The following is a 60,948-nucleotide window of genomic DNA, read 5'->3' as shown; positions in this document are numbered from 1 at the left end:
CGACAAATGGCGCCCAACATGGGACTTGGGCTGCCAAGGCGGTGCGAGGTCGACGGAATTTGAGGACGACCAGAGCGGTGTTTTTCCGAGTGACGTCATTACTGTACTGTAGTTTACACAGGGGATTTCCTAAGTATAAGTATTACACGTGCATGTAAACATTGTGTAAAATGAAGTATGTGGATTATTTTTTTAACAAATAGGCCTAAACAGTGAAAAATAATTTCAATTTTAAATAAATCAAACCATAGCTATGGATGTGAACAGTGCAATGGAGGAGTATGGAATGTGTAAACAAATTACACATTGAATCTACATGTACACATGTGTGACCTAAATTTTATCTGAGGATGACAGCTGTCATTAGTGTCAAATGTTATCTTCAACAGTCAACAGAATAGTGATTTAGAACTTTTGTGAAAACTTTAGTGAATGAATAGTGCTTGGAAATAAACTGCTTATAATCTCAGTGAATTTAAGTCTATATTTAGAATTTGAGGCTATATGAATTTTATTGTTGTTTACATGTATGTTTTGACATTTGAGATCATGTTAACATTTCATTCTGTACTTTTCAGGTGTGTATCATGTATCAGTGTTGTGTGAAAGTGGTCACAAGTCACAAGGTGTTGGGCAGTCTGTACACAAGCATTGCAAGCCAGACTTCAGTTGATTCTTTCCTTTTGGGGGTTGGTGAGAATCATTACTAACAATATCATACATTATTCATAGCCCAATAAATGCAAGTCCTATACATATGCCCATATGGTAGTCATACAGTTTGTAGACTGTATTTGGAATGGTTAAAATTATCTAGAGTGTAAAAGAATAATATTGGTGAAGACTTATTCATTGGAACTTAGTTTCAATGTAGATTATTTAGTAAAATAAGTTTTCTATAAAAGAAAGTGTTTTACCGGAATCGCAAAGTCAGATTTTGATTATTTCCAGTTAATCTTGAATGATTGAAAGTGGAATTAAAATATACCGGTGGTGTTGATTGATTATTGCATTGATTGCGGTATCAGTTTTGAATTTTGAAATACTTTTGAAATATACGCTGGAGCATTTTTGCACTTTGTTGTATATTGAAAGACAGTAAATTACCTTTAGCACTTCAAGTTTATAAAAAAATTTGAAAGTTGCTTATACAAATTAATTAAGGCTGAAATTTGGTGTTCTTTTGATTTAATTCTGACATCACGTTCAGAAATTAGTGACACTAAAGTAGCATCACTGTGTGGTGTTTTACTTTAGTGAAAACTTATCAAATAGAAAGTTGTACCAGTTGCTTAGATGGTGACAGTTAATTACTAAGTAAAGTATGGTGTACTTTACAGGGCATAAGTATTGAAATATCAGATCAGTACTATCTGAATTGAATTGAAAGTCTTTTTGTGACAGTATACACTAGTTAAAGTAATTTAGCTTCAAAGAGATTGTTTTAAATCTTGATTTGTATGGTGGAGTAAAAGGTATATTATTTGACTTTGAAATTTTATAGTGATTTGATAAAGGTAAAGTTGTTGAATTCATCTGTGAAAAATTACAGTTGAATTTTTTAAACACTTGAGTTCTGTGAAAGTGTTGTGACTAGTTTAGAAACTTGAATTTTGAAATTGTATGGTGTGGTGTAAGTGACAAAAGGTTACTTATTTTTTTAGTGTCTGTGAAAAGAGTCAGTTTGCTGTCTTTGAAGAAAAGAATTGTGCAATAAGATTTCACTTTGATGAAATTGGCAGACTTGCGATATTAGCTTGGGTAGAATTAGTTTGTGCGCGTGATTTTGCTTTGCTCGCGTGGTTTTACAAATTCACAATAATACCAACACACTATACGCATTTATAGTTCACACAGTTCATAGTCAACATAATCACAGATAGTTTGCTTTCATAAAAGTACGGTGTACTTTCACGGACACAAACATATATTTTTTAAAAGTACGGTGTACTTAACAGAACACTTAGTTTCACTTAACTAAGCATTATTTTAGTCTAGTATCTTTTGTCCTAGATATATTTTGAATAGTCATGGCCCAGGCAGAGACTACAGCTGACCTTACAGATATAAGAGAAGCAGAGTTGCAGTACTTTGTGGAACAGATACGGAAGTCTGGGAGGTACAATGTCGCACCTTACCCTACTAGTAATCCTATCCCAACTGTTCATAGCAGACCCCTTGAACATGATACACCCACACCTATTAGAGACTACAACAGAAGGCATATGGCACCTGATTCACACCCTGCCACTCCGCCAAAATCAACACCCCATCCTGCTACGGCATTATATCCTTCCTTTTTTGACTCATCTCTTACTGTGACACATACCCGTATCCCAAAGTTACCTCAATTTTCTGGAGATGGTAAACCTGGTGAGAGTGACTTTGAGGTGTGGAGGTATGATCTTAATTGTCTACTGCGTGGTAATTTATACCCACAACACATTTTACTAGAGGCCATTCGCAACAGTCTTAAAGGAAAGGCACGCACTGTACTTCTACATCTAGGAGAATGGGCGACAATCGCTGATATAATCGCAGAACTAGAGGCCATCTATGGTAACGTTGCCACTTCAGAGCATCTGAAAGAACAGTTCTATTGCGCTAAGCAGGAAAGGAATGAATCAGTAGCAGAGTGGCTGCTTACCAATGCCAATTTAGACATGGATCGCTGCACGAAGAACGACATGCTGCGTAATCGTCTTTGGTCTGGACTTAGAGACAATGACCTGAGGAATGCCACCAGGTACAAGTTCGAGTCAATTTTGGACTTCAACATCCTTAGGAGAGAACTTCGACAGATTGAACAGGACTTCAGAGTTCATAAGACTGCTGCGTCTGTACCAACATTTTCTTCTGTCCCTTCAGTTCCACCAGCTTATTCATTTCCTACTGTTCCTCCAGTCCCTGTTTCTGCATTACCTACTGTTCCTCCAGTGCCTGTTTCTGCATTACCTACTGTTCCACCAGTCTCATCTGTTTCTAATTCTCAAAGTAAACCAGTTCCGGAAGTGTCCTGTTCTGTAAACATGTCTGCTGTTGAGAACAAGATCCTCCAGAAGCTTGAAGATTTAACCCTCCAGGTGAGAAAGATCAACACCAAAGTTGATACTATGGAAAAGGAACTTGCTCAGATGAAGAAAAGCGACAATTCCCATGGTGGCGGTGGTGGTTGGCGTAGACGTTTTGGTTATAGGCCAACAAATAAGTCTCAGGATACAGGAACGCAGGAAGAGAAGAAGCTGGATGCTGCACCTTTAAACAAAGAAGCGTCTTCACACAAAGAAGATTTAAACGGACCCAAACCTTCTACCAAGGGTCAGTAGAAGGTAAGCATGATGTGAAAGGCCCTACTATTGTTCCATTGGTTGGACGTGTAAACCAGTCTGATATTGTCCTCAATGGTCAGCATTGTCAAGCCTTGATTGATACTGGGTCCATGATCACTACCATTTGTGAATCTTTCTTCAAGTCACTGACACCCACTCCTGAGATATTCAGTTTAGAGGATTTTGTCATTGATGTTTCAACAGCAAATGATTCTAAGGTTTCTTATAAAGGTTATGCTCTTCTTGAGTTTTCTGTTCCTTCATTAAACTCCGCGTCCACAACCGTTCCTGTGTTAATAGTTTCAGTCACTAAGTATTCATCATCAGTTCCAGTTATTGTGGGCACGAATGTCATTAGACACTTACATTCTGTTGATACCCTTGATCATGTTCCCCATTGTTGGCAACAGGCTTTCTCTGCCCTTTCTAATGTGCAGTCAGTTCCAGTAAAGACTTACACTCGTAAGCCTCTTACTATCCAGCCATATCAGACGTACACAGTTACCGGGAAGGTGAGGAACGTTGGTGACATGAGAATTGGTGTAACTGAGACACTTGATTCATCACATTACTTGAATATATGTCCAAGGGTTGTGAATGTTCGGCCAGGTAAAACTTTTTCTAGAATCCCTGTAAGGATCTGCAACTTGTCAGCCAGACCAGTGGTGATTAAACCTAAGTCAGTGCTCTGTAGTTTAAAGGAGGTAGACATCATCCGTCCTTTGGATCCATCTGAAAGTTTGAGTTACAAAACCCATAATCAGGATAAGACTCTTGAAGAATTAGGCATTTCCCTTCCTTCAAGTAATCCCTGCTGAATGTACTCAGGCTACTGAATTTCTCGGCCGCTGGAAACATATTTTTTCTGCTGGTTTGACAGATCTTGGTTGTTCTAGTTCAGTTGAACATAAGATATAGTTATCTGACGATACTCCATTTAAGCAGCCTCTCACAGTCCCTTTTCTTCCAACATTGTTCTTGTTAGGAAGAAAGACGGATCGCTGCGCTTCTGCATTGATTTTCGTCGTCTCAACAATAATACTCTGAAGGACGCTTATGCCCTCCCACGCATAGATGAGACTATCGATTCCCTTTCTGGGTCTCACTACTTCACTAAGTTGAATCTCCGCTCAGGATATTGGCAGGTTCCACTTCGTGAATCTGACAAACCAAAGACAGCTTTTTCTGCTGGTCCTCTTGGCTTCTTTAAGTGTGAAAGAATGGTATTTGGTCTTACAAATGCCCCGGCTACCTTTCAGAGATTGATGGAGCGGTGCATGGGCGAGCTCAACTTGAAGGAATGTCTCATTTACTTGGATGATGTCATAATCTTCAGTAATACTGTCGAAAACCATTTTCAGAGACTTGAAGCTGTTTTTACTAGACTTGAACAGTATGGATTGAAACTCAAAGGTTCCAAGTGTGAGTTTTTTCATCTAGAGGTGAAATATCTTGGCCATGTAGTCAGTAAGGACGGTGTGAAAACTGATCCTGAAAAGATCTCTGCATTGAAAGATTGGCCAGTTCCGAGATCCATCAAAGACCTTCGTTCCTTTCTTGGTTTCGCGGGGTATTATAGACGTTTTGTCTCTGGATTCTCCCAGCTTGCCAAACCACTGAACGATCTGCTTGTAGGACACCCAACAAACAGAAAGAGTAAACCCACTAAACCAAAAACTCCTTGGCATTGGGGTCCAAAACAGCAAGAGGCTTTTGAGATCATCATTGAGAAGCTTACATCAGCACCCATTCTTACATATGCCAATTTTTCTCAGCCTTTCATCTTGAACATCGATGCTCGTAGTCTTGGTCTTGGAACCGTTCTTTATCAGGAGGTCGGTGGTATTGAAAGGGTTGTCGCTTATGCCAGTAGAGGATTGAGACCAGCAGAATGGAATTATCCTGCCCATAAACTCGAATTTCTCTCTTTGAAATGGGTAGTGGTGGACAAATTTCATGATTACCTTTATGGAAATCAGTTCCTGGTCCGCACTGTCAATAATCCCCTTACATACATCTTCACTTCTGCTAAACTGGACGCTCAGTCTCATCGCTGGTTGACATCTCTTTCTGCCTATCACTTCTCTATCCAGTATCGGTCAGGAAAAAGCAACGTGGATGCTGATGTCTTATCAAGATAACCTGGTTTGGAAGAGACAAACAGCGGAGAAACCAAGATTCTTTACCCTGAGGTTTTGAAGGCTTTGTTTCAAGCTACTCTTGCTGATGTCCGTGAACTCCCTGCAATTGAATGTCTATGTGTCTCTCGACAGGTACTAGATACTGCCCCTGCTGAAGATGTTGATATTGGCACTTCTCTCAGTGATATAGATTGGATGGTTGAACAGTCCAAGGATCAATCTGTTTCTCGAGTTGTCAGTATAGTCCAGGCTGGTCATAAACTTACAAGTCGCCAGAGTTGCATGGAAACAGATTCTATCCGGCTGTATCTACGTGAGTGGAATACCCTTTTCCTTAAAAACGGTATCTTGTACAGAAAAGGTTCTTTTTGTGGAAATCCTGTGGTTCAGCTTGTTGTACCTAGTGTCTTTTATGACATCATCTTTGCTGGTCTTCATGACGACGCAGGTCACCAGGGCAGAGATCGAACCTTGTCGTCCAGGTTTTTCTGGCCAGGTTTAAACAAGTTTGTAGAGAAGCGAGTCCGGGAGTGTCCAAGATGTGTGCGTCGTAAGACTCCAGTAGGGAGGTCCACCCCTCTCGTTTCTGTGAAATCCACTTCCGCCCTTAAACTTGTCTGTATGGACTATCTGTCCCTTGAGATGTCTTCTGGTGGGTATGAGCACATCCTGGTCATTACAGACCACTATACTCGTTTTGCCCAAGCCATCCCGACTAGAAACCAAACGGCCCGTAATACTGCCAAGATTCTATTCGAGCAGTTTATTTGCCATTACGGCTTCCCAAGCCGCTTACACAGCGACCAAGGACGTCATTTCGAAAGTACCGTCATCAAGGAACTGTGTAAGTTGGCCGACGTGGAAAAAAAGTAGGACTTCCCCCTACCATCCACAAGGCAATGGCATGCCAGAACGGTTCAACCAAACTCTCTTGAACATGTTGGGAACATTGGATGACTCTCAGAAGTCCAATTGGAAAGCATATGTACCGGCATTAGTGCATGCCTACAACTCAACCCGACACGAAAGCACGGGGCTAACACCCCACTTTCTTTTGTTCGGTAGGCATCCACGCCTTGCCATCGATGCTTTCCTTGGCACCCAGCCTGATGACTCTGGAAGATAATCAAATCATTCTAATTATGTTCGAGACCTGCAGAATCGCTTGAAGTTTGCCTATAAGGTAGCCTCTCGAGAGTCGAAACGACAAGCACGTCGCCCTAAGCGTCGCTATGACCTTCGGGTGCGAGAAGCCAAGATTGAGCCAGGTGATCGAGTCCTTGTGAGAAACGTGGGTCTCAAAGGCAAGAATAAGGTCGCTGATAGATGGGGCAAAGATGTGTATGTGGTCCAGTATCAAGCCAATTCTGATGTACCAGTGTTTGTTGTGAAAAGGGAACATGGTCGAGGTTCGCTCAGAACGGTTCATAGGAACCTTCTTCTCCCTTTTATGGGAATTCCTCTACAGGAACCTAAAACTTCCGGCCCTACTGATCATCTTTCCATAGGTTCTCATAGCCCAAGCTCAGATTCTGTTTCAGTAGATTCACACAAGGACCGTTCTACTGAAGTTTCCCCAGTCCCTGTTCCAGTTTCACAAGCTACTTCTGACAAGTATGTCATCCCAGCCAGACGGAGGCGAGCACTGAACCCTGATGCTGCACCATTTTACCCTGATCGAAATGCTCGAACCAGAAGGCTACCAAAATGGTTAGCATCTACAGATTGGGTCAAATAGAAGTTTGCATTTGACATATTACAGTATAGTTGACAGTGTTGTTTTGAAGTTAAGTGCGCTAGCGCTTTTTGTATTTTTAAATGTACAGATTTTTTTATACACTTGTATCATAATATTGAGAATATTGTGAAGCTATTTACCTTAACATTCTAAGCTCTTTAGAAGGCATTGTTTTTAAAGTAATCTATGCAGTAAAGTTTCCTCGGAATACGTATGATTGTTATATATGATATAGACTGAAGGTAATTGCGACCAAATGTTGTTGCATTAAACGGGTGATGTATATAGATCAGATAGAAATGTATCACTAAGAATGATTTGATGATGTACATACTGAAATTGATGATGATGACATGAACTGCATAGTGAAAAGGTCCTCATGATGTACAAATGGAAATTCTTAGAATCCATTTGATTGTGCACATATACTATTAATGTTTTTTTTCACAGATTTAAGGAGGTAGGTTACCTTGATATTTGTAAGTGCGCATGTCCAACCGGAAGCTAACGTGACGATTTACGACGACGTTTACGACAAACTAAATGTGTTTGTATATCCATTCTTCTGTAAATTAATCTTGAACCTGCCCCCGATCTTATGTTTAATGGTTTAATAATGCAGAAATAATGAATGAATTGCCGCAGAAACGCTTCAAAACATTGTTGCCTTAAAATGACGTCATTGGCGTCATGACGTTACGTGTCAGTTACCGCGCAAAGTCAATAGCTTTTATTTTGAAAGTACGTTATTCTGTGCTTTTTCTTTATTTGAACTATTTTTAAACAGCCATTATTTGCTGAAATACTTTTTATTAGTCTTTTGCTCTGAAAAATGATCAATATTTTGCTTCTTTTATGTAATTATATTGAAATGTTATGCGGAATGTAAGAAAATGGATAATGGTAACTGATGTGATTGGGAATATAGTTGGCTGAAAGGTAACTTATTACGGTCATTTACAAATAAAAAATGGGCAGTTTGATTTGTTATACCTATTTCCCAGTTTCCGTTGATAATTTGTTACTAAAATACTAAAACTAAGCTCTAAAATTGTTCAAATTTCAGTATAAAATTGTGGTGTCTTGAATTCAATTGATGTTACCATGGAAACGAAGCCCGTGACCTATATGTCTAATTGTAAAATTCAAAAGCGTTGACACTGGTCTATTTAAGGAACACAACTCCGGCTTTTTATTTTCATTTCAACAATATCCATGAGAATAATAACAGCATGCAGAACGATTTTTCAATAAAAATGTCAGACGACGGGCACTGCTGTAAGTATTTTTAGCTGTTAAATTTGTTAAATTAACTGCAATTCATACGAAAATATTACTAACGTTAGAAATAAGATGTTTTAAAGCTACATTAACAAGAAAGATAATTTTATATAATATTTTTTTATAAGAAATTACGATTAAAAGGAACATATAAGCTATTTTAAACATCTCTGTTGCCATGGTTACTCTAAACTTTAAGAAAAACATAGTACCATGTAAAGTTCTTGGTATTTTGCTAATCATATTACCCAAATATTCCCTGTTGGTCAATAACAGAATGACACTGAAGCCGTCGAAAAACCCGTTTTCATACATAATTCTCGAAAAATGAGAGAAAATGGGTTACCATGGAAACACGAGCCACGCGACATATACATTTTAAGCTTTTATTAGAAAGCTAATGCGCATACTAGTAAAACAATTAATTATGCAGACTTCTATGGATAACAATGAAACCAAAATACACTGAAAAGTGTTAAATATCCGTATTTTCCTTCTTCTTTCTATATAAAAGTTGTACTTGAAGGGACAGAGATAAACGGAACTGAGATTGTAGCAGTTAAAACATTATATTACACGAAATACAAAAAATCACTGCGATTCAACTAATTTGAATTTACCCTGGTAACAAGGTAACCTACCTCCTTAAGTGCCATCTGTGAATGTATTGGTGTTAATCTTTATAGTGCATCAATTTTATTTTTCTGATTGTAACAGTAAATCAGAAGTTCTGAATTTTGAGCATTTTAGGCCTGATGCTCATGTTTAACTTGTCATTGTGATTTTGAGAAAAACAGTGGTAGAGACTGTAGATAGCTGCAATTACACATATAGATTTGAATTTATAATTGGATTCAAATTTTGTGTATATATTGGTTGTATTTGCCATAGATATATTAGACTTAAACCTTGCGGTGAATCTAATACGTAATGATAGATATTTAAAATATCGGGACGACATTTGCCTGTGAGGGGGAGGATGTCGCATGGTCAATTATACACTGACCGTAGTTTATGTTTTCTATATGTTTATGTTCTGTATGTCCCATATTGTCCTCCGTAGTCGTAGTATTGTATTTAGTCCGTTATCGTCTTGCGTAGTCTAATTGTTGTATTTAGTTATGTTTAGGCATTATTCTTCAGTCAATACACCTCATATAAATCATATCCAATAGTCCAGACTTTACCCATATCATTTATTCATAATTCACTAACTATAATAACTAACCGCATGGATGGGCCTCTCTTCTAATTTTCGATTTCCCGGTTAATTTGCACAACGCATGCGCACTTGGAATGAAATATTGATGGCGAAGGCCACAGATTTTGTCTCTGACAAAAAATAAATTATATACGTGCACATTTGTGTTTTTCCAGGTAATTTAGAAGATTGTTTTTGATGCTGAATCATTTATCTACATTTTGCCATTCATCGGTTTTGTATTTCTATGTATGGCACTTGGAATGAAATATTGATGGCGAAGGCCACAGATTTTGTCTCTGACAATAAATAAATTATATACGCGCACATTTGTGTTTTTCCAGACCCGTTATCCCTTGCCCGAGTCTCGAACTCACAGGAGCAGCATCATACCAGTAAATAAGCCAGGGTATTTTGGACTGCGACACTTATAATAGATCTAATACAGTTCTTAAAAGTTTTGATACCTATATGCCTTTCGGCCATTTTTGGAGATAGTGCAAGGGCATGGGCGATTTTATAAGCTTGTGTGCGAGTGGGCGAGGTATTGGACCGCGGCTCGATGACTGTATTTAGAGACTACCTGTCATATGTGACCTTATTTTATCTGTCCCATCGAAGGTCACTTATGATACGTTTGACTGTATTTGCGAATGCAACAAAGCTTATACTTTGAACTACACAACACTGGCATTAAACGAATCGGAGTAAATCACAGATTAATGCAAATCACAGACAAAATATAATTGTTAATTGATATTGCAACATTAGAACTGATTATGTTTTATTTGTCTTTTTTTTTTTTTTTTTTTTTGGACGACTGACCTTTTATCTTGTAACATGATAAATATACAGGTCTAGATTTAGATATTTCAAACCTCATGAATATTGCGCTTCCCTATACTCAGATCGAAAATTTTAAAATGCTACATTTAAACAAGAGCTGTCAGCACGCTCGACTTTTCTCAGTGCTTAACACTGATTTAGAGCTTTGCCAGTAAATACTTTATAAAACTTTAACCAAAAAAAGGTTAAAAAGGGGAATAACTTTGCCAAAGTTCAAATCAGAGCTATGGGGACTGTTTCTCCTGGTGTAGACTTTGATAGTAAGCTTCTTGATAGTAATAGAGATATCTGACTTTAACCAACGGCGAGTGCAATAGCTCTACTTTTTCTTCGAAAAGTCGAGCTAAGAATGGTTTTGCAGATATGAGAATGATCGAACTATGAAAGCCGCTTCAGAACAAAAATATATCGGACAGGCATGAGTGTTCATGACAAAAATGCTATTTGACTAAATGACTAGAAATGCTTTACTAGAAATCGAGATCAACACAGTATTGTATAATATTAATAAAACACATATTACATATTTTTTAATTGTTTGAGCAAAGACACACATTGCATTGTACGTTGATTGTCATCGCAACACTTAACCCCCGCATTTCATATAAAACTATCAGAAAGCCTGATATTTTGACGAGAACATGTTTACATCGATTTTTCTAAGTATTCACCGGATTAAATTACGCACACATTCCTGCGACGTTGCCTAATATGCCGATTCAGGGATGAACTGTGCTCATACATTGCACCACATTGTGGACAGGCCAGACTTCGATTGTCTTCATGACTGCGCATGTGCTCGGTGGGTTCATGACGGGTTGCTACAAGATGGCCGCAAATGTCACAACTGAAAGCCCGAGGATTGTTCTCTCTCCTCTCTTAAGCCTTTAAGTCTGAACTTGTATCATGCTTCCTGCATCTGAAAATTAATAGAAATAATGCAGTGATACTTTTCAAACTTTAAATAAGATATATTACATGTATGCACTTTTGTCGTAATTGTCTGCATATTTGGGAATCATGTCATATATAAATACCAAAATTATATTTATTTTCTTCAGAATTGTTATATTCACAACAGGAGAGGCCAAGAGCTTGTGTGGCGGCCGTCTGCAGCCGCTGCTAGTGAGCGTAGGATAAACAGATAAAATATCTCAAAAATACATTGCTCAAAACAAGTAAAGGATCAGTTGATAATTTTCTATTGATTTACAAGTAAATTGTCTTATTTTCAACCAGCTGTAATTTCAGTATTTATTTTCCTGTAACAAACTGATTCATACACTGCAGTTCTTCAGTCATTAAGTTATTCCTATCTGTTAAGAGTTTAGTGAGTCACACGTCTTCGAGAGTCCAAGGTATAAAATTTATAAAGTTGCAATTTTCAAGAAAATGCACATTATTTTCAAAAGCGTCAGAATGTTATCAAAACTAAAAGTTTAACTTTTGTGTCCGAACACAGTTTAAGGCTCCTTGAGATCAATACAGACATGTCAAAAACTTCTTGTTGAAGTTATACTTTGTCTGAACATTTCTAGGAAAAATATAAGAAATATTGTAGATCATTGGAGACAGTAGTGTTTTGCATGTAAGTTAATGGGGAGTTTTGAGCAGTGTATATCCCTGGTTAGCATCAGTTTTGCTATATACATTGTAGATGTAAAATTATAAAAACTAGTTACCTATGCCTATCGAGAATTGAAACCCTGTCACAGCAAGTAAAGGGAAACATCTGCGTGACTTTTCTCGCGCGTATGCAAATTTCTCCTCTTGCGGAAAGCCTTGCCACACTGGCTGCACACGTTTGTGCTAGCTTCATCAGCCATACTGTGTTTGAATCTGCAATTAAAAGAAAACACCGTTAGCCATCTAATTTATTATGAGAAGAAAGTTAATTTGGAAATAAAATACTAAAGCTCTAAACCGGGTTGATTTCGCGTAGGTATTATGTTCAAGATTTTTTAAAAATTGAATATTAAGTGGTGTGTTAAGCCGGAAATAATTATTACACGGGTGTCTTAAATTTGCGCTTAAGTGAAAACCGCGTATATAACGAAAATAATAGCCACGCGAATAATACCGCTCTACATAAACACATAAACAGTTTAATCATGCTTCAAAGCCTGTGCTTTAACCTGAAAGTCACGCTCAAACCTTTCAAGCCGCCGTCGTCGCTCGTAAATGCTTCAGCTTGTTGCGATAGCATTTATCTTTTAGAACTAGCTGCTATAGCATACTTTTTCAGCTTGTTGCGATATCATTCATCTTCCAGAACTTGCCACAATAGCATACCTTTTTATCATTGGTTTTACCTGAAAATAACGCCTTTAACGTGAAAGATAATCTATCAGCGGCTGTTTTGAGACAAAAAGTACAAAGGTAAAACGGCCATCTGAAGACTTCAGCAAGAGAAAGTGGGTTTTAATGCGGTTCTGGAATCAGCTTGGAGCGACAGCAAGAGCATTTTGAGATTTTGGTCAGTTTGTCCCGTATTCCAGCCAAACTAAAGCAGACACGGGCAGATGCTGTGTGATTGGAGGTACGCATTTATAAACGGACTTGCAACATACAAAATACATTTTACAAAATTTCGTAACAAAATATTTAAGACGAATTTTCTTCTTGAATCGACGCTTTGTTGACAAAAATGCTTGGCGCGATACCTACGGCGTGACGTCAAAGACCACGTGATTGTGCACCGTGAATAAATATAGTCCGCAATACCTAGAACACCAAAATCACGTTGTGCAAGCGTAAAGCTTTGGAAATGATTATCACTTCCATGGTTCATTTTCATTCTTCTAATGTTTAAAAACCCGTCTTTAATCTAAAATCAACACCTGTTTCATTCTCCATAGCTGTTTTGTTGCTCATTTGTCGTAACGCCCATTGTTATGACTGCAAGTCGCTGTAGTTGCTTAGACCCGGCACGAACCGAACTGCATTACCACTGGAAGAAAAATTACACCTCTTCTCCTCCTTACCATGCTGGTCTTTACACTGGCAAAGTGTATTATTGCTGCTTACAATGCAAGATCAACGGAATGAACCTCTCTGGGTTTCAACGCATTTAGTAGGGTCCGATCATTTGATGTTATCAAACCGCCAGCCAGAGATATGTCATGGTCGATGAAACCGTTTGAAACTGATATTGTCCCTAAAGCTTCTTCTTTTATGCCATTACCTTACACCCGTCACTATGAGAATGGAAACTAGCCATATCTATTAAGATCTTACAAAATGATTCTTAGCCGAGACATAAAACACGCCAGACACCTTGAGACCGTCACGTATAAAAGTGTTTACCTTATTTGAAGCATTTTTGTTTCTGTTATTAAGATGTCTGGTTTTACGTTTATGTTGTCTTCATCATACCTCTGTCAATTTATTTGAGAAATATTAGTCTTTTCCCGACCAAAGAAACCTTCGTAGCTGGTGTAGATTTCACACCACATGACATAATTTTGTAAGCAAAGCGGAGCGAAACAGGTGCGAAATAACTCTGCTCATGTAACCCGCAGACCGTGAAGCGCTTCAAACAAGTCTGTACCGTTCGGTTTATTAATTTGTTTAATTTAGTATTTATTATATATGCTCATAATCTTCTGTCACCTTGACGGCAAGCAGGTATGGCGTATATATCTTGCGTCAAGACAAGGCAATCTCACAGCATTAGTTTTATTTGCATAATTCGTATTTGTATTCAGTGCCGAAGACAAACACTCCAGCTTCCATTACGGCTGTTGTGGAAATACCAGTTGCAGTCTATTTAATGAAGCTACAAACGGCCGTTCAAAAGTTAAAAGAAACATAGGAAAACGACATCTATTATTTTCAATCAGCTGGATTTAAAGTACGTTGATTAATAACATCTGTCCTCGGCCACCTGCGCATGGGCGGTAACTCGGCAAGCCTCGTTGCCGCCCAATGTGCAGGTGCCCTCAGGACGGATATTTCTATCCGATTCCTAAACACATGAATGTTAGTTTTCTTGCATATCGTATACATTCTGGCAAAATATTTTTCATGCAAATCGTATTTTACAAATGATAGAATAAAAAAAGCAAGTATAAATACCTTCTTGGTAGCACTCTCTCTTATAGTAGAGTATGTACACAAAGCGCAGGGAATTAACTTCCGTAAGCAGAAGTGACGTCATGACATTTTGAACAGTGACGTAAAAAACAAAGCTCCACTTTAGTTTTGTAGCGTAACGGTATGATCTTACCATGAAATAACGTATTTTGAATCGAGAAATTTACCATAAGGAATGGAGAGAAACTATCAAGGTACCTGATTTTTCCGTATTTTACATAAATATTATAAAATCAATGCATTAATCATTAGTTTTCATTAACAGCACGAGAGTCATCTGGCATGGTGGGGTTGCCAGATGGGTTTTGCCGGAATGGGTAAAATCACTGGAAACGCCAGTCTGGTGTGCAAGAAAACAAAGTCCTAATCACGTAAGATTATAAGGATCTTACAGTCTGCCTGTGTAAGACAGGTTTTTCCCTACCCGAGGGACAGTGTGGAGTGAAAAACCGAGCGATAGCGAGGTTTTAAACCAAGCTGTCCCGATGGTTGGGAAAAAAAGTTGTCTTACACAGGCAGACATATTGGATCCTTTTTATTTTGCCTATCACGTTCAAAATAGATCGAGATGACGAATAGATTTGGGTATTTCCTGGCAATATTTTTATAGTTTATGACGTGATAATAGTGCCAGTACTATGTGACGTGACCGGAGTGCACTTTAGACAAGGTTTGTTTCCTAGGGAAAGACAGGAATATCTATCCCTGGCGCGTGCTCGGACAAATGTATACTTTCCCTGCTAGGTAGGCAAGAAAAAATATTTAGAACATTTTAAATTAAGAATATTTTAGATGAGCAACAAATGTTAAAAAAAATAAAAACACAGGGTAATTTGCAAGATGAAGTTAAATGGAAGGCACTATATTTAGATTTTGTAACGCATTTTCGTTATGGACAGCTGTATTTATAAAGTTCGGAAAAAACGGGAACGGTCATTCATCTATCTACATTCGACTTAAAATTTCTAAAAAGAAACATGCTTATGAGACCCCTTTCTCACTACCATTGCTGACTTCTTTCACTACCGTTGCTAACGTCATTCACTTGCATTGCTGACGTCTTCCACTAGCATATTGCTAACGTCTTCCACTAGCATATTGCTAACGTCTTCCACTACCATTGCTAACGTCTTCCACTACCATTGCTTACGTCTTCCACTACCATTGCTGACGTCTTCCACTACCATTGCTGATATCTCCCACTACTATTGCTAACGTCTTCCACTACCACTGCTGATGTCTTCCACTACCATTGCTTACGTCTTCCACTACCATTGCTGATGTCTTCCACTACCATTGCTAACATCTTCCACTACCATTGCTGATGTCTTCCACTACCATTGCTTACGTCTTCCACTACCATTGCTTACGTCTTCCACTACCATTGCTAACGTCTTCCACTACCATTGCTTACGTCTTCCACTACCATTGCTAACGTCTTCCACTACCATTGCTTACGTCTTCCACTACCATTGCTAACGTCTTCCACTACCATTGCTGACGTCTTCCACTACCATTGCTAACGTCTTCCACTACCATTGCTGACGTCTTCCACTACTATTGCTAACGTCTTCCACTACCATTGCTTACGTCTTCCACTACCATTGCTAACGTCTTCCACTACCACTTTCCGCTACCACTTTTCCTTCTGTCATCTTGTAATATAGCCGTGTTATACCAGTATTATCAGAATGACTTTCACGAAGTTCATGTGGGAGGAAAAAGTAGGTCACTAGGTTGTGGTGGGTCTATAAGCTTTCATTACATTTTATTATTTATAGGCCGTTGGTTCATTTCAACTAATATGACACTATATTAATAGATGACGTGGCGTCAAAATGTACATTTACGTCGATTAGTTTCCAATTCACTTAGCCAAACGAGCAAAATGTGTAGTGGTTTATATGTTAAAATGAAACTGCAACAAAATGATGATAAGCTTTGCATTGAGAAATATGCACTGTTCTTTTTTGCGGTTTAATATTGCGCCACTTATGTCGCACAAAATCTCCACTGCAGAACTGGTGCATATTCCTAGAAAAAATTGACAATCTTGTATTGCATACTTATAGAAAGGAATCCAGTGTCAAGATAACAGCATGTGCTTTCCCTTGGAGAGTGTTATGTTGGCCACAAAATCGTCTGATGAGGCAAATTGCACTATTTGCCGCATAGCGACCAGCACCAAATTGCATTCATTTTTTTACTTTCTTTTTTGGGTTACCTTATTGCTGCTGTCATGGCTAATTGAATCTACGTACATTTGTTGTTGTTGTTGTTGTTATGTTTTATTCAACTGAATTAATCATTAAACAATCAAATCTGTTAAAATTTGGCAAAGATAAAAACACAATGCCAAGTATGGTGTTAAAAAAGTTTTTGAGTATGTGTACACATCATATTTATATATGACTCAAACATACATGTACTATACAATGTAACGATATATAGACGGCAAAACTACGTTGTCTACTTTAACGGCCTTCCTGTACTACTCGTACTTTGTTCTTACAACAGAGAGATTGAATGAATTTATACTTGACCAGGCATACGTACACGTATTAGATGGTCTTTATTACTCCACTGATAAACTTCTGAGGTCTGTCAGTGTATTGTAATCTATTCTGGCAAATATAGCATGTTCACGTCCAACTGTTTAATCAAATTTGCGTGTAACGGGCTGATTTTGTTCGAAATCTGGCTCCTGCCGGATATCCCTATAATTAACTAAGGATGTGACTCACAAAGAAAAGAAGCTATTGCTAATTCACAACGTTATTTAATATACAGTCAAACTCGCTTTATACGAACTCATCCGGACCTAAGAAATATGTTCGTATCAAACGAAATTCGTATTAATGAATGTAAGACCAGATGATTTGTCCTAGCAAGTTGTGCAGTATCACCGGTATCATCGGTAAAAAGATACCGATATATGAAAGTAGTTAATAGTTATAAACTGATTAAGTTAATTTATTCAGAAAACATTGTAATTATTCAACAAAAGTCATGCTTAAACACGTAAAACTGTATTAATTTAAATTTTAATGAGCGATCGAGATCCAGAGCGCCAAATTATATACACTGCCAACATTGAAGCTTGTGCTATGTAACAATCGTTCGTAGAGGGATAAAAGTTTGTATATTTTGTAAGACACAGCCTACCTGTATCGACACTAGAACGTCAATTATGTGTTTAAAATTATTTACACCTCTTTAAATCATGACCTGCAATTGACTAAATTGTTTTATATTGACATGATACACAAAGGAACGAGTGTTTGTTTGTAAATAAGTGTGAACTACTCCATTGTCCAATAAGCACGCGGCACAAGGCTGACCATATTATTATTTTCAACACATTTTATCACGCCCCGACTTCTAAAATTAATTCGTATCAAAAGATGGAAAAGTATAATATTTAAGCTTATTGGGACTTCCAAAATGTGTTCGTATCTTCCGATTATTCGTATGAAGCGAGTTCGCTATTACCGAAATAGTTTTACAAAGAAAATAGAATGACTCGGCCGGGGAATTCGGACTTTGTTCGTTTAATCCGAAAATTCGTATCAAGCGAGTTCGTATTAAGTGGACTCGACTGTATACTATTATGACCAAGTATTCACAAACATTAAAAATTGAATAATTGAATTAATTTATGACTATAATTCTCCATATGCAGCGCCATCTCCTCATGAGATACAAAAGATGAAAGCAATTTTCCCGCTTAATTACCGTGAAAGAAGCGCAAGTGTAATGTAATTGATCGAGACAACATAACAAGTGTTCGGCAATGTCCGTAAATGAAGTGACTTTTGTAACAAAAAATATATATTATTGGACATTGGCCGAAATAAAATACAATAAGTACAATGCGTCCGAGACTTGTTTTACTACATCATTTATCTATATCGATGCTGACAAATGTACAAAAGAGAAGGGAAGGTTTTACCGCCTATTAAAGACACTGATTCTGGTATGCCAGGTATGTGGCCTATGGGAATGATAAGGTCTGCGTATTGGCGGTAATGGCCAATACATAAGACTGGACCATTGATAGACTTGCTTCTGTTTATTACAATAAGCTACTGTATAACTACTGTGCAGTACATAAATTACAGGTGATATTTCTCACCTTCATAGCAAATCAGTTCCCACCTTTATAACATGTTTAGAAAGCTTGATTGAATTAGGGCTAAATAAACAAAGTGATAAGGTACAACAGTGTTTTTATCGTATTTTTAATAATCAAGTTTTTTAACGATTACATTTCATCATTGCTGTTTTTTTTAATCAAAAATATAAAAAAATGCATTCAGGCACATAACTTTTAGAAATAATAAATTATGTGTAATTTGAACAATGGTATCTCTTTATTGTTGGATTTTATTATACATAAAGAAATGTTATTTAGACAACACAAGGGGAATTATGCATTTTAATATATAAAGTCCTTCTGTCCATATTCCATTTTATCTATTAAAAATGCAACTGAACGCTTCTTTAATTTCTAATAAAATCCAGCAATCATCATTTTTTCTGGTTTTATTTTGTTACTTTTGATAAAAAGATCATGATCATTGAATAAACAAACTTTTAATTTATTTTATTAAGTTTTAAATAATTATTTAATGGTTAAGGAGTGAGAATTGCTTTGCTATAAGAGTTATAATTTAACTGGCCGGGACATTACTCACCTCAACATCAATTAAAATAATTTCTGTACATATTCTAAAACAAAATAAAAGAAAACAGCATTTCAGTCAATAAAATGCAAAACACAGGAAATAACCAATTTATCTGTAGACAATAAAATTTATGATTCTCTGACAATAATTAGGCTACATGTCAAGTCTACAGGGGTTTTATGGACCCTTATCAGACTGGACCAGATAGGATCTTGTATATTGGGGATTAAAAAGTTTGGTATTTGTGGGGGTTGGGGGGTGGGGGGGGTCACTTATATAGGAGATTTTCTTTGCCTTTAAATCACGTTTTAAAAACTAGTAGGCTAATCTACTGTGAGAGATTCAATTATAGTCATTGAACAATTTCAAATACGCTCATAGTTACTAAACCTACATATACATGTATTAAATAGCAATTTTGCATTAATAATAAACAGATTTTACTTGAAACTGTTACTAACGAAAACAGTCCTCCGGACATTTAACTGCCAATTCCCCTCACATAGAGGAAATCACTTTAAAACAGTACAGTCCGATTTATTAGCTCGAAACTTGTGCATTATCAATTACTATCTATGTGTCAGCAGTAATACATAATTGTGGAAGAAAGGCTTCTAGCTTTATCACGTGATGACACACATCTATCAAGTTGATGTCTCAACGTTTATTCAGAAGAGTTCCGTAACTAATTATCAGTGAACATTCTTGTTTTTATTCTTTGTTTTTTTCTCTGGCGGTGCTGTTGTTACTCCAGATCCCAGAACATGGCCTGCCGAACCGCTAAAATAAAATATAGATAAAACGTTTGAATTGAAAAAAACCTTTTTCAGTCGAAACAAAAATAGTGCAGTTATTTAATATTGATTGAAATAATGTTTTAAATACAGTTTTTAGGAAACGAAGCCTTTGATAATTTTGATTGAAATAAAGCCTGTATGTTATTGATCTAAATTGATATGATTTTCTTTTCTCATGAAGAAGATAGCTTTACATTCAAGCACTTAGAATAGATTTTAAATCTTAATCTACACACGTAACTTGTTTCCAATTTTACATCAAATGTACGTTTGTTTACTTACGATGCCACGAACCCCGTACAGACTTCTATCTCACATTTTCCCGCCACGCCGTATGAGTAATCACCTTTTTCTCCATTATCCCAGCGAACCTGAAAAAGCAAGACCATCACAATCAGCACTTTTAGGTAACATATTCGTTAACAAAAGCTAAAAATATCTATTTCGGTATAGGCTTATTGACTGCTGATTTTGCGTACAGTTTTTATACTTTTGCCAGTCGGTGTCATAGATTATTTCGATCCATGAATCATAAAATAATAGCAATCTTGATTCAGCATGGTCCGCTGTTTTATCATTTTCATAGTACACCTTCAAGATATCACTAGCTGTGACGTACACACAGCGACTACACAATTTTTAGTCTTCTTTGTTTAGAAGGAAAACAACAAATTGACTCGTGTTAGAATTATAAATTACATACTAGGTATACATATACCCTTGACTTATATTTCTTTAAGTACTTTTCAAAAACTTACAGTTGCTTTAGGTTGGTCTAGCTTGATCACGACACCTTTTTGCATGTACTGTCCTTTCGCAGACGACTGCGCCCAATCTTTTCCTAATAAAGTTCAAATAACATAATATACACATAGTTACAGAAACACTTTAGCAGTCAATATCTATCTAACACAGGATGTACATTTTATGAGATATAATAAAATATAAATGTTGAATAACTCTGACGCCATTGTTTTTAATTGTTTCACAAACTTTCTCACCCTATTTAAAAACTTATCTGATCATATTTTACAGACTTATCTTCTAATTTTACAAACCTACCTGGTTTCACAACGCAACCAACAGCGATCTTCTGTCCAGGTTTAAGTTGTCGAGGTTCTTCAACAATTAGGACATCATAACCCCGACGTCCGTACCGGTAATTATTCTGGTGACCGTCTGTGTCCCATTCTATATATATCTGGCCACCTACACAAAGGTATGTAATAGAAAGAGTAGGGCTTCACGAGAATAATTAGGTTATTTCGAGAAGGCGTAGACTTTGAGAAATAACCTCGTTATTCGAGCGGTCCATACGATTTCTGTTTTGTATCATGGTCCGCTAACATTCGGCTACTAATTTTGATTGACAAGTTAACATTCCATTTTAAGCGTTGGTACTATCACGTGACAAGCGTACTCTAACTGAAATAGAGAACGGTTTCAGAAAGTTCATTTGTTTGTTTTGGGTTTAACGCCATTTTTTCAACAGTATTTCAGTCATGTAAAGGCGGGCAGTTAACCTAACCAGTGTTCCTGGATTCTGTACCAGTACAAACCTGTTCTCCGCAAGGAACTGCCAACTTCCCCGCATGAATCAGAGATGGAGGACTAATGATTTCAGACACAATGTCGTTTATCAAATAGTCACAGAGAACATACGCCCCGCCCGAGGATCGAACTCACGACCCCGCGATCCGTAGACCAATGCTCTACCTACTGAGTTAAGCAGGCGGGCTTCAGAAAATTCAACATTTCCCCACAGTACTCTATATGTAGGCGGTACCTAAGACATGTTCTCTAACTTAGTTAGAGTACGGCTTATAGCCACGCCTCTTCCTCAGTTGAAGAATATTACAGATAGAAGTTAACAGTTATAACGACACTGCAGGTAAACCATGATACAAAAATATTTATTGTTCAGGTGAGTGAGTTTTCTTTGATGGATTTATATACATCAATGGTTACCCTTTTTTAGATAATTTTCAACGAACCTCAAGTATGGAGCTGTGGAGATTAGACTGTCTCAATGTAATACCCGCATGGAACTTCAAATAAAGCCAAACAAAACGTACAATATGGAGCCTTGCATCCGCTTACAATGACAGTGTGTATGGTTCAATATGTGTGTATCATTCAGTAGTGACTCTATCCAGTAAAAGTCACTTTAGTAAACGTAAATTTGTCAGCATATTACATTTTATGCTAATGTTATCGTAACAGCTGAAATCACCACATGACAAGACCTTTGAGGGCGATTGTTTAAGGCTGTCTATTTGTAAAAAAAAAAGCGTCATAATTAACTCGGTCCAATCATTAGCCGCTTAAAAATCAGCTTAAAATCTCGTCGGGTCGTAGAACCAGCGATGTACTAGTAAAATTAGAAGCTAAAAAGCTTTTTGGAATGCCGCTGATTCAGGTACCCGTTCGTGCCTGAAATAAAGCCCAGTTGGATCTTCTTTCACTATGCAAGTTCGAAAGCAGGCACGTGACCTCAACTGTTTAGAAGTGACTTTCATATACAGCGCAACAAAACAAACAACATTATTTTAGCTAAAGTCATAGTTTTTAAAATGTTAAATTAGTACCAAATTATCTAAAATCAGTTGACATACGGGCATGTCCTATGACTGTTCCCGGTCCGTTACTATCTTGCATATTCCAACGCCAGTCCGGTCCCCTGCGGACACGGCTGCCGATAGGTGGTAAGTTGGATCCCTCTATCTCTTGATACCTGTTTTCATTGACTCTATCCATGTGTGCAAACATATTTTTTCTCGCATCAGCTTTTATTTCATCAATCATTCGCTGCATGTCAATGAATCAATAAATATCATGCTTTAGTTTCCGAATGATTTAAGAGGTCGTAGGTATAATTTACGATCGTACGTGAGAACGTAGAAAAGTGAAACTAATTTTGAACTTTAAAATAGGCTGTCTAGAGATGTTGCTGTTTTGGAAATATAGATTATATCTAAGGGTCCTGATGATCCAGTTTCAACGTTCACCAAGCATTTATTAGTACAAACATATTTGCTTAATTAAGTTTCTTGTAGATCATATGGAAATTGGCCTCTGGAGTAAGTTCTGCTTATGATTTTACCCAATAGTCTTGTTTTTAATCCTAAATATCTAGTTTCAAACTTAAGGAAGTCTTTATAAAGACAAACATTCTGAATAAGTTTTTTATAGATAAAAGTATGGCTCCTCAATGTTTTCTATGATAACTTCAGAACTAGTTTTTAATCCAAGATAAGTCAGTTTAGGTCATGACTTCTAAATCAGATTGTCTTACATTTATTCTGACCAAACTGCATGTTTGTCAGGTGGGATATATGGCCTCTGGCGTGTTAACAATGCTTTATAGGATCTGACCCAAGTAAACCAGTTTTGTACTTGACTTAGAATTGATAGTCAACATTCTGACAAGTTTTCTTGTTTATCATGTAGGAGATGTGACGTCTAAACTTCTCACTATTTCATATCTCTTAGTTAAGTGTTACAAGAGTTATCTTGCACATTACCAAATGTGTGGTTACGGTGAGCTGAAATGCACTATCATATAAATACCATTTCCGTTACTACGTAATACAGGTTCTTTATACATGTACAAATACCTTATCCTCTGCAGAGAAGTCAGACTGATTAGTTGTAATGAAGGGAAGGGAGGTGTCTCCGAATAATCCTAGAGGATTAGCTATCTTCGTCTGAAATTTTTAATAAAATCACAATAACTCGAAAAAATGTCTTTTACCTTAAAAGTCCTGGCACTATTAATCTCTATATACATGTATATTGATGTATTACCAAGAATAAGAATAAAAGATGTAAGTACTTGTCACTGGGTGAGAAAAATGTGCAGCCAGACCGGGACTCGAACCCGGGGCCTCAGAATACCGTTCCGATGCTCTACCGACTGAGCTACCCGGCCGCCTACACATTTTCTCCCCGTTTAAATATTCAAGTTCTATACCGTGACATATTTCCCCACCATTTTGAAATTCGTCCTCGAATTTCAGCGGGTACTTTATATATATAAGCAATTACAGGCGTCGGAGACTAACCAGTGTAATGCAGCCAGACCGGGACTCGAACCCGGGGCCTCAGAATACCGTTCCGATGCTCTGCCGACTGAGCTACCCGGCCGCCTACACATTTTCTCCCCGTTTAAATATTCAAGTTCTATACCGTGACATACTGGAAGTTTATAATGCATGTAACTTGCATATCATCAACCGAAATATACACCGAATAGTATCTGAAATTGGCTTACTAATTGAAAGATATAACTAGCGGACACAGTATTTGCAAGCTCCACCTAGTAGTCTGCCAAAACCTTACGAAAATGTGACCCATGATGGAATTCTTTGTTAATACTCGAATATTAATATACAAGAGCTAGTCTCTAGGACCAAACATGAAATTTAAAAGGGGCTGTCGCCTTCTAAGGTTTAGTCAAAGGTCAAATTAGTGCATTCACAAATAAAAAAAATATGCCGCTGTGCACGTGCGTTATTTTCGTTTAACTGTCGAAATATATTTGGTACTTTCGTATCCAAGTGTCATTCAAGGTCAAAGACAGGTAAAAGGTCAAAACTAAACTTTAGAAAACGCTCTTCTTACGTATTAATGATAGCAAAATGGTGTGTGTATTTATAATATGATTATAAATAGACACTGCAAAAGTATTTATTGCATTTCAGGCAACAATAAAAATTTAATTTAAGCCTTTCACTGACTATAAAAAGAATGATGATTTATTGTACACTTTTGTGGGATTTTGTTCGAAAAGAAAACTAATGTATGTTTTGTAAAAAAAGACTTCGATCGACAATGAATTATATATAAAAATATATGATATCTGATATTTACTGTTAAAATAATTTTACTACCATGTACACAACCAACAATCATTAGCTCAATAAGAGAGCGCAATTAGTTCGTGAATTTGGTCCCCGGGCGAGACGTTCGATAACAGACATTATAACAGGAGTCATAACGTCCTCAATCTCTGAATCATAAGGAGAAGTTGTCATTTACTTGCGGGTAACAGGATAGTACTGGCAGAGAATCCAGAAAAACTGGTTAGGTTAACTGACCGCCGTAACACGACTAAAATACTGTTGAAAACGGCGCTTATACCGATGTTCCTTATTATAGAAATGACGATATTTTTTATAACATTTATCGTGTAAACATCAACGGGACGTCTCCATGTATCGTGTGAAAGAGAACATTATACCAGTTTTTCCATGGAAATCGTGCCAATTGTCGGAACGAAAATTGTTACAGGACCCGTATATTTACATACGCATAAGTAGCATTTTCCTTTGCGGTATGTTTCTGCAGCATCTAAAGAATTGATTTCAATACTTGTGATAAATCATTTTATTATACTATAATTATGTTACTTGTTTCCATGCGGTGGTGGTTAAATGGAATCTTTTCAGAAGAATAACTGAAAGGTTTGTCACATTATACGTGTACACGGTACGTGCACTAAACAAAACAGAACAGACATGTAGGATTTCGACTTGTCAAAATGTACATTTTTTCTTTGATTTCTTTTTTGATTTGTCCGGTTTATGGTTTCAGTTAACATTTATTGTTAAGAAAACAGATATAAATTTACAACATGAAGGTATCGGTGCCTCCAGAGGACCAGAGAATAGAGTATACATTCCCTACTTACTTTTTCAATGTCCGTATTTTACTAATTTAGATGAAGTTTAAGTGGTATTAATCATGAGACTTCCTTTCATTAAGTCTTACTATTAGTCAGGCATTAATTACAGAGCGTATGTACTTGTAATTAAGTAGCACATTTTCAGCACTATCATCGAAGCTATTAATGCATTATTTGTATTATTTTGTTCTTAAAGCTCTACGCGCTTTTTTGGTTTCGACTCTTATTTTTGATTTTGTGCATACACTTTCTCTTCGTTTTAAAAACAAAGTTGAAATTCAAATTAAATGTTTAATCAGATCGTAACAATTTTGGTTTCACACAGGATGGCATTGATAGCATTTTCGAAACGAAGTTGTATCTTGACACTGAAACTTGTTTGCTTTTCAGATATTCTACAATTAGAAAATATTTTTAAAAAAAAAAAACATTAGAAAGGTTGATTCAGTATATTTGTAAGTGTAACCGTTAGCAACATTCAATTGATTAATGAAGTATTTGAAATAGAACTTCCTATATTGTCATAGATATTGGCAAAGATATTGTTTTAACTAATCAAAATGATGCAATACCGTACGATTTGTTAGATAGTAACTAAATATACCATGCTTAAAACAATTCCATGCAGGATAAGATAAGCAGGAATAAGAGGTATTAAATAGATTTATATTTAGCAAATACAAGTCAATATGTCAAGCTGAAACGTACATATATTGTCTACTATTAATGGTCTTATCCATTTCTAGTATATAAGTATATAGCCAAGATGTCATTTTATTTCATTCTGGCAGAAAACGGCTTTTTAGTCGATTTCAGAGAGTTTACGACGTTATTTGTTTTACTTCTGAAATTCATAATTATTATTAAAAATTCAAGTTTGTTATCATAAGAGTAGCAAGAATGGCGAAAATCTGACGTTTATAACTTATCTGACATTGTGCTTTGATCTTCCTATGACATTAAGAAGGCGACAGTCCCCTCTGAAATTTTCCCAGTTTTTAAAAAAAAAATGGATATATAGGCACATTATAGTAGAGGTCATAGAGGTCTTAGTCTGAGAATAGTAATACTAGGTCACAGTAGTGACATTGTCCTCTAATTCTACTGAAAACAAATTAAAAGGTAAAATCTCTTTGAGACTTCTACTTCATTTTTAGATATTTCTAAATTAATTCTTTAAATTGAGAATAGGATCGACCTGACTGTATGAGACAAATTGAACAGTTATATAGGCTATAGAATTTAGTCCTCCTATACTAGAAAAGGAATACCTACCGTTAAAAAATGTCGTCTTGAAAACTGCCTTCCCGACTTAAAATCTAACTTCTTTCCATCTGTTACAGCTAACAATAGGTCTAGAAATTCAGTTGTCTCCTTTAGGTCAAAGAAAATATCTTTATATCTTTTATTTAGACAGACTTCACGACACATAGGACTTAACGTTTTTGTAATGTGTCAGTTCTGATAACGTAATCGAAAATCACTGTGTACAAAACATATGATAATCCTAACGTTAAGTAATGTTTACGTACGGACGTTTAACAATGTAGGGATAACGCATGTTTTTTCGTGTTATAACATCTGCAGAATCCCGAGGGATTGGTTGGTACCCGAACCAACGATTCCCGAGGGATTCTGAAGATGTTATAACACGAAAAGAACATGCGCTAACGCTATTCTAGCATAAAACGCGTAAATACTAGTAAATGAATATATGTCCTCAACGTCATTAAATTTCCATGAAATGCGCGTAAAGTTTACGTTGTTTTCACGTTCACGTCATTTCCTTCTGAATTATCCGTGTTGGGGCCGTAATACGTTTACGCTTTGCCACGGAATGCGCATATATAAAAAGGTGTTATAACAGCACGTGAGCGCGAGAATCTCTCTGTTAACACACGTTTTCTCTCCTGTTTAAACACCCCCGAAAAGTGACAAGAACAGCAGTTTTATGCTAGAATTGATATTCACGTTAGATGAAAAACTAAGCTACGACTGGAAATGGTGTTTACGTTTGTAAATGACCGTAAAAGAATATCAAAAAGTATTTAATTTTGAAGTGGTAATGAAAAAAGCTAAATTGATGCATCAAACTCACATAATTCATTTTTAATAAGCGACACAATAAAATGAAAAATGTTTACTTTGTGTTTTCTTCCAACAGGAACGAAGTATGTATCGATATGGCTGCTTTTGTATTCTTCTATGCCTTGTATAATCTTCGCCTTCGTCTGGGGAGTAATGTTTTTCAATGCCGGTATTTTACACAAATACATAAATATAACTGATACAGGTGGTATGATTCTTTCTCTGTTAAGCTTTTCTTGCATGGCATTGTTTGTACGTATATTATAAAGATTATGTTTAAAATGTGTATGACGGAAATAAAAAGTACCAATGTATCGGTATATATGCTGTTAGTGAACAAATTTACTTTAATTATCTTATACTGCTAGATATTTCAATATTATTGTCATCTACAGGTACATTACTTTGTCGTAAAAATGACATATTCTTATGTACATCTTAGATCAGATATTTAACGTGCTTACCTCATCTAGATTTTCAACAGGTGTATCTGGTCCTTCATATTGGCCAACTTCAGTAAGATGACCGTCGGTCACAATAATAGCTTTAGTAAATACTTGAACATGATTGACAACTTCGAATGTGTCTGAAACAATTTAGTATTTGACTTATTATTGTAGTTCTCTGTCTGAGGTAGGAAACAACTGTTTTTAATCCCACTATCATAGATCTAAGTATGCCATATGGCCGGAACCACACTCCGAAGGCCAATACAACATATCTAGGATCTATAACCGGGCTTAAACGCCTGATTTGTTACAATCAATTTTCATTCAGACACATACCAACGTAATTACCACTCTTGTCTGGAAATCATTTATTCATACGAGATTCAGATAATAGGGATATAACTTCTAATCATATAATTCTATAATTCTATCATTACGATTGCAATTATTGCCGAAAAGTAAATCCCAACTACGAGACAATATTTTAATGAAATTAGATAATACATTACCCTACTTTGATAAGCATAAAATGTACACTAGTATATCGCCTACATTTAATGAAGCTGGGTTTTACATCGTCAAATTTTACGTAACTGATAACATTTCATGTTTGAAAAATTAAAGTATACATTACGGTTTGATGCACCGGCGGCGGCTAATCCAAACACCAGACCTCCATACAGAGGACTCGGCCCTCCAAGTTGCTGCATTTCTTTAATTGTAAAAGAAAAAATTTTATTGACATTTTTCTTCACTTTAAAACCACTAGTACATCTCTCACATTAGATAAGTATATGCTCATCATTGCTTTTGGATGGAACAGAGTTTCTAAGTTTGTTTGTTTGTTTTGGGTTTAACGCCGTATTTCAGCAGTATTTCAGTCATGTAACGGCGGGCAGTTAACCTAACCAGTGTTCTTGGATTCTGTACCAGTACACACCTGTTCTCCGTAAGTAACTGCCAACTTCCCTACATGAATTATCAGAGGTGGAGGACGAATGATTTCAGACACAATGTCTTTTATCAATTTATCAAATCGTAACGAAGAACATACGCCCCGCCTGAGGATCGAACTCGCGACCCCGCCATCCGTAGACCAACGCTCTCCGTACTGAGCTATGTTCTTATGTTCATTCTGTCTAGTACTGTGTCTTATTAAATCGATTAAGTCAGTAAAATAATTTGTAAAAACGGCTTAAATTGAACGAGTGCAGAAAATTTCAGTATTGGTCGAAATGGCTACCATTTTGTTCAATTGCAATGGAAAACAAAATGGCGAATATAACTTTGTTGTATTTATTTGAAGTCAGAAAAAGTATTTCGTTATACTCTTCCAAATTGAAGGAAATAGGTTATCTTGATTCACATCTTAATATAAGTCTTAAAAATCTATAGAAACTAAACTATTCAAAAGGGTATTTGCCAAATATATAAGTCAGCAGTATGACATCATGGTTAGCATCTTTTTAAAGATATGAACTGCAATATCTCTTGCAATAGAGGCCTGATTTTAAAACTAGTAACAGCCAACAATTCAGCTTATAGAATTGCAAACACTTTCTAAATGCACTCTATCCGAATACGTAAGCTGAACTTTTAAAATCTATTACAAGTAGGGTAATAACGTTATGCTAACACACTTATCATCATTCACATTCAACATTTGATTTCTGTGTTTTTGTATGCTATATTAAAATACAAGTTTCACGTTAAGAAATTAAGTGCTTCATTTACACAGAATGAGTGTCATACTGTTTAATCTACAAATAAAAACACAAGGAGTACATAAACATACACGTTGCTTACCAACCAGTTGTCGAATTTCACTGTAATTGTTTGTTAATCGCTTTTGTACTTTTGTCTCATGTCCGAACGTTACAAGGGCCACGTGTTCATTTGTCAGACCATGTCTTAAAGAAATATCTTCAAGCCCTGTTATAAGAGCAAAACGGTATTATTAGTCATTAACCTTTTTTTCGTCAAATATTTTTCACCAATCATTCTCACATTTTTGCGTCCAGACATTCATTACAAGCTTTCATTACTGAACTGTGCAAAGTATAGAGTTATCTTCCTGTCATTAAACATGATTAGATTTGTTTATCAAAATATTCAAAATAACCTCTAGCAGATTTTTAAAATATTGATTTTTAAATGATTTAACTATAATTATTTTGGTTGTTTTTAAGTGTCTTACCATTCAAATAATCAAGTACAAATGTTTTGGCTTCTGTCCAAGCATTTTGTTCTGCCATACTCGCTGAGATATCCAGACATAAAACTGTGTGCACGCCTTCTAGATCCTTCAACGATCTCTCTCCTGTAGATACGATATACCCAAAACAATCAATTAACCCAATATCATGGACATAGAGTTTTATTTAGACTTAACAACATACATTGCATAGTTTACAAGTTCCGAATTAGTTTCAGTTAGTTTCAGTTAAATACAAGTTATATTTATGAAATGTTCAAAAATATTGATAGAATATAATTCGTATCTCAAATTTTATTAATCACTGCATTTATTTATTTTTCACTGCACTGAAACATATTTTCAGTATTTTCATTGTTTTCATAGCCTTGCGCATTGTATTAGGTACCATTTGAAAACAAAAACACATCTGAATAGTGAAATAAACCATATAACTGTTATCAGGGTGGGCGATCACGTGACAATTGTTCTGATCACATTGTGCTCACTTCAATGGCTGCCACCAGGGCTAGAAGGTATTTCGTGTTTTTCTACAATTTCTTATCAAATTTAGATATATTTTACTGACCATATTCCAGTCAACAACTTTCCAGTTCCAAAGTTGTATAATCCTACAATGTGGCTGTTGCCGTTTTTCCATTTACCGTGCAGAGATTTTCGAAGTGGCTATTTTTTTCTTGAAAAATTGTGGTAAAACAAAATTAGATATGACAAGAAATAGTTCTAAAAAAATCACACAAAATATCTTCTAATACATGGTGGAAGCCATTGGGTTGGACATTATGTGATAATAAACAATTGTCACGTGATCATCCACCAGTCAACTATAAAATTTACTGAGAACTTAACATGCCTTATAATACTCATTGTATCTGGTACCCTAAAATAATGAAAATTATCGCTGATCTCTCTCGAAGTAAATGCAAAAATTTACGACGCGGTAAACAGTTTTTAGCCGTCGTAATGAATTGATACCTTATTTTTGTGTGTAATGACTTACTGACCCCTAAAGCAATCGGGGTCTACTATTACCCAAGACAATCGTCCTATAAATTTGGCATCTGTATGCCCAATGGTTATGCAATTATGAAGCAAGAAAAAACATTTTAGTTTCAACATCACTGTGACCTTACCCTTTGACCCCAAAGAATATGGGTCATTGACTGACCACAGACAATCGTCCTAAGTTTAACAGTTTAAGACCCGTTAAAAATATTTTTGGAGAAATCTTTCATAGGCCAAATAATGCTATGGCATAAAAGGGAGCCATGTACTACTTACAGTATATTGATAGTTTTACACCACCTCAACAAAAGATGTACATGCGTTCCAATAATGACATTTAAAGGGCCATTAAAAGTCATTCAACATGGAAAATGCTGACTCTATGCAAAATTCTCCTGCCTACAAAGTTTAGTCGAACTCCTGATAGTATCTTCAAAAGAGGAATCCGAACAAACGTTTGTGACACGACGGCAGACAGACATACGGGGAGACATAGTAAAGTTACCAGTGAATCTGGATGCGTGTTTCTGGCTGAATTTCTGAATATGTGGTCTATTTCAATTGTAAATACGTTGCATATGTAAAAAACTTGGATTTTCTTGCCTAAACTAATCAATATACAATATAAACAACAAATGATACACTATGTGGATATTTTTACTCCATAAAGGTTACATCTGCTAGTGTCGAATTGGCCACTGCACAAGGTTTTCAAAAAAGGGAGATGATTCCAAAATGGGACCACCCGGGTTGTAACAATGGTTCCTTGTCACTGCACTTCCTCTCAATGAGCTCTATCATTGTATAAAGGTACAACTTGGTATCTTCAATACTTTTTAGTTATCCTCCGGACAAGAGGTGTGAAGGACGGACAGACGGACAGACAAGGTAGCGATATGCTTCTCCACTTTGAGAAGCATAAAAACAATGGCGGTTTCATAAAACTAAGAGTATGATTAACAAAACAGATTTGTTTTCGTATCATGAATATGTACTTATCTGCATCGAATGTTATTAAAAGTCAAATTACATTAGAAGTGAAACACATGGACTCTTAAAAAAATATTCGATAAAAATATAAACGATATTCAGGAAAAAATCTTGAATATCTGTTATCCATTGGATGCAGTATTGGAAGTGATAAATGTTTTATTTTGAAAACTGATGTAAAATATTACTTTTAAAATCTTTATTCATCATAAATATTTAGGAGGCAAGAGGACTATGTGAGAGATGTGAACTATTCGTTAACTTTTGTTTGCCACACAGTCAACAAAGAGACTTAGAATAAATAAACTTGGCAAGGCAATACCCTCACATATGAAGGGTAAAATGGTAAAATAAGGAAGAACGCTAAAACAGTCTAAATATCTAGAATCGTTTTAAAAGTTATATAAATATCAAACCTTCTTCACATTCTTGTCTGGCAATATATCTCCAGAACTGTTCATTGCCATATGTTTTTCTTACTGATTGCTTGATTACTTCAACTGAAATACAAACACAAATTACAGGTATATAAAAACTTCAAATCTCAAAAACACATTTCAAGTTATTTATTTACCAAAATCCTCACGACACAAATTATGTGATATAATTTTGATGTTCAGTTAATCACACACCAAGTGATCAAATGTAAATAGTCATAACCAATAGTTAGAAAATAATTCTATTTAACGAAAAACAAGCTAATTCAAAGTTTAAATTGGAATATAAATATATACAAACTTACCAGGCTTCTTTGTAGGGCTTTTCTCTAGTCGTGTACTTTTTGAAGATGCTGGAGCTGTCCTTCAATACAGTAACACTGCATTGTCAAAACTGTACAATTTCCTAAGTAAAAACGCCACCAAGCGTTGTACATATTCTAAAAATGTATCTGTCTGCTTAGGAAATAAAATAGAATCCCAGTAAGTTATCATGCCCACCATAATTTTTTCCGCCGGCCGTCCTTAGGCGGCGCCCGACTGTTTTTTTTTTCCCTGCTTATGTCTGTGCGTGTTTGTCATGGCCGGTGCCCCTAAGTGTTGTTTTTCCTTGCTGGTCTGTTTATCTGTGTATGTTAGTTGTGTGTGTGTGTGTGTGTGTGTGTGTGCGTGCGTGCGTGTGTGCGCGGGCGCGGGCGCGTGTTTGTCTTTCGTACGTGCGTGTTTGCGACGTTGTAGAAATACTGCGTTTAAGGAACGTGGCTTTCCTTGTTGAATATTCATCCTTGCTCTACCTTCCCCAAACATCCGACAATTTTATCTTCCCCTTACCCTCCCACCCGCATTTTTCTGTATTTTGCATGATATTTATTATGTACTTGTTGTCGGACTTTTGAAGCAACCCGCCTTATATATTTTTCCGTTACAGCTTCTTTTTGTTGTGGGCCTACTTTGCGATGCATGGCTCTATGGCTGTGTTTTGAGTGCTCTTTGCTTCGGGAAATCTATCCTAACCTTTTATCTTTTAATATATTATTTCAGATTGGCATAACATATAGAGAACTCTTTGTAAAAGAAAAAAAAGAGAGAATATTTCACTTACTTGTCAACGTCTGTTTTCTCATTGTTTTGACCTATGGCATATCTTTCCTTTTGTGAAACTCTGTTTTCGTTTTCTGTCACAGTTGTGTTACTTTTATCTTTCTCCGTCAATTCTCCAACAATATCTTTTTGTATACCGTCTGTATCTTGTTTGCTTTTATCTTTAGATGGCGCTTTGCTGTCTGGTGCTACACCTTGCGAACCACGTGCTTCACAGGAATCTTTTACCTGTGTGACCGGTACTGAATTCTCAATGTTTTTCGTATGATATACTTGGCTTGTATTTTCCCTGCTTTCAAGTTTATCTTCATCACTTGAAGCGGAATTCTGTTTGACTAGTTCTGTTTCAGAGTGTCCCTGTTTTAAAGCTGCCTGTGTTTTACGTAAACTTGCAGAATGTAATTTAGAGTCGTCTGTTTGCACCGCCATCAAAGATATTTCAAGCGAATCAGTTCTTTCTTTTAAGTGTTCAAACTGTGCATTAAGTTCTTTTTGAACTCGATCTTTCTCTTTCACAACATTTTCTAATTCACTTATCTTTGCCTGCAATTCCTGTATATCTTTAAAAGAAAAATATGTACCCTTAGTTAATCACATTTTATTAATTTCTCATAACATATTTCTATGCAAAATATTTACATAACATACAGTAATAACTTAGCATTAGGGGCATTGTTCTAAATAAGTACACATGAAGAAGCATGTACATTGTATTACAATTAATGTTCTCAAAAGGAAAGGGTTGGACAACAAGTTATCACAACATTAGTGGGTTGGTCCTTCCCCATCTGTTCTCTATGGCATTCAATATTTGTGCGATATCCTTTCAAAATCGACGTTCTTTCGGTTTTCATAGGTTTTTAGAATATTATAAATTACTATTGAAAGAAAATGTATACCCGCATATGAAGCTTTTGGTTAATATCCAAGAAATTGGAAAAGGTGTGAAATATATCTATGACATTGTTCAAATATACAAATCTTTTCTCAGCAAATACTATTTGCAGTATGGCATTCAAGTTGGTGACCAGTCTCGCCATGCAACCTTGCCAGTTTCAAGATTACTACCAAAGCGATACTACGATCTTTGAGTACGAACTCAGCCTACTAATCTTGGACCATGATCGTACCTTGAAGCTTGATCGTACCGTCTGAGAATATCAGAGCACAATCTCAAACCGATTAACCAAAACTTACATTGTACTCATATCCTGATTATAAAAGACCTTTAAACAAGATGATGCACAAAGAATAGACTGTCAATTGTTTATCGTCAGAGTGTAAATACATATCTTACCTTGCTGATAACGTTCTTGTTTTCGGAAACTGTAAGGGCATAATAATAAAATAAATAAGATCTGTATTTTTTATCATCTTTAACACAATCTAGTCCAATATAATTGCATCTTTTCTAATCCTATCTGTTCTGTATTACAAAAGTGCTTCTATTGTGACATTTTGATACAAGCAAAACTGTTATTATCTGAACTAGAAACTACAGTTATTGCATTTTTTATCCGGTCTGTTATAAAAGTTATTTTTTACATAAGTGAGTGACAAAATCATATGAAGCAGTTTAAAGGTTAATCAAACTCATATGAATAAATCCTATAAAAGACTTTCGTGTGCAAAAGGACGTCAATGTTTATTGTGTTAAACATTTTACATTTCTGATAACTGTGTTTTGCTTAAGGGAATAAAAAATAGATATCTGTTAAAGTCCTAGCCAATTAGCCAATATTATGCATCTTTTCAATCATCGTTTTATTAAAAAGTGCTTCTGTTTGACATTGTAAACAAAACTATCTATAAAAATTACATGGTATTAATTAACCTTTAATAAATGATTTTTACTATAGTGAAACAATGTTTTAGGGTATAATCAAACCATATGTAATGACATCTAACATGAGACCACTGGCTGTAAAGACCAATGTTTGTTTACATTTAACATTTACAGTGTTTTTTATCTGTGAATAAGACCACCTCCAATAAAGACCACATTTTGGCTCTCCCAAGTGTGGTCTTTATAGGCATGTTTGACTGTATCTCTACATAATCGGTTGTCGGATTCCATCATAGTCGAGAAATAGCAGACCTGTTTAGCAATAAAGACAAAACTGTGCTAGTTCTTTTCTACCTTTTGATATATACCTTCAATTTGTAAAATACATTTATAACTTTTACTAGCAGTACTCCACTAAATACAACAAAACATACATTGTATATCTTTAATATAATCATAACACATTGTCAATAAAACGGTCATAAAGTATCAGGACTTATCCCACTTTGAAATACATTTGTATATCCTAGTTGAACGCAAGGTTCGCTTTTTGTGAAAGCTTAGTCAGCAGTCGGTTAAGTATGTTAATGTTTAACATAGCGGAGGCCGAGAGATTTATGAAGTACATATACTATTGAGCAGTTGAACAAAATTTAGAAAGGATCTCGTTGGGTTTATATATTGCAACAGCTGGTTCTCCGCTTGCCAATTCAGTTGCAAGTACTCGCACTGAAAACAAGGTAAAACTGTCTCAATGAAATTCGATGGCTTCGATCTTTTTTGTTGTTTTTAAATAAAATCTTTTCGTAATACCCGATCTGTCGAGACGTGCCGGAAGTAGTAGGTTGGTTTTGTATAGGACAAGGCTATGAAGAAAAATCGTCCTCAACGGGAAAATAGTGACCATCCGTATTTTCTGAATCTTCCTCCTCTCTTCGACATAGTGTTTTTTATTACTTTTTCAAGGTAGCTATAAGTAGATCAGCATCGATTGGTAAAAATGAAAATATTACTATATAGGGATCATGGCACGTATTCTTGAACCCGCTAAACTCATAGATTTTAAACAGTACAAGTTACCGTATTGGGGAACACAGTTTATATATATGTATTACTTACCAGGAACACTGGCCTTCGGAGGTATGGAAGAGATCATTTAGTCTTTTCAGTATAAACCTGTTGGAACTTTGTATTTCCTGTACTGTTTTCAAAAGTTCGTCAGCCTAGAAGATAAATTACTAAAATAAAACAAACAAATGAAATAAAAGAAACTTGCTAAAAACTCTTGTTAACATAGGGTACAAAATATACTGTAAATATTTAAGGGTGGCAGGCAAGTTGGGGAATAATTCATGAAATACTTGTGCCATACTTAATGTTGGTAATGACGTGTAACAATTGTTTTAAGTTTAAATTAAATTTGTTTGATAACAACAGAGAATGAGCGAAAGTACATCAAAAGTTTAAAATGAAATGATAAGTAAAATGGGAGAATAACTGATGAAAAAGTGGTGTGAGAATTATTGACCTTGTGTCATACGATATAGGTGAAGTTATGTAATTACTAGCCTCAGTCGGAATCAAATACATTTTGTAATTTGTGAGAAAGAGTGAAAGTGCGTCAAAGCTAGCTTGAAACTTCAAGTCAAAAGCGGGCATAATTCATTAATTTATAGTAGGATGGGAGTTATGACCCTAGTGTCATACAATGTATGATGTGTGGGATGAGAAGGAACAACTATCTAAGTTTGAAACAAATCGATCAAATAATAAGGATTTAAAGTGCACAAACACTTTTACGCGGAAGCAGGCCGCGCAAGCGGACGCAATGATTAGTACAGTAACTCCCCATATACTGCGTAGCGTAGAACTTAAATGATAACGTCTCATCAGACACCTGCACACTGAAATTCTACTCTACATATATGTGCAAATATGGCGACAAAAATTGCAGAGAACGTTTCGGGCAAATAGACAAAAGGACAGTCAGCAACATAACACATGCATCTGTAATTTCCTTTAATTTCGAGGCACATTCCTTTAATGAAAAAGCTGTAACTCACCATTTTATCCGCTTTTAGACCTATGTCTTTGTTCAAAGTCCTACTTTTCTCGGGAACATTCCCACATTCAGTTTACATCTGCAAAGTATTGAAAAAAAACTTATTTTCCGCTTTGAATATGATATTAAGCTTTTTACGAGTTAAATATTTTATATTACAATAAAAATGCGATCTTCGTAACATTAGCTGGTCAAAATTGTCCGCATGAGACAACATTTTTTAACTTCCGTACTGTTTAAACATTTTGGTAAGGAAGCTAAAGTACTGTTAAACACAACAATGTATTAACCTTATTCATGTTCTTCTAATTTCCAATTCTTCACATATTTTACAATTCGACTGGACATATGTATAAGATGCCTTCAAACTGTATTCTTTAAATAGAGGATATTTGTTTGTTTCGGTGTAAGATCGAAAATTTATTTCATCGAGTGAACATCACATGAATATTTTCACGAGTGGCGAAGCCACGAGTGAAAATATTAACATGTGATGTTCACGAGATGAAATAAATTTCGATCTTTCACCGAAACAAACAAATTTTCTGTTTATTTCATGCTTATTCAGTGGTTTCTTTTATAAAATCGTTTTACTTTTTAAAAATTCCCCCGCAGGGAGCCCCACTGTTTACGACTGTCAGCGCTGTGTTATGCGTCCCAAATAGTTCTACAAATTTGGTCCAGGTTGTGTTTTGTCTAACAGAAGAAAGGAGATTAATTTATTTGTAAGGGATATAAATAATATATTTGGTACTTCAAAATTTTATTCATGTAACTTCAGATATATTTAAACAAACAATGTGTGAAATTCATACGCGCAGATACGCGCACTTGTGCTTGTCAAAATTCGAGTCCGCCATTTTGTTTTACTTCAGTCAATCGGTAAACAGTTAGAACAAATAACTGGAGAAACAATACGAACAGTGTAACAGTGGGATTTTAAATGGACTTATATGTAAACTCTCGTGTCGTGAGTGTTACAGTTAGTCACTGTCACTTTCTGGAATCATTCTTATTCGTTTGAATGGTCTGGCAGTGGCAACTGGCGAATCGAGCATGTTGGAAACGGACTCTTCAGCAGTTGCATTACTTCGGCCTACGTTAACTGTGGACATTTGTGACAGTGTTTCCGATACAGATGTACTGTGGAAATTGAAAGTCACAGGTCCGTGGAAAGTGCTGCTTGCAAAAAGACTGCGAGAGCGATTGGATCCGAAAGGCCCAGTCCATGGCTCCGGAGCACTGGCAGCACCACTTCCTTGAGTTTGAAGGTTGGTTTCATTTCTCTGATTCGACAGTATTTTAGAAATATTTCTCGACTGGTCGTTGTTGATTTTACTGTAGTTGTTTATAGAATTCACATTCTTGTGACCAGAAATTTGCATGATTTGGTTGGCAGGGACCCCAGCATCGTTTAGAGTTTGAACCAGATGTTTTCTGGAGCTGAAAAAAAAAATGAATGGAATTTTCATATCATTGACCTATGAAATTATTTGAAGGCATAAATTATTTTGTACAAGTGCATTTTCTTTAGAATAAGTATGCAGGCATAAGTTCGTTTTTCTAAGTTGGCTGACATGGGAGGGCTCTCGGGTTATTCTCATTCTGCATTCTAACACGATCCGATTCATTTTACTATTAAACAAAGAAGGCTGGAATCAGTGAATTATCAAACAACAATTCACTGTTCTGACGTCACAATTATTGCGTCAAACGGCGTAGCAGCGCGCTAGAAAGAAACCGATTGAAAACGGGCAAATAATTAATGAATGCCGGCAAAGATGTACTTTAAAGTCCTTGGGGCTAGAATGCGCTTTACTGGTACGCACTTTTTGCTAGGATTGTAAAAGGTAGGATGTGCTCGTTACAATCATTTAAATAAATTGTAACAATAATCTATTCATTAAAGAAAACAGAAAAACGGGGGTGTGGGGGCAGTAGCCCCCATAAGAATAAATGGGGAGTGTTTATTTAATGTGCGTACTGGTAAAGTGCAGGTGTCCCGTCCTTGGTAACGTGTTAGAATCAAAATAATACATCTCATTTAGTGATTTGCTCTTGAATAAATCAGTGTTTGTCGTTCAGCTGCGTAGTATTATACAACTCGGGCTCCGCCCTCGTGATATAATTCCTTCGCATCTGAACTCCAAACAGTGATTTATTCAGCGACAAATCACCGATGAGATATATTATTTCTTAAATAAACCACTCGCGTGCAGTGACGTTACCGATCCAGGTGCATAGCACGGTTGTAAAAAGTAGTTTTTTTCTTACACTGTTGATACTAGTATGTAGTGTTAGAATCGAAATAACAAGTTCCCAAGTGTGATTTATCGTAGAATAACACGAGTTTTTCGTTCTTATGCGAAACAGTATTTAAAATAATACGGCCTTCTTGATACATTCTTACATGTACGCATAAGAACACAGAAAACACGGGTTATTCTACGATAAACCATGTTTGGGAACTTATTACTAAAATTTTCTTAATTTCACGGCTAATTCAAGTCAGCGATAAAATCTTAATCGTGCCATTTATTAGCTTGCTAGAATGATATCACCTTCTAAGAAATTGCGAATATGACGTCGGCAGTAAGAAAGCGAGGATGAGCAAAGCATCAAACTGACAGTGCATGTCCTTCTATGGTTAATTTTATGACAAGAACGGAAAAAATCTTAATGAAGAAATCGCAGGTGGAATTGTACCGGACATCATAACAAATGTCATTGATTCTGGTTGGAAATAGCCCATGATGAATAGCGAAATACTAAAACGTAACAGAAAAATTACTAAAGTCATTGAAAACGGACAAAAAATGATAGATGCACTCCCTCCAGCAAAAAAAAAAAAAAAAACTAACTAAGAAAGATTAAATGTTTGCGATGCAAAACTAATACTGATTGAATTTGGTTGTGAAAAAACAAAGAATTGAAACACTAATTGCATGAAAAATTATCTGGAGGCCTGGGCTTACAGTCTGATAAGTACTTGAAGATTCTTGTTATCAAACTACTTTAAATATACTGAATTTATGCAGGTATGACTTTGGTAAGGGTATTTCAAAAGTAGATATTTTACAGTTTTAGGGTGTTTCTTTTTTTCAGAAATGAATTTGAAAAGGAAAGAAAAGATCAATAGATGTCAGATTTGAATTTTTTTGATTGTCGGAAAAAGTTTTAGTATCCATATGACGGCTTATAATTTACGTACTTGACATTCCAGTAAAACTGTCGTTTTAAAGCTCTGAATTGAAAATGTTTGCAGAAAAATGGGGGGAAAAATTTTCAGTTTGGAACTCAGAACAATATCGGCTATAAAATCAGGCTTATAAAACGTTGCTATATCAGGATATTTTCAGCTGTTCATTTATTATATCTAGATAAACCATGGAAAAGCATAAAATAAGAATATAGATGTATAATATGCACACCTGTAAGGCGTTATTCTGGGATTTTCAATTCCTGCTTCAGCCTTCATGTCTCTCATAATGTTGTAAAGTTTATTTATTCCAAGTGGGGTTTTTTTGAACCAGCATCTCTGTGGTTTATCATTTGGTGTAAGGAAGAATGGGCTGTCAGGTTTGCACATTTCGTCCGGTCGTTTCTGGCTGTACAGCTTGTACAGATGTACAGGATCTCTCTGGGCGTCAGCAGTGGCATAGGCTTTGGGTTTTGTACCTCTGAAGTAATGAAATTTACACTGTTATACATCATTAAAACATTTATCTTTATTACAGTCTCTAACCTTTTGACAGACATTTTACAGAAAAAATGCAAGTCTAAAACTCTAAATCGTAATGGTGATTGTAGCAACATACAACAGTTGTGCATCCAAATAGTCTAGCGGAAGGACGGCTGTTACTAAGTAGCAGTAGGCCTGGGTTCGAATCCCAGTTTGGATAGCTGTTTTGTTGTTTATCGTTATCATTACAAATAATCTACCATTATATTTCAGTAAACGCGTGGACGTTGTTTATAGTATAGGAGACGTTAGTCAAATTGACTTATTCATATAATCTAGTAAAAGAAAGTAGAATTTTTGATGTTTCGCCAGGGAAGGTTATCATGTGGGGAAAAAAGAATATGACATTTGTGACTTTCCACATTGAGTTTATTAAAGGGACTGGCCTCCAGATCATTCTACTAGTCTACTAAAAGATTTTTTAGATATCTGGAAATAAATGCTATATTTCTTAAGAAGGGTTAAAACTTAATTACTGACAAACTATATCATGTTACGGAAACACATTAGAATTTGCTGTTTTTTCTACTTTTTACGATGAAAATCGAAATGCGTTTGTAACGCATTACTCCAGGTAAACTGTCTCAATTATAAAAATCTGTATTTTGAAATCATAACTCACTAATTCCTCAATAGCTTTATTGGTTACGAAGACGGGAAAATGTCTTTATTGCCGTGGTTGTCCGGGGTTCGATTGCCGAGACGGTCATCTTTTTTTCTTGAATAGGATTTTTAAATTATTTTAGAAACAAAAACTCATATTCTAATGTTCGTAATATGACCAAAGTTCAATTTGAAAGAAAAAATATTATTTATCCAAATCTGGAGGTCAGTGCCTTTAAACTCGATGAGTAAAATTGATAAAATGCTCTGCAGAGCCTCGCATTTTATTATTTTATTCAACTTGTTTAATAAATTCAATATGAAAAGACACTCCTGTAATATCAGATTTCACATATATTTTTTTTTTTATTTCACAGATTTCACATTTTCACAAGGAAAGCTTGTGCAATTTTAAAGATATTTTAAGATGGTATCAAAAATACAAAATATTTAAAGCATTTTGTGCATGAAATAAACCGAAAAGAAATATCAGTGGAAGAATGAGATATATTCAATTTGTGACACAAATTTTGAAATTACTAATTTTAGTGCTCATTCAGTGACACTGAAAAAAAACAACACAAAAATTATGGTAGATCTACTGTATATGAATTAAATTACTTTATCACATGTTCGACTTTGCGGGAGTGTAATAAAGCCATTAAATAAAAATGATAATACACTAGTGTAATAACGCTTTGACGTCGACGTCGTTTACAGTATAGGAGACGCTGGACAAATTGACTTATTTGTATAGTAAAAGAAAGTTGAATTTTTGATGTTTCGACATGAATAGCTAACATGTGATGAAAAGAATATTACATTTGTGTCTTTCGACATTTAATTTATTAAACTCGTTGAATAAAATTGATAAAATGCTCGGCAGAGCCTCGCATTTTATCATTTTATTCAACGAGTTTAATAAATTCAATATGAAAAGACACTCATGTAATATCCGCTATTTATCACATGTTCGACGTTGCGGGAGTGTAATAAAGCCATTAAATAAAAATGCAATTGAAACGTACCTAATGTCCCGAGGATTTGAACCAGATCTGGTTTTGGTTTGTCTCTCTTGGTCATATATAAGATACTCCTCACCAGAAGTTTCGTCCATTCTAAGATGAATATCTCCCCAGCAGAGATCACGGCATTCTTTGCCTGTCCGCATTCCAAAATGGTTTGTGCATACAAACCACATGAGATGTAACAAAGACCTTGGAGTGTAGTCACCTAGTGTCCTGGCTTCATGCATCTGGTCAATGATAGACTCTGTCATGGTTTCTGCAGCTCTCGGCTTATTGCCAAGTCCCTGGCCTTTCAGCTGTTGCTGTTTTCTTGAAAGGACAGCTCGTGTTTTGGAAAATTCTCTGTCCTTGAATATGGCAACATTGCTGTCACTTGCTTTTAGATATCTGTCAACAGAGCTTATAAAGCCCCGCAAAGTTGTAGGCTCATATTCCCTGCCATCTTTCTTGGTAACACCCAAGATAAATTCACACAGTAATGAATTAAGCTGATATGGGGGAATGTATTCTGGTTTTCTCATTTCATTTTTGACATCAGAAAAGAGAAGAATAACTTCATGTCACTCTCTGTCTTCTTTTGGGTATTTTTATTTTCATTTTCTTTAAGAAACTGGTCAGCATCTACTTGTCTAAAGTTCCTGTCTGCAACCTGAAAGTCTCCATATTCCTCCTGGTCAAAGAAATTTGTGAAAATGTCATTCAAGACCTCTGGATCCAGTTCTTCTACAGACATCTTGATTGTATACTAAAGCAGACGTCAGATTTGACAGGTGTTGTTGTTGTTGTTACAAACATGTAAACAAAGGGAAGCTACTACAACCAACCTGTCACCTCATGTATATACATGTACATAGAGAGGTGTCCAATTGGGGGAAGAAAGTAGTCCGGCACAGTGAAAATTATATTTTGATAAATTTCACTGTGGGTTTACCAGGATATAATCTACCATTATATTTCAGTAAACCACTGAAAAGCATGAAATAATAAAGTATATTTTACATCTACATATATGTATATATCCTTCGTAGTGCAAGGGACTTCAAGAATGCCTGACTCCCTGCGCAGTCGTGGGTATGAATCCTAGGTTATAGACTAATTCTACCCTACAAATGTAATTTCATCAGATTCTATACAACTAACCTTCAAATTTATACATTGAAAAATAGGTAAGTTTATTGATTTTGACAGACTGCTAATAAACCATGTTTCTGCTACACAGTGGTTTAGTTGGGAAACGTGTCATTCAAATAATATAATAAGAATAATAATTATGCATTATAAAAATGAACTCGCATCTCAAAAAGCCAAAACGTAGCACAAAGAGACCGGTACTTGGGTCTCTATTTCATAAATACAGTCAGTTCGAAGATACAGTATGTGAATAGAAACTAACAAAATACCTTACAAATGGTAAAACTGACCATAATGATAAGAACAAACTGATAAGAATGGTGGAAGTGAGCAGTTCTGCGAAGACAATGTGACTGATTCTTACTAGTTTGTTTGTTTTGGTTTTGCTGGGATTATAATCACATTGACACATTATAGGGCATGTGTGGCAGAGGAAGACCCCTAAGTGCCCCTTAGGGTATTATCTAAAGCACGAGCGGGCATCTAGGCAGAACCACTAACCTTCTGAAACCAGCTGGATGATTTCCTCGCTCGGCTTGCCTTTGTACGTAAAGCGTCTTTTAACGTGTCTGTCATATAAATCTGGTAAAATGCCTAATACATGAAATAAAAGAATTCTAAACCCAAAGCGAGGCCTCGTTCCGACAGTGGTGTGTTAGATTAGTAAAACAAATGCGAAACTATAATTTGAACCATCTTATAAGTATGATATTTTAATTAGAAATATTATCAATAGTTACATGACATTGGATAATGCGCTCAAGTTTATTTTATAATATGAAATATACATTTTGAGAAAAACCTACTTTAGACCGCTGTCCGCGCGGAAGTAAGCTGAAAATATATAAATGGTAACGCAATTAAAAGATATATCATTCTAGGGTATCACAAAATACATTTAATGATATCGTAAATTATGAAATCATTAATACATTAAATAAATATTGAGATATCACATATCATAACAGTTACTGAGAATATCACATAATAGTGAATCAATAGAAAAACGACAGCCCATATATATACTGGGTAAACCACCGATATTTCAAATTTACGTTCAGACTGAAGGTAGCCTTTTTCAGTTATTTATAAAACCTGCCATATATCTTTAAATTGTGGCTAACTCATCACGCATGCTAGTTAACCCATATACATACTAGGTAAACAACCGATATTTCAAACTTACGTTCAGACTGAAGGTAGCCCATTTCAGTTATTTATAAAACATGTCATACATCTTTAAAATGTGGCTAACTCATCACGCTTTAAAATAAGGAAATAAGGCTAAATCATGCAGCGAGAGAGGACGCGGGTCTTTAAACTTTAAACTGTTACTAACGAAATCGACGTCCGAACATTTAACTGCCAATACCCCATGTATGAAGGAAGTCACTTTTAAAAGTTCACTCTAATTACTTTAGAAAAGACGCTAGTTGAAACCGCCTCATTTAAACGAACAAACTTAGGACAACAGACAAAAACCCAATTGTTCTGTTTGTTATCCTTTTGACTAGGGTGTTATGACAATGTGCAATTGTAATACAGTCGGTAGACTCGTCGCAATAGCTCTTTTTGGGTAGGCTTGTCTTTCGATACGAGCAAAATATGAAAATTAAGAAGTTATATCCCAAACAGTGATTAGTTGATGAATAAAATCATTGTTTGGAGTTCAGATGCGATGGAATTATATTGCAAAGGCGCATCAGTAATTATATGTATCTACACAACAATAAATTTATTCAAGAGAAAATCACTGTTTCAGATATATTATTTCGAGTCTTACATGTTATCAAGGATTAGTATCTAAATTCTTAAATATGCCCTTAAAATATATGCCTGTTTTGTGTGGGATTCTTTTCCAGCGCACTGCTCTGACGTTTGACGCTATAACGTAATAGCTCTTACGTACAGTGAATACAAAATTTTCAGTCTTAGGAAAATGAATCGGCTCGTGTTAGAATTATAAATTACTTACCAAGTATATATGTATCCTCCACTTATATTTCTTTAAGTACTTTTCAAAAACTTACAATTGCTTTATGTTGGTCTATCTTGATCACGACACCTTTTCACAAGAACTGTCCGTTCGCTGACGACTTCGCCCAATCCTTCCCTTATAAAGTTCAAATAACACAATAAACAATTAAACTGAATAACAGATTGTAGAATTACGCTTCCAAATGCTCATTCAAATGTATTCAGATTTAACGGTGATGGAAGACCCCTCCAGACAAAAGAAGTACACCTTTCATCCCAGAAGCAAGCGAACTTGATTGTGACCTCGCATGCAAACAATTGAACTTTATTGTGGATACAGACGTGACATATAAAAGTGATGATACCTGAGTTCGATTCTTTTTAAAAATGTGTGTAATGACTATGTTATACATGTACTGTACAGTAACGTAAACATTATCTAGAAAATAGCATTATTCCTCTACAATAGGAATAAAAAGTAAGAGATTATTATTAAAAATCCTTTCTCCATTTTCAATTCTCTATATTTGACAGTACGGGGAACCTTTCGATAGAACGAACAGGCGGGCGGACACCGTCACAGCAATGCGTCCTTATTATAAATCTTTTTAATCTGAGTTGTAACTCACCATTTGATCTGCTTCTGGCACTAAGTCGTACTTTTGTCTGGAACAATTCCCATTCAGTTGAGGTCTGTTAAATATGACAAAAAGACATATTTCCTTCCTTTGAATATTTAAACTAAAAAATATAAGAAAACCGTTATTTTCCTCTATTGAAATATGATATTATCCTTATCACGGCAGTAAAGTTTCAGTACTTTTTACAATAACAATGTAATTGTTGTCTTGTCAAAATTTTCCGCCTAAGACAACATTATACTTGATTTTCTAGTGAGGTGAAAGTTTTTTGTCCTGTTAAATGTGCAAAATGTACAACCTTCTAGATGGACTTGTATTCAGATACAATATTATGTCATTAACAATTTTGGGCAAATGCGGGGTAGAGACTCTCACTAGATTTCACTTGGAGACTCGGAAAGAATGTGTTGAAGCCAGGGAAAACTATCAGTGTTTCAGAAAGTGGTTATGCTACACATTTCAAATAGATCTAATTAGGTTCAGGTAACATGCTATCCATTCTAAAATTTACCATTTGGATAAAACAAATCTGGGTCCGAATTCATCAACTCTTGAGTCAGTGATTTAGACTTAGATGAAGGAATACCAAACAGTTTGACCATTCGCGTTTACATAGGGGAGCAAGGGGAAGCAAGCTCTGGCCCTACTTAACCCAACGGAACACATTACATCTTAAACGTTGATGAATACTGGTTATGGACTTACCTGGGGCCAAAGTGCAGAGCCAGGGACGGGGTTGCTTTTGGAAAAATACTCATATGTCCCGTTTTAAACATATTTAAAATAAAACACAGATACAGTAAAACTTTCTCGATAGATACCATCTATAACATAGTAGCCTTACTCATTTGGCTTATCGGGATTACTTATTTTATGATCTGATATTTTATAGTTGTCACCCCTCATTGGGACAGCGACAGTCAAAAGTTATCACGCTGTCCCAAAACGTCCTATTATTTGGACTTTTAACATACCAGACAAGTTTTAAACAATTTCAGTTCCTTGAACAAAATGTGTTGTATAAGGAGACAATTTGTGCTATGAGATCCCTTTTGAGGACACTTGAATATGAGTTAAAGTTTAGCCCAATTTGTTCCTTTTTAAGGAGGTAGGTAACCATAATATTTGTATAAATACTTAGTTCTACATAGGTATTACTAACTCCTACGTAGGAGATATTAACTCCTACGTAGAAGATACTTAATATTTCCTACGTAGGAGATACTAAGTCCTTCGTAGGAGATATAAAGTCTTACGTAGGACATACTAACTCCTACGTAGGAGATACTTAGTCCTACGTAAGAGATAGTCGTAGGTACTTACATTTAAATATCTCTTCTGGCACTAGAACGCTTCATTCTATAGAGTATTCCACGCGTTTATACTACATATTAACTGTATTGACAGATAAGTGGAACAGACTACTTCATTCTATAACCACATAAAACATATAAAGAGTTAACGCGTTATCTAAAGGATTCGCGTTTCACCAGTTGTATATAGTATGTATATATATGGACTGGATTAATCAGTCATGAATTAATTAAAGGACAGAGATCAATAGAAACTTTAAAGTTAAAGCCATTGAAACTATATTTCGCTAGTATTTATCAGATCTTACACGTGCCACTGGTCAAACATTGCACTGGTTTTCTCTCGGTAAAAATTATATATTACGCTAAATAAAAAAAGATAATGGCGAAAATGTAGGATACGTTATTAACAGTGTTAGATATTCTGATCTTACTTAATCCTTACCCTGCTAAATTTCTATAATGAACTTGTCCACCCTTCAATTTGGATAGTGCCAATTAAAAGGGGTGCTTATCAAAAGGATACTGACTGAATGACGAACAGTGTAGATCTTGATCAGACTGCACGAATGTCGCAAAGACAGAATCAATCGTGTCCAGCATGATAAAAGTTATTGTTTTACAGCTAATAATGTTTTTTTTTTCATTGCGTGTTTCACTAAATTTTACCTATTTTGTAGTTTCTTGTCAATGAAAATTGTATTAATCATATTTCATTGTGAAAGTACCAGATATATTTCACTGTAATAAATATCCTCTATAGCCTTTTTCTTCCGAGACTTTTTGCACAGAGATTTAATTACCTCTTCAGCTCATAAGAGAGTAATAGATACATTATTGTTTTGCATGAGAAAGAAAGTGTCTTTAGTAGTATTGAATACGAAAAAAACTAATAATCAACGAAGAAGAACGACGTAGAAGACCGAACGAAACGAAACTTTCAGGTATAATCAGATTTCTTGGTTTAAACATATTCATTCATCTATATAGTATCGCATAGCAAATAACAATTATACAATTTTACATATAGTATAAACAAGCGGATTGAATTGAAAGCTTAAGCTTATAGAAATTCTCTCCAGATTTCTTGCAATTGTATCATAAGAAAAAAAAAGATTTAAGAGGAAGAAGAAATATTTCTTATTGTTGTTGTAGGTTTCGCTAACCTTAATGTTTAGTATTTTTGTTTCAAGGAAACAATATGAAGTCAGCCACATGTATAAATGATGTAACGGTTTGGACATAACTAATCCAAAAACAGTTAACGGTTTGGTTATAATATCTGCAACAGTTTGGATGCACCTTAATGCACATTCCTAGATGAAAAATGGATATCAATGTTGATTTAAATGTTGATCAGATACTCCTTTATTATTTTCTGGGACATAACAAGTGACCTTTTGATGGCCTTTATGTTGAAAGAAGTAAACAGAAGGTGATAAAAAATAAAGAACTGTGTATAAACCATCTGAGTATTAACATCATAACTAATAATGTACGTTACTGGTGCCTTATTGTCTAAAAAGAGGTTGATGGATTGTTACATTACAGGCTAGTCCACTAGCGAATCACAGCTATCAGATCTGCTGATAAGCACCGCCCACTGACCCCATTGTTAAGATGGAAACACAAAACAATCCCAGGATGGATTGGGAATCAAATGACTTGCCAAATGCATTTAAGAGTTTTAAAGAGCATGGCGAATTTATGTTTGGTGGACCCCTAGAAAAGAAAACAAAGGTATCGAAATGTAATTATCTAATGCTTTGGGTAGGGGAAAAAGGACGGCAGATATTCTCAACATGGAACATGGACGCAGAAGCAAAGAAGTTATTGCAAACATATTATGATGGTTTCGCAAACTACTGTGCACCAAAGTCAAACCACATATACAATAGATACAAGTTTAAATCGCGAATTCAGCAAGAAGGAGAAGTCTTTGAACAGTTTGTAACGGAACTGAAAATCCTTATTAAGGACTGTAGATATCCAGACACAATCACTCACGAAATGATCAGAGATCACATAGTGTTTGGAATACGCTCGCACAAAATACAAGAAAAACTCATCAGCGAAGGATCGGGACTAACACTTGAAAAGTGCATGGATATAGCACGGACTTATGAGCTGAGTCAAACTCAGGTCAAGGACATTAATTGTCAATTCCAGTCGGTGAATGCTATCGGACGAAACCCAATGCACAGGGCAGCGCAGAAGAAATCACGGAGTACAATGCAACAGACTTATTCCAGAAACCCCCAAGATCGCCAAGAGACCATTTCAAGGGAAACAACAAGGTGGACAATATGACACACATAGGACTAGCAATTTCTGTGACAATTGTGGGAATTCAGAATATGGATATAATGGCATGTGTCCCGCTAAAGGGAAATTTTGTGATTATTGTGCCAAACCTAATCATCTTGCCAAAGTATGCAGAAGGAGAAAGCTTGACAACAACAAAATCAATGAGGTAACGCATTTTGATACTACATCTGATCTTGAATATTCCTCGCTTGACAGCCCTTCCCATGATGATGAATTCTATGTCAATACAGTTGAGCATGATCATATCACAAATCAAGCATTTGCCACAATCACAATTGGTACAACACCAATTTCCATGAAAATTAATAGCGGTGCACAGGTAAACTGCCTTCCAAGGTCCGTTTATGCATCTCTTAAGATTGCGGGCCCACTAACGCCTAATCAGAAGCGTTTAACAGGCTATGACGGAAAGCCGTTAAGGGTGGATGGTATCATCAAATTGCCATTAAAATACAATGGGCAAACATTTTATGAAGAGTTCTATATAGTAGATACCAGGTCACAACCCATAATAGGTTTACAAACATGTTTGAAACTTAATGTCATGAAGTTGGTCCTAGCTGTGGGCTCAGACTCACATCCAACAAAAGAGTCAGTACTAGGTCAATACCCGGATATATTTCAAGGTATAGGGCAACTACCTGGTGAATGTCGAATACATTTACGCGAGGATGCAACTCCAGTTATACATCCTCCACGAAAAGTGCCCATAGCAATTAAGGACAAGCTCAGAGCTCGACCATATGGAATCCCAGGACATAATCGCTAAGGTCACAAAGCCAACTGAATGGGTCAACAGTCTTGTCACTGTTGAAAAATCTAATGGATCTCTGCTTAGACCCGAACGACCTGAACAATGCAATTAAGAGACCACACTACCCAAACAAGACTCTTGATGACATACATGCTACAGTGTTCTCTAAATTTGACGCTCGTAGTGGTTACTGGTCCTTACAGAGGAATCTTCATACCTGACATGCTTTAACACGCCATTTCAAAGATATCGTTTTCTACGGTTACCCTTTGGAGTTTCATGTGCAAATGATTTGTTTCAATCAAAAATGGATCAGTGCCTTGAAAATCTGCCAGGTGTAACGACAATTGTTGATGATATTGTGGTTTATGGTAAAGACCATACTGAACACAACACAAATCTCCACATGTTCATGCAAAGATGTCGAGAAATGGGCATCAAACTAAACCCAGATAAGACAGAGATAGGGAAAAGTGAAATACCTTTTTTCGGTCACCTTCTCACATCTGAAGGTTTAAAAATGGACACATCCAAGGTTAAAGCCATTGAACAGATGCCTTCACCCACAACAAAGTCAGAACTTCAAACAGTACTTGGGATGGTAACATATCTGCAAAGATTTGCACCTAATCTATCAGAAATAACTACCCCTTTAGGACAACTTTTGTCTAAAGATGTTGAATTCAGATGGGATACACCCCAAGAAGATGCATTTCAAAAGGTCAAACAGCTCATTACGCAAAGCCCAGGTCCTATCCTCGCATACTTTGACCCAAAACATAAGGCTACCCTGCAAGTCGACGCTTCCAAATATGGCCTTGCTGCAGTTCTCATGCAAAATGACAAACCAATTTCATTTGCATCAAAAGCATTAACACCCACAGAGGTCTATTATGCGCAAATCACAAAAGAGCTATATCCTATACTATTTGGCTGCAAGCGCTTTCACCAATACACATACGGTAGACGTATCACATGCCAAACAGACCACAAGCCACTCCTTGCTATCTGGAAAAATGACTTGCATTCTGCACCTCCTCGCCTACAGCGATTGCTGTTACAGCTGCAGTAATATGATATAGATCTGGTATTCGTGTCGGGAAAAAACATCCCCTTGGCAGATACTTTATCTCGCAAATTTTTACCTGACAAATATCCAGAAATTGCAGATGACTTGGAGTATCATGTACACGCAGTCACGTCCAACTTACCTGTAAGTGACAGTAAAATGCAATTAATCAGGTCAGCAACTCAATCAGATTCGCAAATGCAACATCTATCCAATGTCATTTTAGATGGTTGGCCAAATGACAGAGCCAATTGCCCCAGTCAGTTATTAGAGTTTTGGAATTATAGAGACGAACTATCTGTGTTTGATGGCATCATCTTGAAAAGATCAAAAATCTTGATTCCAAAACAATTAAGGCCAATGATGCTTGAACAAATTCATGACTCACACAGCATGCGAAAGAAATACTTTTCTGGCCTAATATGTACAAAGACATAACAGCAAAAGTATTAAGCTGCCCAATATGCATACAACACAGGTGTTCAAACACTAAAGAGCCTCTGCAACCCACAGAAATTCCCGATAGGCCATGGCAAGTTTGCTCTACAGATTTATTTTATTGGAACAACAATGATTACATACTGCTAGTCGATGCATACAATAGGTATTTCGAGGTCAGCCAGCTTTCTAGTGCAAGGTCAAAATCTGTGATTGATAAACTCAAAGGTTATTTTAGCCGCCATGATATTCCGGAAGTGTTATACTCAGATAATGGGCCTTGTTACGATAGTTCAGAGTTCAAAGAGTTTTCACACGCATACGATTTTTCTCATGTCACTTCCTCCCCAGGTCACCAGTCAGGAAATGGATTAGCAGAAATTACTGTGAAAACAATCGAGGCGCTCTGTACAAAAGCAAAACAAGCTGGAAAAGACCCATATCTTTCTCTTTTAGAGTACCGCAATTCCCCACTGGCATGTGGTAAATCGCCAGCTCAATTATTAATAAGCAGACAGCTCAGGTCAACACTTCCTGTAATTTCTGAGAAACTACATCCCAATGTGCCTGACCAACAAATGATCAAAGGCCACCTACATAGATCAAAACAAATCTCAAAGGGTTACTATGATATGTCCACAAAAAAGCTCAAACCATTAGAAATTGGGGAAGGTGTAAGGCTCCGACAAGGAAAACAATGGCTACCTGCCATAGTTGAGAAAAAAGTACATGATAGGTCATATATTGTCACAACTGAAAATGGTGCCAGCTATAGAAGAAATAGGCAGCATCTTCTGAAGTCAAACGAACAGCCATTCACAGATCATGAACTATGCACAGCACCTTTCCCTTTACAAACAACACACAACACAAATAATTCTACATAGAGTTTCAAACAAATTGAATCTAACATGCCTCAAGCTCAGTATTCTACCCTACCCTCGCTGGAACAATCTACGCAGCAATCTCCGCAAAAAACACAGTCCCCACAAACAACAGTAACTGATCCGCCCCAGGCCAGTCCAGCCACTTATAGAACAAGATCAGGTCGTAGTATTAAACCACCTCAAAGATTGTCTTTTTGATCAGTATGATAATTAATATTTACTGTTATAAAGTGATGAAATAGTTCACAATAAATATATATATATATTGGTGATATAATGAATGATGTTCAAGATAATGAAATATAGTTGATTACTTAGAGCTATATTATCAAAGTGATGATCTTGCAGCTTTGAAACAGACAGAGATCTTTGATTGTAAATGAGCTGTGAAGTGATAAACATTCAGTGGAACAGAACTGTAACTTGATAGAGTCTACCTGGAATACATAGATAAATCTCTAACAGAAGGCTGGACTTTCATGAGACTTTTATTGCTTTGAACTGACAATTGCTGGGACTGATTAACTGTTTGATGTGTTTCATTCTTTTTATGAAGAAGGGAGATGTTACATTACAGGCTAGTCCACTAGCGAATCACAGCTATCAGATATACTGATAAGCACCGCCCACTGACCACTCTCTTACTTGTATGTTTGTTGTACATAGAATATTCATTCCTATAGATTGAAGCTTAGAAAACAGTTGTGTCTCCTTTATATCCACCAACATTATAACATGGATAAATAACTTTTAACAATTAATAGTATCAGACAGAGGTTATTTTGTTCGATTATAGGGCAGCTACTGTCTCGCATATGACTTGATCTAATGATGTTCAAATGTCCATTGATCTACCACATTTAACTCACGTGTGACAGTTTGGTGATTACTTGTGTCAGTTTCCTTTTTGAAAATAGCGATAAGTAAATGTAAATAACTTAGAAACTATTTCATGCACACTTAGTCTAGTCGTAAAGCGTGATTAACACAATTTTTATGTTTATTTGTTGGGTTTAGAATTACACTGGCACAATTTAGGTCATACGGAGATTTTCTTATATTTTTTGATGGTAGCGGAGTACGCGATGTGCCTCTTCTGGTATTATTTCATCACAGCCTGGCACCTGGTTCAGTTAAAATAAGCAAACTGGAAGGCTTACTCACATGACATATTCTACACACGAAGAGAGGACATACATCGATGAGGAGCAAGCAAAAACGTATTATTGCATTGCAACCTATGTACAAACTACGATGGTGCACAACATTGCTATTTCCTAGCTACGTTTAGATAAAAACATGTTATGCATGAGTAATAAAACTTTTAAGAAAGGACAGAGATCCAACAGACAAAGCCAGGTTCTGAGAACGTACCCGTTTAACTTAACATCAGTCAGTAGCTTATGTGTACATTAGTATATGTACATAAAATATAAAAATATGTAGACAAATTAATAATAGCATATAAGCAACAGAAATAAAGGAACACAGCGTGGAACGGCGTTGGAAAGCTCAGTGGTCTAAGAACTTATTGTACTTATGGAAAGATACTAGGGTAAACTGGTCGCCTTTTAGCCATGTATAGTAAAACCATGAGTATCAGACTTACCGCTTAATCATTTTGGCAGATCATGATACCTTCGAGAGTTTAAGACAGATAGGACACTCCTTGACCAAATGCAAACGCAAATACAAGATGTGAGGTGTGCACAGATGTATTTGAAGATATGGCATCAGCAGACTTCAGTTTTGACGCATTTGTTTCAGGATATATGGTTTAAAGATTTTAGATATATGACGTATTGAAATACCAACACCTCTTTATATTATATTGACCGATGAAATACGTCAAATCTCTAAGGTGACTATTCCCCCAGACTAACTAACAACAAACTGTATCTCAATACCCTTTGTTAAATGCAAAACTGTTGAGACATGTTTTTCTCGTATATAACTTTCCCTGGACTGTTTTGAGGGAGCAGGCAAATCACTTAATGTTAAACTAATAACACACAACTCTTCCTTTCCCTGTAGGCTGCATCTCCTTTACTTGACCTTTACCCTGCTAAATTACTAATATGGACTAGTCCATCAGTTTGGGCAGCACCGCTTATTATTCAAAGGGGTGTTCACTGAAAATTTACTAACTAGCGGACAGTGCAGTCTACACTGGTCGCTTGTCCTTTTGTTGAAGTGTCCTACAGACGATGCCTTTCATTCAACAATATTTGATGATGGCGTCGCTGTTTCATTTTGTAAGTCTACATGCCTGGCAGAGTAGCGTAATAAGACATCCATTGGCATCCGACGATGACCATATAGATGTTCGGCTAATGTCTTGCAACTCAATTTATTAACAAATATCATGAAAAGAAACATGTACTTTTTTTTGTTATCCATATGGTTTTAAATAATTAGAATGATTAAATTAAAATGACTTAGAAAAGTTCAGACCCGTTTAATTCATCAGTTGTTATAAGAGAGAGCTTGTGATTTCACACCTGTACGGATCAGCGTAGGTGTAAGATTTCGATAAGCGTGTGAAGTACCTAATTCAGGACACAATTTAGCCCAACACATTCAAACCGTATTTCGAAAGATGTACCTGTAGCTAACTATTCGAATAAACCTTTCGGGTAGTTCATAAGAAATGTTTATTTCTTTTGGTATTGTATTACTACACGTACGCATACATGTATAAAGTCTGAAATTATATAATCTTTACGGTTTAGAAACATAACTATTTTAGCTCGACTATTCGAAGAATAGGTAGAGCTATTGGACTCGCCCGTTTGTCGGCGTCGGCTTCCCGATTTGCTTAAGTTTTTTATGTCAGCTGGATATTCAGTAACCACTTGTGGGACTGAACGGGAACTACACACAATTTTTTACTGTGATGAAGTGACTTGCACTGCACAGATTTCATAACTCTGGTTTATTTTTATACACAATTATTTCCCTTGTTCGACATTTTTTGGTAAAGTTTTTTATGTAAGCCTGTATCTCAGTACCCACTTAAGGGAATGGATTGACACTTCACACACTTGTTCACTGCGATAAACTGACTTGCCCTGCACAGGTTCCATATCTCTGTTTTGCTTTTTATACAATATTTTGCCCTTTTCGACTTAGCAATGTTTGTATGTAAGCTGGCTGCTTAGTACCCACTAATGGAATTGAATTGAACCGTCATGCAGTACATATTTTTCACATATTTGCATTTTACAAAATTATGTCAGTTTTCGACTTTGCAAGTTTTTAAAAAGTTTTTATATGTAAGCTGGCATTTCAGTACCCATAAATGGGAATGGATTGAAACTTCACACACTTGTCCACTGTAATGAGACGACTTGCATTAAACAGGTTCCATAAATCTGTTTTGCATATTTGCAAAATTATGCCCCTCTATCGGATTTGATTTTCATTCAGTTGACAAGGCTGTTGAACAGTCGAGTACTGCTGTCCTTCGACAGCTCTTGTTATTAGAATAATGATATACACTCTTGTTTACGCGGGAAACTCAATACCCCATGAAATCAAATAAAACGGTGATAATCTTATTGACCATAAGGTCTTCTAACATAGTGGAAGACGTAATTTGATACAGAGAACGTATTCAGAAAAACTGGGTTAGATATTAAACACAATTATGTCTTTTCTAAAAGCTGATTGCCGTCGCCGAGGTTGATAAAACCGAGGAGTTCTTTTGTTTTCTTCTTGGTTTCTCAATTTCCCCTTTTGCGGGATGAATACTATTTTATTTTTGTTACTTTGTATAGTTACAATTCTTTGTTCTCCAGAATTTACCATGAAATCTTTAGTAAGAAAACTTATCCTTTTCTAGCTGTTAAGTCAACGAGATAACCATATGTTACGACTGTTCTTAACATGCATTTTAGCCACGTGACTGAAAAACTCCTTTTCCGATGTGCTTTCTACACAACAACCTTTGATGTCGCAGTATCAACATTCTAATTTGCATCAAGCTTATTGCGTGCCATCCATCGCCTTCCGACAAATTGAAATCGTCAATAAAACCGCGACCTTTCATTCTCCGTATCTCTCCGGTAGTTTCTGTCACAGAAACTAGTGGTCAGGACATAACCACCCAAACCCGCCACCCTCTGCTCCTGTCAGCTGTTAGCCAAAATCTTACTGTATTTTACATGTAACATGAACTGACCATGCGCGAAGAGCATTGTACACGTTTTATTACAATTTCAGCATGTTTTAAAATGCACTCTTTAACTCACATGCTACTGACAGGTATGAAATTGACTCTGGGGACATTCTTTTCGCTGGGTGCCCTCTCTTTATCAAGCATTCCCCGGATACCAACATTTTTACTTATCGTTTCACAGTAAACAGTCCTCTTGTAGTAGTTACCCGGTACAATGAAGAAGTAAGCGTTCCAATTTTGGTACGCTGCTCCACCGGTCTGAAACATATATAAAACAGGTATCCATTTGCAAAGAAATGTTCCACAGAAGAAAAATGATTGATTTATAAAAGTTTTTGATTTCTTGTCGAAACCCCGAGTGTTCTATCCACTGATACTAGGAATTACTAGGTAGGTTCTTAGTTAAAATTTAAACTTGAATCCACTTTTGTTTCCAAGTGTCAATTTCACATTTGCCTGTCTTATGGTATAAAGAGTGTTTATGGTAAAGTACATTTTTAAGCATGCTGAAACTGTAACCAAACATGTTTCATGATCCTCACCTAAGCTCATTTTGTTTTAAAATGCTAAATGGTATCTGCTAACAGTCGAAAGGGGGAGGGGAGCGGTTACGGGTTCCTGACCCGAAGTGTCTGTGGTTTCCGTCAGCCAGCCGAATTACGTGGAAGACAGTTCGGTCATCTACGTCTTTCTACTAAGACAACAATCGGTTTTCTCCATATTCCATTTTTTAAAAATGTTCCAATACCCAAAAATGCCCGTGGTCTATTTTGGCATAATGCATATTCATAATTATATTATTATTGAAACCAATTTTCAACCAATTAGTTTCCATTAGTGTGCGAAAGATAATAAATGCCATTTTAGGAAGAAAAGTTTCTTCGCATCAACAGTCAAACAAACGTTTCAGCAAATTAATTTCAATAAATCTTACCGAGGCGAAATGTGCCAAGGCATCAATATTCAAACACACTTTCTAAATTTATTTGCATCTATGACCAATAGACAAATTAGTGTCTTGCTAACAAAGAAAAATGTCTCCGCGACTTAATTCAAATCACGCTTGAACGAATTAATTTGAATTAGTAAGCAATAGACCTAATAGTGCTTTCTCCAGGGACAAGATCTATCAAATATCAAATTACTGGCAACGACATAACCTTTGACGGACTCGATTTAGCTCTTCTTAGAATGGTAGCGAACATTTTGTTCTACTCGATTTACACAGAAGACTCATCTACCGTTTAAAGTAAATCGAGTGTACAGAAGGCTTTTTAAATATGGCTGCCCCCATTGAATGCATTATTTTGAATGGAGATGACGACAATTTTGAACGTAGTGATGAATCAAATCGCAGAATAATCGCAGTTTTTACCGATTTACAGTCAACTCGTCCCCTAGTCAACTAGTCCCCCAGTCAACTCGTTCCCGATTTGGTAATTTTGTTCCCCTCGGCGGTTTCAAATTGGTCATTTCGTTAACCTTTTTCGTCCCCCCTTTCTTAAACGTATTTTAAGATTTCGTTTGCCCCCAGAGGCAGTTTGTTTGTTTTGTTGTATCCGAAATTTATTGCAGTTTGAGAAAAAATGGCGGACCGCGTGGACCAAAATGGAAACGGGTAAAGAAAAAACTAAGAATTAGTTGATTTCTGGCGAAAACCCGTGGTAATCTCAGCCGAGTTCATTTGTCAATAATTACTTCTAAAAACATTCTCTTTGATGGGCATACATCGTTTTCATCAGTTTCTCAAACCATCGAAATATTCCAGTCATTTCGTTCCAGTTAAGATTATTCGTCTTCCATCACTCCAAAATCCTCTTACTGTTAATAGAATAAAGTTTTTATTTATAGTAAACGTGTCTGTTTCTGAAGGATTACATACATATGCAATATTTTGTATTTAAATAAATGTCTGTGATGCTAAGCAAGGGATCACTTCTTGTAGTGTAAAGAAACACACTTACTTTTGTAAGAATTCTAGGTTCAAGTCCTAGCAAGAAGCCCTATACACATTGACATAACTTCATATGCACATAAACATCTTTAGAATATAAATACATATGCAAAGCAGTTCTCTAGCCTGACTAAATGATGCAGTTTTAAATTTTTAAGAGCAAAATGAATTGTTTTTTTTTTTCATGCATAGAACTATTCATATAAATGAACATTTCAGTTTCCAACTAAATTTTCATTCTGTATCCCTGACAAGATATTAATTGAAAGTAAATTGACTGATTTAATTAATACTGACTGAAGACCTGTTAAAGTATGCAGAAAAATGATCGAAAATACTGCAATGTCATAAAAACTTGTGGGGGAGTAATTTTCATGGATTTCATAGTTGTATAATTAATTTCTAACAAGCCGATAAAAATACCAACGTTTTTATCTTCAAAAGTTGAAGTCCATAAATTCATGTCCCCATGAAATAGCCATTTCAATATAAATAAAGCAGTCATCAACAACAAAAATAAAATGACTATAAATTCTGTAACAGGAAATGATTCTGTACCTTGTGGTTAAATGTTGTACAATCTATTACAAGGCTAACTTCGAAAACAAGTTTGCACAAGTTTGTTTCAACTGATAATGCATTGTACTCCTGTTCCATACAAGATTCTTTTGTCTCATTTTTAAAGTAAAAAAGAGAAACACTAACCAGATACTGATTTCAAATATTTTTGCAGACTTTTAATAATTGACAGATGTTTTCAGGGTAGGTATTATTATATACACATGTCACAATACCTTAAAGTGAGTGTTTAACCAGTTGTGACAAAATGCATTATTTCCATTTTACTAATTATATGCAAATTGCTGGAAGTAGAGGTGTGGTTAAGGAATTTAAAATGTAATTACTCTCTTATGAAAGTGGCATGTACATCTAACAAATCATTCGTATTAAGTATTATCTGATCAAGT

General features: G+C 35.9%; 2 protein-coding genes and 1 long non-coding RNA gene across 4 annotated transcripts; all 3 read right to left on the bottom strand.

Moving 5' to 3' along the window:
• Window positions 1–10,985: 10,985 nt before the first annotated feature.
• On the bottom strand, window positions 10,986–16,255 carry LOC123534446 (uncharacterized). Of its 2 annotated transcripts, XR_006683011.2 has the most exons (3): window positions 12,691–16,255; window positions 12,219–12,375; window positions 10,986–11,455 (listed from the first exon to the last, which is right to left on the bottom strand). It is a non-coding gene; the product is annotated as an uncharacterized LOC123534446 (long non-coding RNA). The 2 variants fall into 2 exon arrangements; XR_008366444.1 differs by having other exon boundaries at window positions 12,219–16,255.
• A 3,365-nt stretch (window positions 16,256–19,620) lies between these two features.
• On the bottom strand, window positions 19,621–45,705 carry LOC123534445 (uncharacterized). The gene is made up of 19 exons (XM_053519581.1): window positions 45,246–45,705; window positions 37,937–38,014; window positions 36,993–37,096; window positions 35,385–35,413; window positions 34,089–34,647; window positions 33,292–33,350; window positions 32,966–33,049; window positions 30,537–30,659; window positions 30,146–30,271; window positions 28,974–29,051; window positions 28,355–28,476; window positions 27,947–28,033; window positions 27,078–27,176; window positions 23,734–23,823; window positions 22,732–22,924; window positions 21,179–21,325; window positions 20,875–20,957; window positions 20,399–20,487; window positions 19,621–20,099 (listed from the first exon to the last, which is right to left on the bottom strand). The coding sequence occupies exons 2-19, from the start codon at window positions 37,937–37,939 to the stop codon at window positions 20,012–20,014; spliced, it is 2,163 nt and encodes a 720-aa protein (XP_053375556.1). The 5' UTR covers window positions 37,940–38,014; window positions 45,246–45,705; the 3' UTR covers window positions 19,621–20,011.
• On the bottom strand, window positions 38,775–43,476 carry LOC123550508 (uncharacterized). The gene is made up of 3 exons (XM_053519584.1): window positions 43,309–43,476; window positions 41,367–41,615; window positions 38,775–39,378 (listed from the first exon to the last, which is right to left on the bottom strand). Exons 1-3 carry the CDS (start codon window positions 43,449–43,451, stop codon window positions 38,919–38,921), a joined length of 852 nt encoding a protein of 283 aa, XP_053375559.1. The 5' UTR covers window positions 43,452–43,476; the 3' UTR covers window positions 38,775–38,918.
• Window positions 45,706–60,948: the final 15,243 nt, after the last annotated feature.

Source organism: Mercenaria mercenaria, chromosome 12 (assembly GCF_021730395.1).
Source record: "Mercenaria mercenaria strain notata chromosome 12, MADL_Memer_1, whole genome shotgun sequence".
Lineage (NCBI taxonomy): Eukaryota > Metazoa > Mollusca > Bivalvia > Venerida > Veneridae > Mercenaria > Mercenaria mercenaria.
The sequence above is the reverse complement of the archived record's forward strand: the minus strand, read 5'-3'. Positions and strand labels throughout refer to the sequence as shown.

Excerpts from the sequence above, each read along its gene's own strand:
- LOC123534445 (XM_053519581.1), bottom strand. Across the intron at positions 34,648-35,384 it reads ACAAGAACGTTATCAGCAAG|ATATACAGGAATTGCAGGCA; the intron begins GTAAGATATGTA and ends TTTCTTTTAAAG. Across the intron at positions 23,824-27,077 it reads CAAGACGACATTTTTTAACG|ACGAAGATAGCTAATCCTCT; the intron begins GTAGGTATTCCT and ends TAAAAATTTCAG.
- LOC123550508 (XM_053519584.1), bottom strand. The coding sequence starts at position 43,451 with ATGCGGACAGGCAAAGAATGCCGTGATCTCTGCTGGGGAGATATTCAT. Across the intron at positions 41,616-43,308 it reads TCAAATCCTCGGGACATTAG|AGGTACAAAACCCAAAGCCT; the intron begins GTACGTTTCAAT and ends TCATTACTTCAG. Across the intron at positions 39,379-41,366 it reads CCCAGAATAACGCCTTACAG|CTCCAGAAAACATCTGGTTC; the intron begins GTGTGCATATTA and ends TTTTTTTTTCAG.